The following is a 72,089-nucleotide window of genomic DNA, read 5'->3' on the forward strand; positions in this document are numbered from 1 at the left end:
GCATTGCGAGGGTTAACACGTTTAAATGTTTTACTCATGTTGGCTGCGGTGAAGGAGCGGGCCGTGTCGGTGGCACTTTATTGTGGAACATCAGTGGTACATCAAAGCGAGCAAAGAAGCAAAGAACCAATAGTAGGTCACTCCTATGAGATTTACCAGATTATAAACTATTCAATACAGACAGAGAATATGAGCATACTATAATTCTAACAGGTTGTACGTCCTCCACCCAATGGAGGGCAACTACTATCGCAGTTCAACTGAGTATACTGACAGTTCATCTGTTAGTCTTCTACATGTCTGCACATCAAATTCAGGAACGTAAACGCCTGCTCCTGTGTGCCCACTATCTGGGTCCTAAGATCCACCTGTGAAAAGAAGTAAAAAACACAAAAACTTCTACCAATGTAATTCTCAACAAGTTTACATTGGCACGAATAAATTGTTTTCTCTATAAGAAAATATGTTAATGCATTTACAATGATTTGAATTGTGGCCAATGTAATGGGCGGAGTAGTCCAGCAACACGGTATTATTCAGAGCCTCATGAAATGACACCATATTTAGATTCTACAGACCCTGTATGCATTACAGTACTTCCCACCCCACTTTTACATTGGCACACATAATTGTTTTTCTCTATAAGCCAAGATGTAATGCGGCCAGCGGCAATTGTAGCATGTAAATATTGGTGCGGCAAAAAAATAATAATGTGGGATGCATGCCAGCAACACATTAATTGCATTATAACAGTGACCACAAATTCTTAGGGCCTACATTTATTTAACTAGGCAAGTTAGCTAAGAACAAATTCTTACTTTCAATGATGGCCTACCAGGGAACAATGGGTTAACTACCTTGTTCAGGGGCAGAATGACAGATTTCTACCTTGTCAGCTCGGGGATTTGATCTTACAACCTTTCGGTTACTAGTCAAACACTCTAACCACTAAGCTACCTGCTGCCCATACATAAAGCTGTCCCAACAGCAGAGTCCCAACAGAAGTCCAAACACCTTACCACTGCTACACCTGGCTATCAGCGAAACAGTTCATTCAGCCTCATTTACTGCCTTAAAAACAAGAAAGATGATATGGCTGACTTGCTTAAACAAATGTGGTTTCTACTGACAATTGAGATGTACAAACTATGGCAGAAGGGGACGACAAGCGGATGAGGCAATCGGGAATTTCGATTAAAACAACAATGAGCGAGCTAGGACGGACGTAGTCACTATAACTATTTGTTCAGCACTTTTGAAATGTACAGTGACAGAATTCAGAACATGGGCCGTTCTTACAGTGCTCTCCCTGTACGCCAAGTCAGAACCGTAGGATAAATAAAGGAGATATATAAGCAGACAATGAAAGCTCAAAAACAGGTTATAGGCTACATGTGCACCAAGTCAGAACAGTAGGTGAAAATAGACCAAATTATAAGAGTGAAGCACATGGGCTACTAACAGCTTACTACACTTAGTATTACTTTCTTAGCTACAGTATACATATCTCCCTGGCATATTACACCATTTATGCAATAGCATATAAGACATTTTTGGACTCACCTTGTTGGAGTGTGCTCACTTGAATAGAAAGGTAGCGCAGCGGTCCTTCTTGAGCAAATTTTATCATCCATTTTGCCATCAAAGTATGCCATTCTCTGGATTTATGGTGCTTTCAAGACAACTGGGAACTCAAAAAGAAAAAATTGAATCATGATGACCTCAGTGATCTTCAGGTTGTAGCTCTAGAAAGAGGCTTGAGTTATGGATTTACAATTCAGAGTTGGATGAAAGTGCAAAACGTATTTTCCCAGTTGTAGCTCGTTTTTCCCCGAGTTCCCAGTTGTCTTGAACTCACTAAAGTCAGATTTTGCAGTTCCGAGTTTACAATTGTTTTTAATGCGGCACAAATCATGCTTCATTGACAGCATGGCCAATGTTGAATGTTTATAATTTTAAACTAGGAAAAGAGACCCTTAATCTTGTCCAATGGCCAATGAGCACAGATACGTTTGATCCATAGTTTCTCATCATTATTTCTCTCCATATGACAAGGATTAAAACAGATTTGCAAATAGATTGTTGACTTGATTCGTGATGATGACTGCTAGCTAAGATTTTGAAAGTATGATGTTGACATGATCAGTCCAATCAAAGCTACTGTAGATATAACGTGATTTGGTGTCATTTTATCTGTGGCCAATGACCTGGAGCTTTCTTGGATGGGTACATCTAATGTAACTCTATGGCAGCATCCAAGGGGCTTGAATTTTCGAGCTCTATCCTTAGACTTGACGGTGACGTAGTGTCCCCATGAGTGACAGCACAGTGAGCCAATCATGAGGCTCTGTATTTTCTGCTGGCTTGCCCAACCACAGAAGGCACTGAGCTAGGCTGAAACACCTGCATTTTGGAGCTGCCTTACTCAAGAAAACAAAAAAGAGACCATGTTTGTATGCGGCTTTATTAAGTCAATTATATATATATATATATATATATATTATTTTTTTACAATGTTTGCAAACTGATATGTGACACGTATTAATGTCAAGATAAAATGCAAAACAGGCAACATGTTTTAAAAACCCAAATGTAATGCAAATGTAACTTAAATATGAACAACAATGGATCACTGTTAATGTTTAGTCAATTATTTTTTATTACATCATGAACAAATACAGGTTATTGACACTTTTCTACTGTTACGTGGGGGACTTTTATTTTGACAATTTCCTCAATTCCATGAACCGGAAGTACTTTATTTTGTGTCGCTGAGGAAACGTTGATCAGACACGTGCACACAGCGTTTATCAACTGGTATATATATAGCATTTTTGCAAGTGGGACACCTGTGTAAAATATGTTTTGGAAGCGTTAAACGTAAGTAGACATGTCTCGAGTGTACGTCAAGCATGGATGGATGGATGGATATATATCTATATATATACTTACTATATGCGGCAACTGTGTCTTGACTGCTAGGAGTACAATCTGAAACCTGAGCTGTCAGAGATTTAGAACTCTGAACTGTTGCGCCTGCAACTGTTTTGTCTTGAAGGGCATGGTGCTTTTGTAACAAACTGTTACATTAGCATGCTAGTTTAACTGCTAACTTGTTACAAGGAAGGGAACAGGCTAACCTAGCACTTGATCAATACTCTCAGTTCAATTACACGTCATTGGACGAAGCAGTCTTCTGTAGGGCGGTGTTTCGTTAACGAGAGCCGCCAACGGTCGATCTGAACATTAACACGCATCGCTTGCGGGTTTGGAGTCATAAGGACTTTATATCCGCGAGAAATCATTAACAAAAAATGAAATTGATACCTCTTTTATACGGTTAGTGTTCCCACACGGCCATAAGTCGATGTTATAGCGCTTGTTTCCGGAAAACAGACGGTAGACAGTGGATTGACTACCTGTGCTAATGGTGTAAACAAGACAGACGTCACAAACTTGTGTCCACTGAAAATGCTGTCGGCTGCAACTGTGCCAAGAGTGTACAGTCCGTGTGTGTGTTGTATTTGTGACATTTTGTCATATGACTGGACTGGTGACCACACCAACCAGCCCAGGACCTCCACATCTGTCTTCTTCCCCTGGGGGATCTCTGAGACCAGCCACCTGGACAGCTGATGAAACTGTGGGTTTGGACAACATCAAATAATTTCTGCACAAACTGTTAGAAACTGTCTCAGGGAAGCTCATTTGCGTGCTTGTCATCCTCACCAGGGTCTTGACCTGACTGCAGTTTGGCGTGGTAACTGACTTCAGTGGGCATATGCTCACTGGCACTCTGGAGATGTGTGCACTTCGTTGATGAATCCTGGGTTTCAACTGTACTGGGTAGATGGCGTTGTATGGTTGAGCGGTTTGCTGATGTCAATGTTGTGAACAGATTTCCACATGGTGGGGTTATGGTATGGGCAGGCATAAGTTACGGACAACCAACACAATTGCATTTTATCAATGGCTATTATTATTATTTATTTTTGCTTACCTTTTTCTCCCCAATTTCGTGGTATCCAATTGGTAGTTAGTCTTGTCATCGCTGCAACTCCTGTTTGGACCCGGGAGAGGCGACGGTCGAGAGCTGTGCATCCCCCGATACACAACCCAACCAAGCTGCACTGCTTCTTGGCACAATGCCCACTTAACCTGGAAGCCTGCCGCACCAATGTGTCGGAGGAAAAACACTGTACACCTGGCGACTGTCAGCGTGCACTGTGTCCTGCCTGCCACAGGAATTTGCTAGTGCACGATGGGACAAGGATATCCTTGGTGGCCAAACGCTCCCTTAACGCGGACGACGCTGGGCCAATTGTGTGCCGCACTATCCTGTTGCCCATTGTCATGCCATTCATGTGCTGCCATCACTTGATGTTTCAGAATGCTAATGTACTGCCACAAGTCGCAAGGATCTGTACACAATTCCTGAAAGCTTAATGTCCTAGTTCTTCAATGGTCTGCATTCTCACAAGATGTCACCCATTGAACATGTTTTGAGATGCTCTTGATCGACATGTATGACAGTGTGTTCCAGTTCCCACCAATATCCAGCAACTTCGCACAGCCATTGAAGAGGGATGGGACAACATTCCACAGGCCACAATCAACAGCATGATCAACTCTATTGAAAGATGTGTGCATGAGGCAAATAGTCACAAATGGTCAGCTACTGACTGGTTTTCTGACCCACACCTCTACCTTTTTTTAATGTTATTGGTGACCAACAAATGCATATCTGTATTCCCGGTCATGTGAAATCCATAGATTTCTATTGCATAGAGGGCCTAATTTATTTATTTCAATTGACTGATTTCCTTAAATGAACTGTAACTCAGTAAAATCTTTGAAATTGTTGAGTTTATATGTTGGTTCAATGTAGAACCCAGGGCTGGTCCTGGCCATTCTGCCACCCTAGGGGAGACACATTGTTGCCCTTTTACGTTGAACAGACGTCCTAAAATACCTATTTTTCCATATGTTGAAGTTAGGTTGATTTTGGGTTCTGAATGAAAGTTGAAAATATGTAATTTTATAGATGTCTCCGTTTAAGGAAAATCGAGGCTGGTCCAGACAGGACAAAATCTGAACCAAACATAGACGTTTATGATTGGTTCAGACCAAAGACCAACGTCCGTGGACGTGGAAATCAAGGCCGGTCCGGATTGCACCAAAAAAGACTCACAGACAGAACAACAAAAATTTCTAAAAGGTGCCAGCGTCTGTCTGTGCTTACTGAGGTATAGCCTACGGTGTCGCCTGAAATTGAATTTTAGGTATGCCAATCTGTGGTAGTCCTACCATTTGACCCAATGCCTCGATTAAATTTTATGTAGCAAAATTTGTAATAGTGTTTTAATTTTATTTTTTATTTTTTTACATTGGACTCAGAGCTACAAAATGATATCTTACACTGCAGCTGGGAAAATAATGATGCTTTGAAAGTTGATAAACTTGTAACTTCACTTGGCCTTTGGAATATTTTGGTAAAGCTACTGGAGCATAATTCACACCCTCTTAAGCCTTAGCCCCACCCATCTCTTTAAGGTAAACAACCAGAGACTAAAAGTGGTGAAAGTAGTAGCCTACAATAAGGGAGAACTCCACGTAAAAATACACTATCTAGTCCTTGGCCTATATGATCTGACATTGAAAGTGTCCAGATAAAAATATTGTATAATTATTAGATAATGCTTACACAGACACTTGTCTAAATTGATGGGTCATGTGAAAGACTTGCTATAACCACCATCCCAGCCATATCTAGCTAAGTGGATGGGTCACTATTGTCTAGACATGTACACATGTTCATGAAATACAAAAGATGGCTGTAATTTTTTACATTTATTTTTATTTCACCTTTCACCTTTCACCTATTTAACCAGGTAGGCTAGTTGAGAATACAGTGAGTGCAAATGAGGTAAGTTAAGGAAATAAATAGGCAACGGTGGCGAAGTAATTACAATATAGCAATTAAAACACTGGAATGGTAGAAGATGAATGTGCAGGTGGGGTACTGGGGTGCAAAGGAGCAAAATAAATAAATACCAGTATGGGGATGAGTTAGGTAGATAGCCCATCTGTAAACAGCCCATCTAAGTACAGGTGCAGTGATCTGTAAACTGCTCTGGCAGCTGGTGCTTAAAGCTAGTGAGGGAGATGTGAGGCTTCAGAGATTTTTGCAATTCGTTCCAGTCATGGGCAGCAGAGAACTGGAAGGAAAGACGACCAAAGGAGGAATTGGCTTTGGGGGTGACCAGTGAGATATACCTGCTGGAGCGCGTACTACGAGTGGGTGCTGCAATGGTGACCAGTGAGCTGAGATAAGGCGGGGCTTTACCTAGCAGAGACTTGTAGATAACCTGTAGCTAGTGGCTTTGGCGACGAGTATGAAGCGAGGGCCAACCAACGAGAGCGTACAGGTCACAATGGCGGGTAGTGTATGGGGCTTTGGTGACAAAACAGATGGCACTGTGATAGACTGCATCCAGTTTGTTGAGTAGAGTGTTGGAGGCTATTTTATAGATGACATCACCGAAGTCGAGGATCGGTAGGATGGTCAGTTTTACGAGGATATGTTTGGCAGCATGAGTGAAGGATGCTTTGTTGCGATATAGGAAGCCGATTCTAGATTTAATTTTGGATTGGAGATGCTTAATGTGAGTCTGGAAGGAGAGTTTACAGTCTAACCAGACACCCAGGTATTTGTAGTTGGACACACATTCTAAGTCAGAGCCATCCAGAGTAGTGATGCTGGACGGGCGAGCAGGTGCGGGCAGCGATCGATTGAAAAGCATGCATTTAGTTTTACTTGTATTTAAGAGCAGTTGGAGGCCACGGAAGGAGAGTTATGGCATTGAAGCTCGTCTGGAGGTTAGTTAACACAGTGTCCAAGGAGGGGCCAGAAGTATACAGAATGGTGTTGTCTGCATAGAGGTGGATCAGAGAATCACCAGCAGCAAGGGGCAACATCATTGATGTATACAGAAAGAGAGTCGGCCCGAGAATTGAACCCTGTGGCACACCCAGAGACTGTCAGAGGTCCAGACAACAGGCCCTCCGATTTGACACACTGAACTCTATCAGAGAAGTAGTTGGTAAACCAGGCGAGGCAATCATTTGATAAACCAAGGCTGTCGAGTCTGCCAATAAGAATGTTGTGATTGACAGAGTCGAAAGCCTTGGCCAGGTCGATGAATACAGTAATGTCTCTTATCGATGGCGGTTATGATGTTGTTTAGAACCTTGAGCGTGGCTGAGGTGCACCCATGACCAGCTCTGAAACCAGATTGCATAGCGGAGAAGGTATGGTGGGATTCGAAATGGTCAGTAATCTGTTTGTTAACTTGGCTTTCGAAGACCTTAGAAAGACAGGGTAGGATAGATATAGGTCTAGAGTGTCACCTCTTTTGAAGAGGGAGATGACCGCGGCAGCTTTCCAAACACGTTGTGCATTTTTTTTAACTTGATAAATACTCCACCACACACCATAGTTAGATCTAAAACATCCTCAGCATAAACAACGAATTCCTGTGATTTTGAAGAAGTGAAAGTGTCTCTTGGGGGACAAACTTCATTAACCAAACGCAGAATCGGTCAGGAAACACAGGTCCAAGACTGAAATCCCGTGTTTCTAATCAGCATCAGAAAAACACGTGTGCCAATCGGACTGTTTTTGTTCAACCCAATACAATTGAGAGCAACGCTAGTGTATGTAAATACACCCGCGTTGCTAAAAGCAGCTACCCGTTAAGTACCTGAGTACCTTTGAACTAAAAGACAGTTACAGATTATCCATGCTCTTAAAACTCACATTACATTTTCCTTTTAATTTGTGTCATTCAGTGTGCATTTAAAGACACACTGTTGTGATTTGCGTTAGAATGTATGGATAGTAATGTTGGATATGTATCGAAATGATCGAATTTTACATTTATGATTAATCTATTTTGTAAATGCATTTGGGAATTATGGGTAAAGAATTATGTAATGGAAATAATGGGTTTTATTATAATTGTAGTTTGGCTACTGGCTCTGAGATAGTTGAAATATGAATGACAAGGAATATTGGTATTATGCCTATGATATACAATATGAAGTTTGCTGATGCAAATGTTTTTTCAGATTTTTCTTTTTTTTAAACGCACACACATGGAATTGTTTTGGGGAGAACAAATGGGAGCTAAACCAGATCCTCAAGTCTCTCTCCTATCCTTGTCCTCTTACCGGGACACCTACACCTTGTATCACCTGCTTCCTCACCCAGTGCATTCTAAAATAGGCTACCTGCCGTAACACTAACATTCTAAAATGACTGGGGGAATGCGGGTATTAACGATAACTTTAATACTGAGTAGGCAATGTCCATGTTAAAACAGATGTTTTCTATATATTTAACTGGGAATGTATAAACATTGTCAAGGGGCTCACAATTGACACAATAGCTGATCTCCATCCAATTGGTGACAGATTTTGATGTGAATATTATAAAATCTGCATAAAGAAAATGTTCACGTTTTCCAATCAGTGGTGTTTGTTGAGAATAAAAATCAGTGCGTGATGGTTTTGTCACACAAACTGTTGCGTTAAAAAGCAAATGTGCCTACTGTGGTCTTGGCATGTACACTATAGACAACAATTCGGAGATACAATGCGGGTAGGCTAGTCAACATTATGAGATTATGGGTAAAGGAGAATATTTGTCAAATGGCAGTCAAGCATCGATTATGTCACCAGAATAAAAACCTCGATAGTTATTGGAAAGGAACATCAAACTCATCACTGTGCACTTTCGCCACCCTGTGAAGTTAATCACTTTTTTCATCTGTAGCCTAATAAACTGCATGGTTTCCCGAGTCGTAGTGGGGGGACAATCGGCGTCCACTTTTAATTCGATATGATCAATATTTGCTCCAAAAGGCGTTTCCACTGCCATTTCTCACATAATGAATATAACCAACACTGGGATCCCACCATATCGAACAAATAAATTCTGTCTGCATTTATACAATTGTACTGAAACGTCCCGTTTCCATCGCAGCTTTTGTAAATTGTATTTTTTATATACGGTATGACTTTACTCGCATAAACTGGTAGATCGAAACGTGGTTATTGAATCAATGACTGCGCGAATTGGCGGGAGTCGGTGCGCATTCGTGGGGAGAGACGTGCCTACTGTGTCTCTGCCATACAGCTCAGTACCGGAAAGGAAGAGGCGACGCAAGAGTGAGGAATTTATGTATGACGTCAATGAGTGTCGACTTTGGTCAACAGAAAATATAATTGCTACTGTGAGGCTTATTTGAACGAAAATAAATTTGGTAATGTTTAGGTTGTTACAAATGCACTGATTTATAAAGTGGACGCACGTGGCATTTTGGCAACCTTGAAAACATCTGTTTTAACATGGACATTGCCATTGACTGCTTCCACCATTTTAAAGTAGTCAACAGGGTGGGGATGCCTATGAGTTAGGAGCAATCGGCCAATGAAGAAGGAAAATTGACTACTTTAAAATGCAGATTGCCTCAATGGCGCTGCCCATGCTGTCAGGCGCTATAATGGTACAGATGCAAAGATGAGCCCTCTATCTCTATTGCCTGTTGTTCAAACACGCATCTGCCTTCACATTGGCTAGAATGGTCCCACCTGATCTCGCCGCCTTACATCACAGAGGACATGTATTTCCATTGTTAGAGCTGTCAATTGAGTATCTTGTTAATATAATAGTCTTGGTCAATTACTAACAAGTACAGTTTACTACAACAAAGCAGTTTTTTGTTGTCTCATTTGCCACCATTAGGGGGCATCCAAATACCGTAAAAGTAATATCTGAGGTGTTGAAAAAAATCACTTATTTAAATTCAGAGATGTAATGTGAAAAGGACACTGTCATACATTTCTTAAAAGTGAAGCAAAAAATAAATATTCCTCCAACTGAGGTTTCCTATATGACCGTGTATAAATGTGTAATCATGGCCATCAATGCCATGACTATTTTAATAGTGAACTGAGTTTGAGCGAAAGGAATGATTTATTCTGTCAAGAGTGGACTCTTGAGGTATAGCAATGCAGCATAGAGCATGTTTACAATCTCACATTACTGTTCTCCCGGAAAAGCCTTTTGAAATCTGTCTTTTGGCTTCTCACTATTATCATGATTGTAATTTGATCTATGTTCCATGTTTGCTCCTGTGAACATACTTTAATCTACCTCTTGAGGAATCGTGTGTCTTCTGGAGTTGAACATTAGAAGACTACTTGCATTATGGCTTGCCTGAGGCCAGACTGTACAAGAGGAATGTGGTGTAACAACATAAGACCATGACAGAAGAGGTTATTTTCATGAAAAATATCTTCTCATGAAGTTTACGGTGGGATCCCTGCCTGTATAACGTGACGTGCAAAAACGTGCACTTCATACAATGGCTTTATCCACTCTTTTCTCTCCAGTCAGAACTCGTATGAGGATGATAAAGGAGATATCCAATGTGGATTGACTGAAGTCCCATCTTTGGAAGACCTCTTAGAGGAAGAACTGCCAGGAACAGAAGGATGAAAAGGAAAAGGAGAAAGAAGAATGCTGCTGTAACAGAGGCCATGGGAGGGGAGGAGGACCCAAAAGAAGAGGCCCACCAGGGGCCTAGCACCTTAGCTGATGTGAGGGAGGAATATCGTCCAGCTGTGGAGGATCTGGGAGTTAGGTTTGTCAAAGTCCTGCTTTGTATTATCTCACAACTGACCTCAGATCTGTGTCAATGTCACACAATAGAGCCAAAATGGGTCTCTCTTAGTTAATGATAATGTAATTACTAACAATTAAATATCTTCCACTTAGTGAGGAGGAAGACCTGTATCGAGGAGCTGAAGATCTCCCCCAAGGGCCAGTCAAACATGCAGGACCGGAGGCACTGTTTGAAAGCACACGTCAGTCACTTTCAGATCATTAGATTTTTTCCAGAATTGTTTTCCAGAAGTGTGTCCTTAAAGGGGGAATCTGCATTTGTCAGATCAATTGTTTTACATATAAATGGATGATATGATCCCATAGATTTTGAATAATGTTACGATCACACCCCGTCAGAACCCAGGAAATATAAACTTGTTTTATTTCAATGTTAGTAAACATTGTAAGTGTAAAAAATAAAAACAAATACATTTTTTTTTATATATCCTCAACATAGTTAAAATGATATCATTGATGATCAGTCCTTGCATCCATAGTGCTGTCTATGAATTTGATTGGTTACATTTCTCCAGGTAACCTTGACAATTTGTTTAAAACAAGTGGCCTCCTGGATCTTTAATTTAAAGCACTCGCTCCCTTCGGTCTCAACGTAGAGTTTGATCTGAAGCCATTCTTGTGATTTTGCTATCCATTGTATATCATGTTTGTATCTATGATCGTATGTTATCCATTCATGTTTTATTTATTTATATATGCCACAGCTGCCATTATTACAGATACCTGTGTGTCCTTCCAAACTATATAAACTAGTAACCCGCAGTGTTTGTCATTATACCCCGATGAAAACAGCTTGGCTGTCTAAATGTCGGTTGAACAATTATTGCATCTCAGCTCCTATTTCTTTTTCATACATTTCTCCAGGCCCATCCGTTGTTTCAACTGTGGATTGGCCCTTTAAATGGTATACCCCAAAATATTTTTGAAACAATTCTAGTTTGCATCTTCTCACTTTCTTCTCCATATCTCAGTTCCGAAGGCTGAGGACCGATGCAGTCTGGAGCCGATGCTGGATATTCTGTTCTACAGTGAGAGTGAGTGGAAGGGAAACACTACCAAAAGTACCCTTATTAGAAAGGTCAGTTGATTAGCCAGTTATTATGATCTTCATATTTTCAAATAAATATTTTTGACATTCTTATAAATCATTCACGATTCACCTAGATCCCTCTTCCTGTCTGGTCCCAGGGTTACACTAAGCTGTCTCAGAGGTTTGAGAGCCTGAGACGGGTGAGAGGCGATAACTACTGTGCCCTCCGAGCCACTCTTTTCCAGGTGCTCTCCACCAGCACCCAGCCTCCTGTCTGGCTGCAGGTCGAACACATCTCCACGGTACACCATGCTTGCGTAACTAATGCTGACTACACTGACACTTTTATATAAGTCACTAGCCCTCGTACTGTCTGTACATTCAGTGGAAGTCCAAGTATACAGTTGAGTGGACATCAGCTGATGGTCAGTGTGGCTTGCCGTTAGTTTTATTGTATTCATCTTGGGTTGTATTCATTAGTATACACTGTAGCAAAACATTTTGCAACAGAACTAAAATTAGCACATTTTTTGGGTAGAAAAGTTCAGGTTTTTCCCTCCTGTTTGTCTTTTCTTCCATTTGGTGCATAATGAATAGGAAGGACCCTGTTGCTTCTCCACAGTGGGCGGAGGAGCTGGAGGCACGTGAGGGGCTGATTGGCCAGTGGATGTTCCCCTCGGAGTGCAGACAGGGGGATGGGAGCGAAGACGCCGTCCAACAGCTCAAACGCTATATGGAACTCCTCCAGAACAGGGTATGTCAACAGCCCATGTCTTCCTTCCACAGCCAGACAGTTGAAGTCGGAAGTTTACATACACTTAGGTTGAAGAAATTAAAACTAGTTTTTCAACCACTCCACAAATGTCTTGTTAACAAACTATAGTTTTGGCAGTCGGTTAGGACATCTACTTTGTGTATGACACAAGTAATTTTTCCAACAATTGTTTACAGACAGATTATTTCACTTACAATTCACTGTATCACAATTTCAGTGGGTCAGAAGTTTACATACGCTAAGTTGACTGTGCCTTTAAACATCTTGGAAAATTTCAGAAAATGATGTCATAGCTTTAGAAGTTTCTGATAGGCTAATTGACATAATTTGAGTCAATTGGAGGTGTAACTGTGGATGTGTTTCAAGGCCTACCTTCAAACTCAGTGCCTCTTTGCTTGACATCATGGGAAAATCAAGAAATCAGTCAAGACCTCAGGAAAAAAAATTGTAGACCTCCACAAGTCTGGTTCATCCTTGGGAGGAATTTCCAAACGCCTGAAAGTACCATGTTCATCTGTACAAACAATAGTACGCAAGTATAAAGACCATGGGACCATGCAGCCTTCATACCGCTTCAGGGAGGAGACACGTTCTGTCTCCTAGAGATGATCGATGATCACGCACAAAAGTACCTATATCTACAGTAAAACGAGTCCTATATCGACATAACCTGAAAGGCCGCTCAGCAACGAAGAAGCCACTGCCCCAAAACCGCCATTAAAAAAAAGACGGTTTGCAACTGCACATGTGGACAAAGATTGTACTTTTTGCGTCTTCCAAGCGTACTTCCAAAGGACAACAAAGTCAATGTATTGGAGTGGCCATCACAAAACCCTGACCTCAATCCTATAGAACATTTGTGGGCAGAACTGAAAAAGTGTGTGTGAGCAAGGAGGCATACAAACCTGACTCAGTTACACCAGCTCTGTCAGGAGGAATGGGCCAAAATTCACCCAACTTATTGTGGGAGGCTTGTGGAAGGATACCTGAAACGTATGACCCAAGTTAAACAATTTAAAGGCAATGCTGCCAAATACAAATTGAGTATATGTAAACTTCTGACGCACTGGGAATGTAATGAAAGAAATAAAAGCTGAAGTATATCATTCTCTCTACTGTTATTCTGACATTTCATATTCTTAAAATAAAGTGTTGATCCTAAATGACTTAAGACGGGGAATTTTACTAGGATTAAATGTCAGGAATTGTGAAAAACTGAGTTTAAATGTATTTGGCTAAGGTGTATGTAAACTTCCGACTTCAACTGTATGTACTGTGCTCTCTAGTTTAAACAATCAAACACTGATGTCCTTCTTAGACTGTCAATGGAGAAGTTGCTGATTCCCAATCCTTATGGTTGTAATTATGGCCATATAGAAGAGGGTTTTAATGGTAGTTTCAGGATAGTTTCAGGATAGTTTGTGGTATACTGCAACAACTGTACCCTTCCTTGTGGATTGCTGTGTCTTATTGAACCCATCTGATTGGAGACAGGATAGATGGACCCTCAGTCTTCAGGAAACAGTTGAATACATATGTGTGACGTAGACTTGAGACCTCTGCCAAAAGTTAGAGGCTGGCATCTAACAGCCTCTTCCAGCTCTTGAAAAATTCTGTTCATTACACTCTACACTTCAAAGACTCCTGTCGTTAAATGGTTGGTAGCTGTACCCTAGCTTCGCCAACTAAGGGGAAAATGATGCACACTGTCACCTTTTGTATTATGGTGAAAACTGACAGTGAAAGTCATGACTTGCAGTTGCGAAAAGAACAAAAGTTGAATATTCAATATGGTTTACACTAATGATGACAGTAAGTGCGTGTGTGAATTGCAGTCAAGAAAAGGGCAATAATTCAGTATACATGCTGTGTATTATTTCCAGCCATGGTAATGTTGACAGTATGTGGCATGTCTGTGTGTTGTGCCCAGTGGCAGGCGGCGGTGGGCTGCTCCAGCATGGAGGAGAGACAGCGGTTGTGTGAGCGTGTGTTCCAGGGAGGGGAGGAGGAACTGGGGCTGCTGGAGGCCCTGAAGCTCCTCATGCTGGTCCGGGCGTCGGAGTTCCATACCACCATGCAAGAGGGAGGGGACGTGCCCGTCTTTTGCTGGCTGCTCTATGCACGCGACTCTTCCGACTGCCCACGCACATTCCTCTCCAACCACCTGAGTCGAGTGGGTTTCAGCGGGGGTCTAGAGCAGGTGAGCACTGAAGTTTTCCCTAGATGCTGATTTTTGAGTCAATTTAGAATTTTCCCCACTAATGGTTAGGATTGGGAAAGAGATAATCCTGGATCTTTTACCTAGGGGAAACTTCACCCCAGAGTTGTGACCGTATGACTATAGAATACACATTCATGGTTCCCTGTTGAATTAAATGGTGGTAAATCACAAACAGGAGGATACAGTAGAATGGGAGTGCAGCTTTCCCACAAACCAAACCCTGAAAACCTAACATGCATACAGTTGCACCGCACCATCTGTTCTGTTGCCACTTAACAGCTGTCCAGTCTAAGCCTCCGGGTCTGTCTGAATTGTTCAGTGACCTTCTTGGGAAGGTCTTAAGCCAGAGCTTAAATTTTTTTAATTTTGGTTTGAAGGTTATCATCAATGACAGTGCGGTGTCTCGGGGAAGAATGTATTACACAACAGTACTTTTTTGTTGTTGAGGTTTCTACTGATAAAAGCTAATTTTCAAAGTGGATACTGAACAACGTAAACACTCCCATTAAATGTTAATGGGCCATTTTTAAATAGTGTGTAATAATTATGTTTTAAAGCATCAACTCCGTATGTCATTGGTTCCTTCAGGTGGAGATGTTTCTGCTCGGATATGCCTTGCAGTGCACCATCCAGGTCTACAGGCTGTACATGACAGACACTGAGGAGTTTGTCACCTATTATCCTGATGACCATAAGGAAGACTGGCCCTGTGTGTGTCTGGTCACAGAGGATGACCGCCACTACAACGTCCCAGTGGGACAGCACAATGGACTCCAAGTCCCAGAAGACGTCACTGCTATCCCAGAGGACGTCCCTCCAGACTGTTTGGACTCTAAGTCCCAGGCTGATTGCCACTGAAGAAAAAGCTCATGGCATGCACACAGGGCCATAATGTCAGAAGGCTCCTCAGGTTGACTGTAAGAAGACTAATGCTTATTGACAGTTTACACTTAGTTAAAAATAGCTTTTGGAGTATGACTAGGGCAGAACGACAGGTTTTTACCTTGTCAGCACGGGGATTCGATCTAGCAACCTTTCGGTTACTGGCCCAACGCTCTAACCATTAGGCTACCTGCCGCCCCAATGTGGCTTGCTTGTGTTGAATCCCGTCCCAGAACTGATGAATAAATATCAGATCACACAATACCATCACGATGCATTTTAATATCAGGTGTAAATGGTGTCTGTCAGATGTCCACTTGCATGAGAGATGGACACTTAACCATCCTGCAAAAGGTGACCAGAGCAAACTACAGTAAGCAGAAGTCGAAACCTCACAGCACGTCATTTAAAATAGAACTACTTCATGTTAAGGGTTTAACTTTGACATTGTTTGACACTGAACCATTTTGATACCAGTATTTGCTGTGACATTTAAAAAAATGTAAAACATGATATACCGGTACACTTGCATTTTGAGACAATCGTAAGGTTAGCACTAGCAATAACGTATTTGAAGATGGGCTTAAACTAGAATACAGAGGAGATTGTTTGATCATTTGTCCCTGTGTCAAAGGCATGCCTGGTCTCTGCTTTTGCCATTATGCACTTGACTGAAGGTGTGATCTTTTTTTCGATATGTAACATGTTGCCTTTAACCAAGGTGCTCTTGGAGAAAAACATTGTGCCAGTGTTGTTGCAACATCCAGATACTGGCAACTGTTTCCAGGTTCTATGTTAAACCACCAGCCTCAGTTGGGTTCCAGATAGGAAGCCTGGCTTGGTCCTCCATGTTGCCTTAAGTTATTTATGTGCAATAGGGGTGAAGATTGGCAATTGCTGCCTAGAGACCATTTAGGAAGGAAAGATCAAGGTAACACTCATTATACCACTTGGGTAAATGCTTTTCTACATTGTTCAAATTTTTTTTTTTATTCACTGTGTGTCAATGTTGCAATAGTCTTCTATTATTTTGATCTATTTATTTATACGAGTTCAGCACGAGAAATTGTAGGCTGTATAGAAATAATTATACTCAAATGAAATTAATAAAATTAATGATTTATATCCAAATTGTGGTGTAGATTACATTTCACATTCCAGTATTTTAATTTGTAAACAAGGCTGCATGGGATTGACTCCGTGCAGCCAATGGCAATGTCTGCTTTAGGTACAGTATAATGCCAGGAGCCACTTGTGGATTTGACATCTCTAACAAAGTTCTACCTCGGACACAATCAAAACAACCCCAATGTGGCTGTTGGCTAAAACAGATCTGATTGAATGTAGCCCTAGTCTTTCCAGCTACCTGAAGATTGTGTAGCTGTTAGTAATGCTAATACTAAAGTGGCAGACATACTTTTGTTTCTATAGTGTATGTGGACACCCCTTCAAATTAGTGGATTCAGCCATTTCATCCACATTCATTGCTGACAGGTGTATAAATATTAAGCACACAGCCATGCAATCTCTACAGACATAAATTGGCAGTAGAATGACCTTACTGAAGAGCTCAGTGACTTTCAATGTGGCACCGTCATAAGATGCCACCTTTCCAACAATTCAGTTCGTCAAATTTCTGCCCTGCTAGAGCTGCCCGGGTCAACTGTAAGTGCGAAGTGGAAAAGTATAGGAGAAATAACGGCTCAGCTGCAAAGTGGTATGCCACAATCTCACAGAACGGGACTGCCGAGTGCTGAAATGTGTCGATTGTCTGTCCTTGGTTGCAACACTCACTACCGGGTTCCAAACTGCCTCTGGAAGAAACGTCAGCATAACTGTTCGTCGGGAGCTTCATGAAATTGGTTTCCATGGCCAAGCAGCTGCACACAAGCCTAAGATCACCATGTGCAATGCCAAGCGTCAGCTGGAGTGGTGGAAAGCTCGCCCCCATTGGACTCTGGAGCAGTGGAAACATGTTCTCTGGAGTGATGAATCACGCTTCACCATCTGGCAGTCCAATCGACGGATCTGGGTTTGAGGGATGCCAGGAGAACGCTACCTGCCCCAATGCATAGTGCCAACTGTAAAGTTTGGTGGGGGAGGAATAATGGTTCTGGGTAGGCCCCTTTGTTCCAGTGAAGGGAAATCTTAACTCTATAGCATACAATGACATTCTAGACGGTTCTGTGCTTGCAACATTGTGCTAACAGTTTGGGAAGGCCCTTTCCTGTTTTAGCATGACAATGTCCCAGTCCACAAAGCGAGGTCCATATAGAAATGGTTTGAGATCGGTGTGGAAGATCTTGACTGGCCTGCACAGAGCCATGACCTGAACCCCATGTAACACCTTTGGGATGTATTGGAACGCCGACTGCGAGCCAGGCCTAATTGTCCAATCATTAGTGCCCAACCTCACTAATGCTCGTGGTTGAATGGAAGCAAGTCCCCACAGCAATGTTCCAACATCTAGTGGAAATCCTTCCCAGAAGAGGGAAGGCTGTTATAGCAGCAAAGGGGAGACCAACTCCATATTAATGCCCATGATTTTGGAATGAGGTTTTCAACAAGCAGTTGTCCACATACTTTTGGTCATGTAGTGTACATGCACTGCACACACACAGACAGGGGCATTGCTTTAGCCTCTTCAGAAAGTTGCAGAAAATATGAATCACTGATGCATTCTGTTCTAATAATAAGCTTGGGCAAATATATATATTTTCTCCAATAAGTTCAATAGGCTTCATTAACTAGATCTCCAAATGTGACATTTGATAGAGCTGAAAGTTCAAATTCTAATACCAGACAGTTTATGTTATCGTATCAGAAATGTTCTCTGTGCAAAATGTAAAGCTGGTTTTCAATCAGATCAAGTGTTAACCAGCGATACCCGACTCCCGCATAGCCGGTGTTTTGACGACGTCAGAGGTGAAACTGCAATAGAGCTGTCAAATTGGTGAGCGGCTGCTAGTGTGGTCACGAACCCACACCCTTTCCACTCAAATTAGAAGTTCAAAACGAGGAATTGTAGGCCCCTCAAACTCAACTCTTGACCTCGAAACCAGTTCCCCTGCATTCTTTCATTGTTCCCCTCTAATTAGGGACTGATTTCAAATGGGTGTAATTAATTATCAGGTAGAAAAGAAAACCAGCTAGTTCCAGAACTGGTAAGGCAGTTTCCCCAAACGTGTTTGTTGCCCGAAACACTATACAACGTGCACCCGTTAAGGTCCCGAGGAGCGAGTTTGGGAAACGCTGTCGTAGGGTTCGTGTTGGAATACCACTGGTGCTGCCTATATAGAAATAATTACCCTCAACTAAAAAAAATATTCTACGTAATGAGGATTTCTATCAGCCTAATCGAGGTGTAGATTAGCCAACATCTCACATCCTAGTGTTCTGCATGGGATTTCGCTATATGCGACTCCGTCTGCTATGTCCGCTTCAGGATAATGTGCGCTCGTTGATTTGACAGCCGTACCACCTCGACACATCAGCTTTGTGGATTTGGGCTAAAGCGGATCTGATTGAATCGGGCCCAAGGTCACACATACAAGCTTCTGAGGCATTCCCGACCCCTAACTGTTAGTCAATACACACTTTGCAATACCCGTCGCCAGTATAAAATACACTTGCCCAACTCAACAGGTCCTTAAAAATGTCCCGGCATTATGATCAAGTTTCCCTTTCATTGCTGAGGACAGGTTCTCCTGTGTCAGTTGTTTCCCATGCTCCATTAGCAGTAACACGATGGAAGTTATTTAAATGTATGAACACTTTAGTGCATGGCTTGTCTGTACAGTGTGCGTTCCTCATCATGGCAGATCTCCACCCTTATTGGCTGACTGTCTACGCTCAAGGAGCCAATTAACCCTTTACATTCCTGGGAATTGTCCTATATGGATTAGTGCTTAATTAAAACATTTCTTACAGAAGAAATCTGAAAATAATATGCATAACCATGGTAGCAACTGAAAGGGATACAGTTTGTAAGTAAATGGGAAAAATAAATAATGGGAAAATTGCTTCATACTCGTCACCAAACCCACTGGCTCCAGGTCATCTACAAGTCTTTGCTAGGTAAAGCCCAGCCTTATCTCAGCTCACTGGTCACCATAGCAGCACGCACTCCAGCAGGTATATTTCAATGGTCACCCCCAAAGCCAACACCTCCTTTCGTCGCCTTTCCTTCCAGTTCTCTGCTGCCAATGACTGGAACGAACTGCAAAAATCGCTGAAGCTGGAGACTCATATCTCCCTCACTAGCTTTAAGCACCAGCTGTCAGAACAGCTCACAGATCACTGCACATAGCCCATCTACCTACCTCATCCCCATACTGTATTTATTTTTCTTGCTCCTTTGCACCCCAGTAGCTCTACTTGCACATTCATCTTCTGCACATCTACCATTCCAGTGTTTATTTTGCTATATTGTAATTACATCACCATGGCCTATTTATTGCCTTAAGGGAGTTATCTCACTGTATACAGACTTTGTTGTCTTTTGTTCTACTGTATTATTGACTATGTTTTGTTTATTCCATGTGGAACTCTGTGTTGTTGTGTGTCAAACTGCTTTGCTTTATCTTGGCAAGGTCGCAGTTGCAAATGAGAACTTGTTCAACTAGCCTACCTGGTTGAATAAAGGTGAAATAAAATAAATACAATTAGTCCAAAAGGTGAGAGCACACAACTGAATCCAAATAGTACATTTGATTTTGTGCATTTCACATTTACTGTACTTTTGCAGCATTTGTTGATCATGAAAAAAAACCCAACTTGAATATATTCAGTAACAAGACTATTCCTGGAAAATGTGGGTTAGGTAGACCATAAGACAAAACAATTACAAGGGTTTGAGTGAGTACTAACTTGAGTCCATATCCCGGTTTATACCTGGTGCTAACATTGTATTTTGTCCTGATCTTGCCCACATTTTTAGACAGATGAATATGATTAAAATACAGTGATCCGATTGTGACCAGATCTTAAAAGTGTAAACAGATCAAGACATCAGGTCAAGATCATGACGAAGGACATGACAGGTATAATATAGGCTCAAGTGGCCACTCCTTTCCAAAGTGTGCACAGCCATTTCAATGCCCATTCATGACTAAGGCAGCTCAATTCTGAAAATGTTTCCACTGAATTGTCTTTTGACCAATCGCATCAGTTATTTTCTTTTTCACAGCTGATCTCAGAATTGGGATGACTTAATGCAGCCAAAGAAGTCTCCAACAATAAGGTACTTTTTAAGTTCTCCTAGATGTACCGTTGAGGAACTAGAGCAAGCACACCTGCAATTGTTTTGTTTGGAACAACCCTGCATCCCCGCCATCACACAATTACGGTTGTTTACGCAATCCGAAAACAATCCATAAATCGATGATTTGAAAGCTTGTTCCATTGCCAAAATGACTAGCTAGGTTCTAAAACACGCTGTTACAGTGTTAGGCTTTTACAAGGCAAATCAGAGAAACAGATGGTCCTTTTGGTGAGCATAGAAAGGAGTCATGAGTGCATTCAGGTTCATGTGCAGCAGCACATTTTCTTCACACTAAACAAACATAGGCTCATTCTGTTCAGCACAACCCAGAGAGTGGCACCATGTCATCTTGTAAATGCACGTCAAACAGTGATCATGAACGTTGACACTGTATATTACATACATTTTATGATTTGGAAATGTGAAGTGCAAATTTGGACAAGTTGTTCGGGTTGCTGGTTTGACATCAAAGCGGCATTTATTATAATCCTCATCTCATCTTTCAAAATATAGTCATTTTCATTTAAAGCATTCTCGGACAAAAATTGCAAGAGTTGCCCAATTATCAGGAGGGATGGGGGCAACTTCTTGTCGCACAGGGTGCTCAAGTTCAGAATGGCTGTCAGTCAAAACCCATACACCGCTGTGACATCATATATAGCATGTTACTGTACAGCCACAACATTCCAATTCAGGCTCTTATTAGTGCCCAGACCTACACTTTTCAACCAGTATATGAGTATGAGTGTAAAAGGTTAAGGACTCTGTGTGATCCCCTCAGTTGTTCTCTCAGGTCCAGTATTAGGACCTACCCACTGGAATTCCCTTTCTCTGTGGCTTTTAGCTCCATTTTCTCATGTCCCTTTCCCTCCGAGTGCCTCTACTCATGTTCCTCCTGGAGCTCCTCGATGGCGTCCTTCTGAGTTCTGGAACACACCTCACTCGGAGGAACAGACTCCTCTCCCTCCACCAGCTTGTTGGCCATCTCATAGTTTTTCTGTGCAAAAGGAGAGATCGGAAGAAAGGAGAGAGACACGAAAGGAATGAAGGGCAAATTAGAGTGATTTTGTACTTCACTGTGACTATACAGTTTCTTACTCTCCTTTTGCCTTTAGGGATGGGACTTCACCTGTTTTTGATAGACATAGCAGGCAGCTAGGGCCACCATGATAGACTCCCCTATGAAACCAGCCAACAAGGACCCAACCCCCAGAGTTGCCCCGTGGACACTGAAACACAAACCCAAATTCATTAACACTGGAATCACTGACCAGTAGAGATCAGAATACAGGATTTACAGTAGGCCTGTGGTACAGGCTTATCATTTTGGAATACATTTTGAGGATCCACATAGACTAAAATAAGACACTTAACCCTTCCTCAAAAACAAAAACAAAGCAGCCATTTAGTTGTAGGTCTATTATAGTGTGTGGTGAGCGAAAAATGTGCGAGCGGGTTCCGGAAGAACATGAGTCATCTGAGATGTCTTGTTGCGAAATATCCTGACATCTGGCACAGATGGATGTTGTTGGTTGTGTAAAGATAAAAAGGATTTTCCACTCCTGTGAGTCTTCGCCATAGCAGCAGGTCTGGTCGACTTGCTTCCACTTGTCAGTCCTGATGAAAGGCGTTGCTAAGCGAAGAAATAAATGTAATCTCTATATGGCCAGTCTTTATGGTGATGTATATAAACAATACATTTTATTTGTAACTCACTCATATTTTTGCGGAATAAGTGCAGATGCAGTTTGCCCACAGAGAAACAACTATCTTGAAGTGACCGTTTTCTGGTACATACGTTTCAGATATAAAAATGGCTTTGCGAGAAACGGCAGTAACATATTCACTTACATTTACGGATAAGGTAGAGTAAAATAAGGGCAGCTACTATTGCAGATGGGTCAAATTCTGGTGGCATAGCTCATAAATTCATGTTTCCATAACCTTATGTTTAATTCAAAACCATGCACAAGGAAACGGTAGAAAGATTTTACGTGTATATCAGCTCAATAAAAAACGGCAGAGAACCCATTAATGCGCACCTCAATGAATTTGCACAGACTGCATTTGATGGTAGGTGATGCAGTGAATGGGGATCCTTTACATTGTCCTGATTTAAACTCACCTCGGAATACATTTCTATGAATATTTGCTCATCATGAAACAGGGAGCAGCTCTTCAACGCTGTCAGATTGAAGTCCAATCAAAATCACACTGAGCAAAGTTTGCTGAATTCAAAATGAACCATCTTTAGTGATCCAGTATTAGAATAGAACATCATTTGTCATATTAGTCCAAAGTAATAGGGTGCCATTTGGGACTCAGAGGCTGGTCTGTGTCCACTGAATTGTCCACCTACCCAATAGAAGGCAACATGACCAGGCTGGTGATGAGGACGATGATGCGGAGCACAGAGCTGGGGGCCAGCACAAAGGTCATCTTCAGGGTCATGAACCAACCGGTCAGGTGGGACCGGACTATCACTACACACACACGCACACAGGGAAAGTCAGTGGAAACATTACATCCCAGACATACTGCTCTCTCAGCTAAACCATGGCTCATAGCTGTTCACACAGGCAAGAGAGGAACAAAACACTGCATTTTGGGACTAATCATCATGGTCAAACATTTCCAGCAGATATTTCCTGTTAAAACAACTTTGTTAATATATATTGTATTTAATCTATGTGGCCCGTCGGGAATTAAACCCACAACTCTACGCTCCAGCCAACAGCGCAAGAGGCATAGGGAGTGTTTTAATGGTGAAATAAGACGAGTGGTTCTTCTTACCTGGCAGAGGGAAGAAGGAGAAGATCCTCAGTGGAAGAACACAGAGGTCAGCGAAGGCCAAGTCCACCCCAATCACATTCACCAGGATCATTTCCGAGATGTGAGGGGTCCAGAACACCATGAAGCAGAGCTGTCCAAAGTTTAACAAACAGGTGTTCGGTACATCACACACAGCAAATAAACAGAGTCATTCAACTTGGTGTTAAGCACACACACACCAAAGTTGGGCAACCTTGCCAAAACCATGCCTCGTTAGAATTGACTAGATCAATAAAGCGGTAATCAGCAGCTATAACAATAATAAAGCATCCTCCCCGCCCATTTTTCAGTAAAAAGCTGAAGGATGGGGCTGGAGACCATCCACAATATCAAAATGACTGTTTTAACCCTGTTTTAAAAAAGGTTGTATTACATTTATTTGTCTACAAACATTGGAATAAAACAAGCTTATATTTTGCGTTCTGATGAGGTACGACAACTAAGCTCATGAGCCATTTAAAAGTTAATATCATTAATATCATTCATTTATAAATCCATAAATGTAGGTAGCAACTGCATATTTCCCCTTTAAGGCGAGTGGTTTTCGATTCACTGTGGTCCCTTAGAAGTTAACACAAGCCAGACGTGTGACCGAATTCATTCATTCAAATTGTGGTAGCAATGTATTGTAGATACAGTATGTAACAATATTGCAAATCAACGTATAAACCACCTGTAGTGCTCATCAGGTTCTGGTTAACAAACATTGTATTGTCTAAGAAAATGTAGCAGTGTAGTCGTGCTGATTACTATCAGATGTTTTTCTAGTTGTAGACGGTTAGTCAGTCACCTGTCATACTGTACACAAAGAGAGAGGTCATTTTGAGTCAATGAATCAGTGGTTTTCCTCCCTTTTTCACCAGACTTCCTCACTCAGTCTAAATCTTTAAACGCCATCTAAAGGGGGGGGGGAGGATAGATACCTAGTCAGTTGTACAACTGAATGCATTCAACTGAAATGCGTCTTCCGCATTTAACCCAACCCCTCTGAATCAGAGAGGTGCGGGGGGCTGTCTTAATTGACATCTATGTCTTTGGAGCCCGGGGAACAGTGGGCTAACTGCCTTGCTCAGGGGTAGAACGACTAATTTCTACGTATTTTGACATGACTTAGGCCCATGACCAGGGTGGAACATCTTTAAATAAAACCCCAGATCATGTGGGTTGAGGATGCTTTGAACATTAAATGAACACTCAAAATTTTTTTACTGTCAGAATTTTGTTGGATTACATTTAATGTATGGTCATTTGTTTTGGGTGGTTTGACACTTTATTCAGAAAGTAATTAGATGGGCAAACGGTAGAAACATTGGAAGTAGGTATTGATCCCTATTCTCAAGTGGAAAGTTGTATGCAACACCTGCCGTGGAGTGTGGCCACTACAACAAGTTGCCGCACAGGCCATTTTTATATTAATCGTTGATGGCAGTGGATAACCAAATCATATATTGCAGTCTCCTTGTCCATAGACTGCTTTCAAGGTAAGGACAGAAACTATTTCGTATTTTGTAATTTGGGTTAACTCTTTAAAACAGGGCCAATTTCTGAAAATCACCCAACCTTCAAGACAAATCTAATGAATACCAATATTAAGTGGGTTTACGCCTACTAGTTGAAGCTCCTTGCCATCTTACTCTACATAGACAAAATGGGATGTGTTTGAGTTGAGTCCCCCTACCATCTCATATAATTCATTTAAGACAAGCAGGCATATCAGATTTCAAATATGTGATTACACTGGCAAAATTGGGAATAAGTGGAATAAGTGTGGGTAATAACTGTAGTGTTCCTGCTGACAAGCACAGTAATTAGCCTTTATTTTATCCCATTAAGACTGATTATTGTTCCACAGATCAGACTAAATAAAGTAAAGAGATAAAATATGTTTTAGACAAGTTTACATAAATATGCCCCTACACCCCAACCAAATTATTTTTCTATGTACTGTCCCCCCCCCCCCCCCCTGGTGTGGCCACCAGCTGCATTAAGTACTGCAGTTTATCTTCTTCTCATGGATTGCACCAGATTTACCAGTTCTTGCTGTGATATGTTAGCCCACTCTTCCACCAAGGAACCTGCAAGTTCCCGGACATTTCTGGGGGGAATGGCCCTAGCACTCACCCTCCAATCCAACAGGTCCCAAATGTGCTCAATGGGATTGAGATCCAGGCTCTTCGCTGGCCATGGCAGAACACTGACAAATCACACACAGAACGAGCAGTATGGCTGGTGACATTGTCATGCTGAAGGGTCATGTCAGGGTGAGCCTGCAGGAAGGGTACCAAATGAGGGAGGAGGATGTCTTCTCTATAACACACAGCGTTGAGATTGCCTGCAATGACAACAAGCTCAGTCCGATGATGCTGTGACACACCGCCCCAGACCACGACGGACCCTTCACCTCCAAATTGATCCCGCTCCAGAGTACAGGCCTCGGTGTAACGCTCATTCCTTCGACGATAAACGCGAATCTGACCATCACCCCTATTGAGACAAAACCACGACTCATCAGTGAAGGGCACTTTTTGCCAGTCCTGTCTGGTCCAGTGACGGTGGGTTTGTGCCCATAGGCAACGTAGTTGCCGGTGATGTCTGGTGAAAACTTGCCTTACAACAGGCCTACAAGCCCTCAGTCCAGCCTCTCTCAGCCTATTGCAGACAGTCTAAGCACCGAAGGAAGGATTGTGCATTCCTGATGTAACTCGGGCAGTTGTTGCCTTCCTGTATCTGTCCCACAGGTGTGATGTTCGGATGTACCGATCCTGTGCAGGTGTTGTTACACGTGGTCTGCCACTGCGAGGGCGATCAGCTGTCCATCCTGTAGCGCCGTCTTGAGCATCTCACAGTACAGACATTACAATTTATTGCCCTGGCCACATCTGCAGTCCTCATGCCTCCTTGCAGCATGCCAAAGGCACATTCACGCAGATGAGCAGGGACACTGGGCATCTTTCTTTTGGTGTTTTTCAGAGTCAGTAGAAGGCCTCTGTGGCCTCTCATAATTGTGACCTTAATTGCCTACCGTCTGTAAGCTGTTAGTGTCTTAACGACCGTTCCACATGTGCATGTTCATTAATTGTTTATGGTTCATTGAACAAGCATGGGAAACAGTGTTTAAACCCTTTACAATGAAGATCTGTGAATTTGGATTTTTACGAATTATCTTTGAAAGACAGGGTCCTGAAAGACAGGATCCTTTTTTTTTTGCTGAGTTTATATCCGTTGGGATATACAGTGCCTTGCGAAAGTATTCGGCCCCCTTGAACTTTGCGACCTTTTGCCACATTTCAGGCTTCAAACATAAAGATATAAAACTATATTTTTTTGTGAAGAATCAACAACAAGTGGGACACAATCATGAAGTGTAACGACATTTATTGGATATTTCAAACTTTTTTAACAAATCAAAAACTGAAAAATTGGGCGTGCAAAATTATTCAGCCCCTTTACTTTCAGTGCAGCAAACTCTCTCCAGAAGTTCAGTGAGGATCTCTGAATGATCCAATGTTGACCTAAATGACTAATGATGATAAATACAATCCACCTGTGTGTAATCAAGTCTCCGTATAAATGCACCTGCACTGTGATAGTCTCAGAGGTCCGTTAAAAGCGCAGAGAGCATCATGAAGAACAAGGAACACACCAGGCAGGTCCGAGATACTGTTGTGAAGAAGTTTAAAGCCGTATTTGGTTACAAAAATATTTCCCAAGCTTTAAACATCCCAAGGAGCACTGTGCAAGCGATAATATTGAAATGGAAGGAGTATCAGACCACTGCAAATCTACCAAGACCTGGCCATCCCTCTAAAATTTCAGCTCATACAAGGAGAAGACTGATCAGAGATGCAGCCAAGAGGCCCATGATCACTCTGGATGTACTGCAGAGATCTACAGCTGAGGTGGGAGACTCTGTCCATAGGACAACAATCAGTCGTCTATTGCACAAATCTGGCCTTTATGGAAGAGTGGCAAGAAGAAAGCCATTTCTTAAAGATATCCATAAAAAGTGTCGTTTAAAGTTTGCCACAAGCCACCTGGGAGACACACCAAACATGTGGAAGAAGGTGCTCTGGTCAGATGAAACCAAAATTGAACTTTTTGGCAACAATGCAAAACGTTATGTTTGGCGTAAAAGCAACACAGCTGAACACACCATCCCCACTGTCAAACATGGTGGTGGCAGCATCATGGTTTGGGCCTGCTTTTCTTCAGCAGGGACAGGGAAGATGGTTAAAATTGATGGGAAGATGGATGGAGCCAAATACAGGACCATTCTGGAAGAAAAACTGATGGAGTCTGCAAAAGACCTGAGACTGGGACGGAGATTTGTCTTCCAACAAGACAATGATCCAAAACATAAAGCAAAATCTACAATGGAATGGTTCAAAAATAAACATATTCAGGTGTTAGAATGGCCAAGTCAAAGTCCAGACCTGAATCCAATCGAGAATCTGTGGAAAGAACTGAAAACTGCTGTTCACAAATGCTCTCCATCCAACCTCACTGAGCTCGAGCTGTTTTGCAAGGAGGAATGGGAAAAAATTTCAGTCTCTCAATGTGCAAAACTGATAGACATACCCCAAGCGACTTACAGCTGTAATCACAGCAAAAGGTGGCGCTACAAAGTATTAACTTAAGGTGGCTGAATAATTTCACTCCCAATTTTTCAGTTTTTGATTTGTTAAAAAAGTTTGAAATATCCAATAAATGTCGTTCCACTTCATGATTGTGTCCCACTTGTTGTTGATTCTTCACAAAAAAATACAGTTTTATATCTTTATGTTTGAAGCCTGAAATGTGGCAAAAGGTCGCAAAGTTCAAGGTGGCCGAATACTTTCGCAAGGCACTGTATGCTCTCTCAACAGCGCTTTTACAAAAACAACCTGTTGTGCTCTGTTAATGTCTATTATTCGTACATCTAGAGCTGAATGTAAAATAGAAGACAGCTTTTATTATTGAAACCTCCATGCTTCACGGTGGGAACCACACATGCAGAGATCATCCGTTCACCTACTCTGCGTCTCACACAAAGACACGGTGGTTGTAACCAAAAATCTCAAATTTAGACTTCAGACCAAAAGGACAAATTTCTACCGGTCTAATGTCCATTGCTCGTGTTTCTTGGCCCAAGCAAGTCTCTTCTACATATTGGTGTCCTTTAGTAGTGGTTTCTTTTCAGCAATTCCACCATGAAGGCCTAATTCATGCCGTCTCCTCTGAACAGTTGATGTTGAGATGTGTCTGTTACTTGAACTCTGAAGTGTTTATTTGGGCTGCAATTTCTGAGGCTGGTAACTCTAATGAACTTATCCACTGCAGCAGAGGTGACTCGGTCTTCCTTTCCTGTGGCGGTCCTCGTGAGAGCTAGTTTCATCATAGCGCTTGATGGTTTATGCGAGTGCACTTGAAGAAACTTTCAAAGTTCTTGACATTTTCCGGATTGACTGACCTTCAGGTCTTAAAGTAATGGACTATCATTTCTCTTTGCTTATTCAAGCTGTTCTTGCCATAATATGGACGTGGTCTTTTACCAAATAGAGCCATCTCCTGTATACCACCCCTACCTTGTCACAACTGATTGGCTGAAATGTATTATTGAAAGAAATTACACAAAATAACTTAATGCACACCTGTTAATTGAAATCATTCCAGGTGACAACCTCATTAAGCTGGTTGAGAGAATGGCAAGAGTTCACAAAGCTGTCAGAGGCAAAGGATGGCTACTTTGAAGAATCTCAAAGGATTCCATGTGTCATTTCATCATGTAAGGGCTATTTGGCTAAGGAGTGCTGCATCAGATGACCTGGCCTCCTCAGTCACCCGACTTCAACCCAACTGTGATGGTTTGGGATGAGTTTGGACCACAGAGTGAAGGAAAAGCAGCCAACAAGTGCTCAGCATATGTGGGAACTCCGTCAAGACTGTAGGAAAAGCATTCCTCTGGTTGAGAGAATGCCAAGAGCGTGCAAAGCTGTCATCACGGCAAAGGATAGCTACTTGAAGAATATAAAATATATATTTGTTTCACATTTTTTGGGTTACTACAGGATTCAATGTGTTATTTCATCGTTTTGATGTCTTCACTATTATTCTACAATGTTGAAAATAGTAAAAAATAAAAGAAAAACCCTGGAATGAGTAGGTGTCCAAACTTTTGCCTGGTACTGTATATCCATCCATCCATGGCACTGTGCTAATCTATCAGATGCGCCAGCTTCGCCTTCCTCCTTTTCTCACAGTCATTTTCAGCTAGGACCAAAAACGTAGGCTATAGCTCAGGAAATTAATAAGTATGACACCGGATGTTATGTAAGAAGCATTGACAGAGGTAGAAATGCCAAGCATTTGTCAGTGCAGGAATCTTAAAGGGACAACTTCCTCTGCTTGCGTGAGTCTCAACCTGTTTTGGCTCCGAATTCTATACTCATACTTATTTTTTCTGTAGAGTTGGTATACTTCCCAATATAATTTGATCCTATGATTAATCAAAATACAGTATTGGAATAAAAACAGATCCATACATCCTTCCATCTATAGATCCTTCTTACCGTAAGTGATATTGCCAAACAACAGGCTGTAAACTTTTTGATATGCGTCTTTGTAACCGGTGTGTCAGAAGTAAGCTTATTGCTGGGATTGGTCTGTTGGAAAAGAACAGTATCATTATTGGGGAATAAAGGACGCCAATACAAGTCACCTGTATTCATTTAAATGTGATGACATTTACTATGTTGTGATCTGCAACAAGAGGCTATTCTTAGACTGTGTATAAGGTCTTGGTTTACCTGGTCGAAAGCAGGATAGACGGCCCTCAGTTCAGTCAGCCAGCCGTACGGCAAGTGACCCACAGGGTAGGTGGCAGTGAGGACAGCCACAGCCTGGCCAAGCAAAGAGAGAGACAAAGAAGTCATTCGGACTCATATTTCATTTCCTTTTTGAACAGCTTACAGTAATGTAGAAAAGTTGTTAAAACACGACTGCTGAGCCAAAGCCTGTCAGCAAAGACAATTATGAATATGTGCCAAGTTGGTAATCACATGTGGATTGTCCCATAACTATCAAATCAAATGTTTTGTGTCACATTCTTGGTCAACAACAGGTGAAGATAAACAGTGAAATGCTTACTTACTTTTCAAAAAATGCAGAGTTAAAGATAAAATAAATAGCAAGTGACACAAGGAATAAATACACATAGAATAACAATAACATGGCTATATACAGGAAGTACCAGTACTGAGTCAATGGGCAAAGGTATGAGGTAGATTTCAGAAAGTATTCAGACTCCTTGACTTTTTCCAAATGTTGTTAGGTTAGTCATTCTAAAATCCTACAATGTGATTTTCTGGATTTCTTTCCCTCATTTTGTCTGTCATAGTTGAAGTGTACCTATGATGAAAATTACAGGCCTCTCATCTTTTTAAGTGGGAGAACTTGCACAATTGGTGGCTGACTAAATCGTTTTTTGCCCCACTGTATATCCAATTTGCTGAGTAGAGCGTTGGAGGCTATTTTGTAAATTACATTGCCGAAGTCAAGGATCGGTAGGATAGTCAGTTTTACGAGGGTATGAGTGAAGGATGCTTTGTCGCGAAATAGGAAGCCGATTCTAGATTTAATTTTGGATTGGAGATGCTTAATGTGAGTCTGGAAGGAGAGTTTAGAGTCTAACCAGACACCTAGGTCTTTGTAGTTGTTAACATATTCTAAATCAGAAACATCCAGAGTAGTGATGTTAGTCGTGCGGGCAATCGGTTGTAGCAATCGGTTGAAGATTATGCATTTAGTTTTAATAGCATTTAAAAGCAGTTGGAGGCCACGGAAGGAGTGTTGTATGGCATTGAAGCTCATTTGGAAGTTTGTTAACACAGTGTCCAAAGAAGGGCCAGATGTATACAGAATGGTGTCGTCTGCGTAGATGTGGATCAGAGAATCACCAGCAGCAAGACCGACATCATTGATATATACAGAGAAAAGAGTCGGCCTGAGAATTGAACCCTGTGGCACCCCCATAGAGACTGCAAGAGGTCCGGACAACAGGCCCTCCGATTTGACACACTGAACTCTACCAGAGAAATAGTTGGTGAACCAGATGAGGCAGTCATTTGAGAAACCAAGGCTATTGAGTCTGCCAATAAGAATGCGGTGATTGGCAGAGTTGAAGGCCTTGGCCAGGTCGATGAATACGGCTGCACAGTACTGTATTTTATCAATGGCGGTTATGATACCGTTTAGGAGGTGCGTGCACCCATGACCAGCTCGGAAACCAGATTGCATAGTGGGAATCGAAATTGTCGGGGATATGTTTGTTAACTTGGCTTTTGAAGATTTTAGAAAAGGCAGGGCAGGATGGATATAGGTCTATAACAGTTTGGGTCTTGAGTGTCTCCACCTTTGAAGAGGGGGATGACCGCGGCAGCTTTCCAAACTTCGGGGATCTCAGACGATACGAAAGAGGTTGAACAAGATAGTAATAGGAGTTGCAACAATTTTCGGCAGATCATTTTAGAGACGGTCCAGATTGTCTAGCCCAGGTGATTTGTAGGGATCCAGATTTTGCAGCTCTTTCAGAACAACAGCTGTCTGGATTTGGGTGAAGGAGAAGTGTGTGTGTTGGGGGGGGGGGCTTGGGCAAGTTTCTGCAGGGGGTGCAGAGCTGTTGGACGGGGTAGGGGTAACCAGGTGGAAAGCATAGCCAGCCGTGGAAAAAAGCTTATTGAAATCATTGCTTATCGCAGATTTATCGGTGGTGACAGTGTTTCCTAGCCTCAGTGTAGTGGGCAGCTAGGGGGTAGTGCTCTTGTTCTCCATGGACTGCAGTGTCCCAAAACTTTTTGGAATTAGTGCCTCAGGATGCAAATTTCTGTTTGAAAAAGCTAGCCTTCGCTTTCCTAACTGACTACCCGATAATAAAACATTTACATAAGTATTCAGACACTTTACTCAGTACTTTGTTGAAGTACCTTTTGCAGCAATTACAGCCTCGAGTCTTCTTGGGTATGACGCTACAAGCTTGGCACACCTGTATTTGGGGAGTTTCTCCCATTCTTCTTTGCGGATCCTCTCAAGCTCTGTCGGGTTGAATGGGGAGCGTCGCTGCACAGCTATTTTGGTGCCATGTTTCCTCCAGGCATTCAGGCCAAAGATTTCCATCTTGGTTTTGATCAGACCAGATAATCAGAGTCTTTAGGTGCCTTTTGGCAAACTCAAAGCCGGCTGTCATTTGCCTTTTTACTGAGGAGTGCCTTCAGTCTGGCCACTCTACCATAAAGGCCTGATTGGTGGAGTGCTGCAGAGATGGTTTTCCTTTTCCGGCCAGCTCTAGGAAGTCTTGGTGGTTCCACGATTCTCCCTATAGGACACATCATTGCACTCTATACTTCTCTGTAAACTGGTCATCTCTGTAAACCCGTTGCAAGACCCACTGGTTGAAGCTTATTTATAAAACCCTCTTAGGCCTCACGCCCCCCTATCTGAGATACCTACTGCAGCTCTCATTCTCCCCATACAACAACCATTCTGCCAGTCACATTCTGTTAAAGGATCCATAAAGCACACATCCCTGGGTCACTCCTCTTTTCAGTTCGATACAGCTAACGACTGGAACGAGCTGCAACAAACACTCAAACTGGACAGTTCTCAATCTCTTCATTCAAAGACTCAATCATGGGCACTCTTACAGACAGTTGTGGCTGCTGTGTGTGATGTATTGTTGTCTCTACCTTCTTGCCCTTTGTGCTGTTGTCTGTGCCCAATAATGTGTGTACCATGTTTTGTGCTGCTACCATGTTGTGTTGCTGCCTTGCTATGTTGTCGTCTTAGGCCTCTCTTTATGCAGTGTTGTCTCTTGTTGTGAAGTGCGTTTTGTCCTTTATTTATGTTTAATCCCAGGCCCCCGTCCCTGCAGGAGACCTTTTGGTAGGCCGTCATTGTAAATAAGAACTTGTTCTTTAACTGACTTGCCTAGTTAAATAAAAGGTTTAACTTCTTATAAATTTGCAAAAATATTCAAAAAAGGTGCTTTTGCTTTGTTATTACGGGGTAGTGTGTGTAGATTGCTCAGGATTTTTATCATTTTTTAAAATCCATTTTAGAATAAGGCTGTAACATAACAAAATGTGTTAAAAGTCAAGGGGTCTGAATACTTTCCGAAGGCACAGTACATAGAGTGCCTTAAAGTATTCACAGGCAAAAAAAAAAAAATTCACAGGGAAAACCTGGTTGTGTCTGCTTTCAAACAGACGTTGGGAGACAACTGTTCCTTTCAGCAGGACAGTCTAAAACAGAAGGTCAAATATACACTGGATTTGATAAACAACCAACTTTTTAAAATAATAATGTGCAAAGCTCTTAAAGACATACCCAGAAACACTCACAGCTGTAATTGCTGCCAAAGGTGATTCTAACACGCATTGACTCAGGGGTGTGAACACTAAACTTGCAAAAATGTCTAAAAACATGTTTTCACTTTGTCATTATGGGGTATTGTGTGTAGATGGGTGAGAAAATAAATATATATATATATTTTTTTTTAATTCAGGTTTTACCAACAAATTGTGGAATAAGTCAAGGGTAGGGGTAAAGTAACTAGGCAACAGGATATAATAGACCGCTGTAGCAGCAGCTTATGTGAGCAGTAGAGCCGAGTATGTCGTGAGAGTGAAAGTGTGTGTGGCATCAGTATGCATGCGTGTCAGTGTACTGTATGTGTGTGTTGGGGTGTAAATATGTGTGAGTAGAGTCAAAGCAAGAGAGTTAATACAAATAAATTAAAGGGTCAATGCATGTAGCCCAGCTAGCCATTCATTACTACTTGGCTGTCTTGTTTAGAAGTCTTATTGCTTCGGGGTAGAAGCTGTTCAGGGTCCTATTAGTTCCAGATTTGGTGCACTGGTACCACTTGCCATGCGGTAGCAGAGAGAACAGCCTCTCCTTCAACGTCAGCCAGACAAATGAGCTGATCGTGGACTACAGGAAACGAAGGGCTGAGCATGCCCCCATTCACATCAACAGGCTGTAGTGGAGCGGGTGGAGAGCTTCAAGTTCCTTGGTGTCCACATCACTAAGGATCTATCATGGTCCACACACACCAAAACGATCATGAAGAGGGCACGTGAATGCCTCTTCCCCGTCAGGAGGCTGAAAAGATTTGGCATGGGCCCTTTGACCCCAAGAAGTTCTATAGCTCTACCGTTGAGAGCATTTTGACTGGCTGCATCACTGCTTGGTATAGCAACTTACTTGTCATCCGACCGCAAGACTCTACAGAGGGTAGTGCGTACGGCCCAGTATATCACTGGGGCCGAGCTCCTTGCCTTCCAGGACCTCTATACCAGGCAGTGTCAGACGAAGGCCCAAGACATACACTGTTCTCTCTGCTACCACACGGCAAGCAGTACTAATGTACCAAGTCCGGAACCTGAACAGCATCTACCCCCAAGCCATAAGACTGCTAAATAGTTAATTAAATAGTTAACCAAATAGCTACCCAGACTATCTGCATTCACCCTTTTGACTCATCACATATGCTGCTGCTATTGTTTATTAATCAATCCCTTTATTCCTAGTTATATGTACATACACTACATGACCAAAAGCATGTGGACGCCTGCTTGTCTAACATATCATTCCAAAATCATGGGCATTAATATGCCGTTGGTCCCCCCTTTGCTGCTATAACAGCTCCACTCTTCAGGGAAGGCTTTCCACTAGATGTTGGAACATTGCTGCAAGGACCTGCTTTCATTCAGCCACAAGAGCATTAGTGAGGTCGGGCACTGATGTTGGGCAATTAGGCCTGGCTCGCAGTCTGCGTTCCAATTCATCCCAAAGGTGTTCAAATGGGGTTGAGGTCAGGGCTCTGTGCAGGCCAGTCAAGTTCTTCCACGCCGATCTCTACAAACCATTTCTGCATGGACCTCACTTTGTGTACGGGGCATTGTCCTGCAGAAACAGGAAAGGGCTTTCCCCAAACTGTTGCCACAGCGTTGGAAGCACAGAATCATCTAGAATGTCATTGTATGCTGGGCATTTAGACTTCACGTCACTGGAACGAAGGGGCCTAGCCCGAACCATGAATAACAGCCCCAGACCATTATCCCTCCAGTAGCGTTCTCCCGGCATCAGCAAAACCCATATTTGTACGTCAGACTGCCAGATGGTGAAGTGTAATTCATCACTCCAGAGAACATGTTTCCACTGCTCCAGAGTCCAATGGCGGCAAGCTTTACACCACTCCAGCCGATGCTTGGCATTGCACATAGTGAACTTACGCTTGTGTGCGGCTGCTTGGCCATGGAAACCCATTTCATGAAACTCCCGACAAACAGTTATTGTACTGACTTTGCTTCCAGAGGCAGTTTGGAACTCGGTAGTGAGTGTTGCAACAGAGGACAGACGATTTTTACGTGTTACAGCAATCGGCGGTCCCGTTCTGTGAGCTTGTTTGGCTTACCATTTCGCAGCTGAGCCGTTGTTGCTCCTAGACGTTTCCACTTCACAATAACAGCACTTACAGTTGACCGGGGCAGCTCTAACGGGGCAGACATTTGATGAACTGAATTGTTGGAAAGGTGGCATCCTATGACAGTGCCACATTGAACGTCACTGAGCTCTTCTGTACTCTACTGCCTATATTTTTCTATGGATATTGCATGGGTGTGTGCTAAATGTTATACACCTGTCAGTAACGGGTGTGGCTGAAATAGCCGAATCCACTAATTTGAAGGGGTGTCCACATACACTATATATACAAAAATAACTACCTTAATTACTTCGTACCCCTGCACATCGAGTCAGTACTGGTAGCCCTTTGATATAGCCAAGTTATTGTTAACCTTTTCTATTATTTCAAAATGTTCTCTCTCTCTCTCCATTGTTGGGAAGGACCCATAAGTAAGCATTTCACAGTTAGTCTACACCTGTTGTTTACAAATCAAGTGAAAAATCCAATTTGATTTGAACAGTCTATGGCTTGGGTAGCTGGAGTCGGACAATTGTTGGGGCCTTCCCCTGACACCACCTGGTATGGGGGTCCTGGACGAGTGCCTCAGGCTAACTTTTCCTTCATTTTGATACAAATGAAAAAGTGGCTTTGACTTGCCCATTTTTCATGCATTGTCTCAATGTTCAGTGTTCGACTAGCCACGTGCGACATGTACACAGGCCTGCTAGAGTTAGCATCAGGCAGACAAGCAATATCCACTGTCGTAGTACAGATCAAGCCTGAGCTGGAATGCGAAGCTAACAGAAGCTGGTTAGCTTTAGAAAACTCAGAGTAGATCTAGCTTGATTTGTAGTATACCCCTCAGGTAAAGGCCATTGCGGTTGGCAGCTTCCCAATTACAGTGAGTGGGACTGAACAAAATGGGATATTATTGGGGAGTGGACTGAGTAGGCTTCAAACTCACCTCAGTAGCTACGCTGCTGCCATGGAGGTCCCGGGACACGAAGAGGTTGACGATGGGCCTGCTGATCCGCTGGGTAGCCAGGATGAGGGCCAGAGGCCACCAGAAACTCAACATCTTCCCGATGGTGACATCTCCCTGCAAAGAAGCAAAATGAGAGGGGAAAACAAGGATAAGATCAATCTGGGTGCCTTGGAGTTGTAGCTGTAGCTCCTTGCCATACGTGAGAGCAGTAGTATTGATTACGAGATAAAATAGACCTAATTGGCCTAATTGTCCTGGTTAATTTTGGGACATGGGCTACTATCTAGGTAGTCTGCAAGTACATCAAAGCCAGTTTTAGAAGACCAAGATTAACAATAGAACTGCCATAGGACAACGGCAACTGATGTTTAATTTGTAAATGTAAAGAAATAAACAAATAAGCCACCCAAAAAAAGCAACATCCTGCTCCTTACCTGACTTTTCCTACATATATAGTACCAGTCAAAAGTTTGGACACACCTACTCATTCAAGTGTTTATTTTCTACAATATAGGATAATAGTGAATGTATCAAAAGTATGAAATAACACATGGAATGATGTAGTAACCAAAAAAGTCTGAAGGGTGACAATATTATCAATTATAAACTGCGTGGTTAGAGCCCTGAATGCTGATTGGCAGACAGCTGTGGTATTCCAGACCGTATACCAAGGGTATGACAAAACATTTATTTGTATTGCTCTAATTACGTTGATAACCAGTTTATAATAGCAATAAGGCACCTTGGGGGTTTTCGGTATAGGGCTATGTCCAGGTACACTGTGATGCCTAAGAAGAGCCCTTATACCACACCCCTCGTGCCTTATTGCTTAATTATACAACAGGTGGGTTTAATCCTGGATACTGATTGGTTAAAACCGCATTCAGACGGTGTCTATTCCATAAGTTACCACCGGCTAAATCTATGACGTTGAAATGCTTATTTACTGTTTCACCTGACTGCGCAATCTAGTCTCAGCTCAGCCAGGCAATTTATATTCTAGATATACACTTTAAAAAGCAACTAGACATTATGTCCCATTTCTTTAAGATTAGTATTTTGGTTTTCAACAGCAGAGATTTGTAATAACTTTGCTGTCCGTCTCTCCTACATTTACAACATTGTTTCAATATTGAAATTCGATCTCCAGCTGTCCTATGCTAATGAACGTGTCGGGACGAGACAGACAGGCTGGCAGCTTTTCTCAGCTAGTCGAAATCATTAATCAGCATCATTTGTATGGATCTATACAAAAAAATGTCAATAGAAAAACACTAAATGTTTTCAGCTTCAAGTGATTGTGTTAGCAGTGTAGATGGCTAGCTCTTCTGAACAGTGGCCTGGCACGAGAACAAAATGTTCTACCCCAGGCAAACAAAATCCCACATTAACTCATTGTTATGGATGTCTCCCCCTCAAAAACGGCTTAAACAAATGCAAATGCAGCTACTTTGTTGTTATTCTTGTTGCACTGTTTGACATGATTGTGTTAGCCAAAATTGGCTAGCTTAGCAAGCAAGGGATAAAAACGTTGTCAGCCATCATGGCAACGGAACATTTAGAACAAATGACTGACTCCCATCCATACTATTAAAAGTAATAATGCCCTCGAAGCAGGTGTTTAGAGGATATTGGCACGAAAAACACCCGTGCCAATATATTCCCCAACACTGGCTTATCACTTAATTGTCCAATTGTACATGAAGAGATGGGTGCAGCTTGTCATTGACAGAAGCAGGGAAAGGGGCACCACTTTTTCAAATCCTCCTCCAGAGTCACATGTAGGTACGACATTTTGATATATAGTATCAGAAAACAGCAGATTCTGCTGTTTCTAAGACACTGACCTTTGTCAAATAACAAAACATTCAAGAGGTGAGCTCTATTTCAAAATATAACTTTTTCCAAGGATAACCACGCTGTCCATGCGTTCAGCACATGAGCACTCAAGGGATCATTGCTCAGGCTACTAAGTAAAGTACTAACGTAATGCAACTTAAAATATGCCATTCTGTTCTTTGGAAATACATTTTCTTATTTCCATAATGTTTAAGACCTGCCAAAACGACATTTCTGTGGTGGTTTTAATGGTTTCCATATATAGCCTACAGTAAAAACTAATGAAATGCTATTACATTATTTGAAATACATTTTTTTTCGTATAATAATGTTACCTAAGACCTTCATAGACACACCCAGGTTATTATTATTCCGATAGCATATATGGAATTTATTTATTTGACTGTTAGAATATTGATGCAGTCTTTCCCCTGAACCACAGGTGTCAAACTCATTCCACAGAGGGCCGAGAGGATGCAGGTTCTCTCCTCCCTTGTATTTGTATGAATTAAGGTCACTAGTTAGTAAGGAACCCACACCTGGATTGTTTATGACTTAATTGAAAGGACAAACCTGACAGTAGGTCCTCCATGGAATGTGTTTGGCACCCCTGGCCTAAATCATTGCAGCCACTCAATTTTTTAAAAACTTATATTAATTTGTTTTTAAAAAATTGTTTTCGTGATGGTAAAAAGTTTCCAGTAAAAAAAACAGATAAACTATGTAGAAAAGATAATGGAGCTGTATATAAAATAAAAACTAGACAGTGAGGGAGAATCTGAAATTAAAAAACATTTCACGGCATTGGGGCCCCAATTGATAATGGTTTAATGTTTGAGTCACTCAGCTTAAGAACCCTCTAGTGACTCCCCATCCCGCATGTGGGAGCGTAATCGTCGCCTGACACTAATTAGCATAACGCAACGGACATAAATATCCCTAGAAAATATTCCTATTCATGAAAATCACAAATGAAATATATTGAGACACAGCTTAGCCTTTTGTTAATCACCCTGTCATCTCAGATTTTCAAAATATGTTTTACAGCCAAAGCTAGACAAGCATTTGTGTAAGTTTATCGATAGCCTAGCATAGCATTTTGTCCAGCTAGCAGCAGGTAACTTGGTCACGGAAATCAGAAAAGCAATCAAATTAAATAGTTTACCTTTGATGAGCTTCGGATGTTTTCACTCACGAGACTCCCAGTTAGATAGCAAATGTTCCTTTTTCCCCAAAAATATTATTTTTGTAGGCGAAATAGCTCTGTTTGTTCTTCACGTTTGGCTGAGAAATCGCCCGGAAATTGCAGTCACGAAAACGGCGAAAAATATTCCAAATTAGCTCCATAATATCGACAGAAACATGGCAAACGTTGTTTATAATCAATCCTCAAGGTGTTTTTCAAATATCTATTTGATAATATATCCATCGGGACAATTCGTTTTTCAGTAGGACCGATTGGAGTAATGGCTACCTCTGTATTTTACGTGAGAATCTCTCTGGCAGCATCAGGTGACCACTTGCGCAATGTAGCCGCTTACGGGTATTCTTCAACATAAATGCGTAAAACTATGTCACAATGCTGTAGACACCTTCGGGAATACGGAGAAAGAGTAATCTGGTTGATAGCCCATTCACTGCTCAATAGGGACTCATTGGAACGCAGAGCTTTCAAAACATGAGGCACTTCCGGATTGGATTTTTCTCAGGCTTTCGCCTGCAACATCAGTTCTGTTATACTCAGACAATATTTTTACAGTTTTGGAAACTTTAGAATGTTTTCTATCCTAAGCTGTCAATTATATGCATATTCTAGCATCTTTTCCTGACAAAATATCCCATTTATTACGGGAACGTTTTTTTTCCAAAAATTAAAATACTGTCCGCTAGTCACAACAGGTTTTAAGAACACGGCATAAACCATGGTAAAGTTTGTAGAATTGCAGAAATGTGGCTTTAAAATTGCACATTTTCTCTCAGCCACATGGTAAAATGAATTGCAGGAAATTAGGTTTTAAACCACCATTTTTTCTCAGTCCCATGACAATGTGTAGAATTATAGGAAATGTCTCTCCGCCCCATGTCAAAATGTGTACAATTGCAGGGAATTAAGCTTTAAAACAACATTTTGTCTCTGCGGCCAAGAGGGTCTAAGATTTTCTGACAAAGACTGAGCCACGGCCACCAATTTAGCAGTTTCTAAGCTAATTTCCTACAATTCTACGCATTTTGACATGGAAAAAGTGGTGTTCTTATGCTCAAACATAGCAAAATCAAATGGACCCCTGATTGTCTAGCTTTTATTTTGCTCACTATAGGTTCTAAAAGATTATAGGCTATTAAAAAATATATAGGTGCAGTATTTTTTCTACAAACATTCTATTTGGTTTTAGTTATTAAGCGTACACTGAAAGCATTTCTTTCCCATTCCCTCAAATGTATTTTCATGCAATGCACCACAAACGTCTCGGCTGCGACCCCGTTTGGGAACCACTGCTGCAGCGGATACTTATCGCCTGAAAGGCCCAGCGGTTCTAGTGTTAAATAAACAACACGTTGAACTCTTAAAAAAGGTCCCAGTTGGGTGACGAAGGAAACAGCGTACCCCTACGTCAACGCCACTGGAGTCCGGGATGTTGTCGTGAATGTTGTAGTAGTAGCCCAGGCCCACGATGACGAAGCGCACCAGGGCTCCCATGTACAGGGCGAGGATGGGGATGAGAAGGGGCTCCACACACGGCAGGTTACTATGCATCAGGACAGACACAAACACAATCTGCCACAGAGAGGGGGGGGCACAGTCAGAAACACTCCGTTAGGACCACATCACACTCACAACTTATCAGAGCAGGGCATACTGCCAAGTCCACTTGAGGGGAATTGCATTTTTGTTTTGGCTACAAGAACCCATCTTCACTGTAATGGGGATTAGTGAACAACAAGGAAGCAATCTGTTGAGTACCTGGGTGATGACATCAGAGATGGAGGCAGAGCCTACAATGACACTGTATTTGTGCTTGAGGAGGATTCCAGCATGTATCCAAGACTAAAAAACACAAATGAACAAGGAGACAATTGTTGCTTCTCCACCCAATAATTTTAGCATACCAAGTTATTTTCTGTAAAAATAAAAAGCAACCCAAAGGCTCACATTGAATATGTCAATATGTAGTTGAAATACAGGGACAGGAGTGCGTACGTTTTAAGATCAGCATGATGTCAAGGCGATTATACATACATTTGAGGTGTTAAGCTTCTTTCTGCCATGATTATGGCTCTCTGGCTAGCCATGCTTTGGTTAATAAAAGAGCTGGTCTGCATCCTAAATGGCACCCTATTCACTACATAACGCACTACTTTTGAACATGGCCCATAGGGATCTGGTTCAAAGTAGTGCACTACAATGCATTTGGAAAGTATTCAGACCCCTTCACTTTTCCACATTTTCAACCTTGTTCTAAAATGGATTCAATTGTTTTTTTCCCCCACTCAATACCCCCATAATGACAAAAATAGCAAATCTCACATTTACTTAAGTATTCAGACCCTTTGCTCAGTACTTTGTAGAAGGACCTTTGGCAGAGATTACAGCCTCGAGTCGTCTTGGGTATGAAACTACAAGCTTGGCACACCTGTATTTGGGGAGTTCCTCCCAGATCCTCTCAAGCCCTGTCAGGTTGGATGGGGAACATCGCTGCACAGATACTTTCAGGTCCCTCCAGAGATATTTGATTGGGTTCAAGTCCGGGCTCTGGCTGGGCCACTCAAGGACATTCAGAGACTTGTCCCGAAGCCACTCCTGCATTGTCTGGGCTGTGTGCTTAGCGTTGTTGTCCTGTTGGATGGTGAACCTTCACCCTAGGTTTTCGTCAAGAATCTCTGTACTTTTTTCCGTTCATTTGTCCCTTGATCCTGACTAGTCTCCCAGTCCCTGCCACTAAAAAAACATCCCCACAGCATGATGCTGCCACCACCATGCCTCACCGTAGGGATAGTGCCAGGATTCCTCCAGGCATGTCACTTGGCATTCAGGCCAAAGAGTTCAATCCTGGTTTCATGAGACCAGAGAATCTTGTTTTTCATGGTCTGAGTCCTTTAGGTGCCTTTTGGCAAACTCCAAGCGGGATGTCATGTGCTTTTTACTGAGGCGTGGCTTCCGTCTGGTCACACTACCATAAAGGCCTGATTGGTGGAGTGCTGCAGAGATGGTTGTCCTTCTGGAAGGTTCTCTCATCTCAACAGAGGAACTCTAGAGCTCTGTCAGAGTTACCATCATCGGGTCACCTCCCTGACCAAGGCCCTTCTTCCCCGATTGCTCAGTTTGGCCGGGCGGACAGCTCTAGGAAGAGTCTTGGTGATTCCAAACTTCTTCCATTTAAGAATGATGAGGCCACTGTTCTTGGGGACCTTCAATGCTGCAGACATTTTTCGGTACCCTTCTCCAGATCTGTGCTCGACACAATCCTGTCTCGGAGCTCTACGGACAATTCCTTTGACCTCATGGCTTGGTTTTTGCTTTGGCATCCACTGTCAACTGTGCGACCTTATATAGACAGGTGTGTGCCTTTCCAAATTATGTCCAATCAATGATCAATGGAAACAGGATGCACCCGAGCTCAATTTCGAGTCTCATAGCAAAGGGTCTGAATACTTCTGTAAATAAGGTATTACAGTGTTTTGGGGGTCATTATGCGGTATTGTCTGTAGATTGATGAGGAAAAATATTTATTTCATCAATATTACAATACGGCTGTAAAGTAACAAAATGTGGAAAAAGGGAAGGGGTCTGAATACTTAACGAATACACTGTATATAGTGAATAGGGTGATATTTGGGACGCAGACCCTGAAATCAAGCTGTATACTCTCCTCGGTACTCACCATGGCGTCCAGCAGTGGGAAAGTTGCCAGGTAGAGGAAAGCCCTCCTGGTCTTGTTGCCCACGGAGTCGTCCACATGGTGGAGCTTATTGATAATGTAGTAGCCTAGGTCTGTCTGGGCTAGAGAGGGGAGAGAAGCAGAATACTGTAAGGACTGAGGAGATGGCACCACTAACTCGATTTTAAACTTTTGAGATGATAAAACACTAGTGGGTTGGCCTCTTCATTTAAAAAAATAAAACAGAAAAGCTGAACTTAAAAGCAGTTTACAACTGACATATCACTGGATTTAAAATCACTTGGAATGAATAAGAATAAATACTAGTAGTTAGTTACTATTAAATGTCATGGTTTGGGACAAAACAACCATGTTTAATCCTCACCGATGAGAACATGAATGATGAATGCCATAGTGCCTGCTACCGCCATGCACAGCACAGCACAGCCCCGGTCCCTCTTGCTGTTGACAAACACCAGGCCAACGTTCTTGAAATCACTCATGGGCCCAGTAAAGAACTTCATTAGCGAATAGGCCAGTCCATAGCTGGCAAGCATCTCAACCGCATCCTCTTTAAAGCCTGCTAAACCCCGGTTTAGAGCCTGCCAAGGACCAAAAGGCCAAGGGAATGGGTGGGAAAGAGTGAGAACGTATTAGCCCCAAGGTTCAGCATCATACAACCATCATTCATACCAGTATGCATTAGCCTGAGGGGTATACTACAAATCAGGTTTGAGGAGTTAGCGAGGTAACTTTGGTCAATTGAACAAATTCGTATTAACAATGACGGCCTAACCCGGGCAACGCTGGGCCAATTGTGTGCCTGCCTATGGGACTCCCAATCACGGCCAGATGTGATGCAGCCTGGATATTTTCCCACATGTTAATGCCTCTATTAAAAACGCCAAGATAGTGACATTTCTCCATTTCTATTTTAGAAATAAGATTATAATATTGTTGTGACTATGTTAGTGTTTATTGACCTATTGATGAACTGCTGTGACAGTAAATGGCTAGCTACCTGATATATCCTAGCTCCCTAGTTAACCATTGGTAATCTGAGCATCGTAGATCATTTCTGAAGAGGTGTCCTTTCAGAATGAGTGGTGCCGAGGCTACTGGTGTTGCTATTGTCTGTGGTGGCATGGGCTGAGGAAAGGGGGATCAGAGAAGGACATTCAACAGTGACAATGAAGAGGTAGCGAGCTGGGTGAGAGATTCAGATTACGAGCCAAAGGCCTGAGGCTACAGAGATGAATCACAAATGACTGGCCAGGCCACCACACACACCTGCAGGACACTCCTCTCCTGGCCCTTTTCCCCTGGCAGCCACGTACTCACTCACATAACTAAAATTTAGGGAAGATCTAGGGCTGTATTCACAAAGTGTTTCAGAGTATCATTGCTGATCAGGTCCATCTTGTCCATGTAAATCAGAAGATGCAGCTGCTATTTCAGCACTGTAATGGCGACAAAGCACTGGAAGACGACTTCAGGTGCACTAGAGTGCTTTAGACAAATTCACTCTGAGGTGGTTTAAAGTAAACTGCATTCAAATGTTTACTTTTCCTTTGGGAAACCTCATGAAACAAGGGTTGCGCGAGTGGAAATTTGAAACGGAATTTATGGAACTCCCTTGTGTGCTTCTGTTATGGGGAAAAAGTCCACAATGAAACTGACATTAAACATAAAGAATGACACATTTGCATCTGTTGGCCATCAAGTAGGCTGTTAATTGCAATGCCATTGCAGGCTACTGTAGCCTACCATTTGATACAATAAATATATGTCAAAATAGAGATATCACCGGAGTCAATGCAAATCAATGTGTCCACTTGTGTTGCCTACCTGGCTGGAGCTGGCAAACAGATTTAATAAATACCCTATAACTTCAGTTTGTTGTTATAGCCATGTGATATTATGTAATTATTAAATGGCCTTGTTTACTTAATGAAATTCAAAGTTCTCAATTTTGATCCTGGTCACAGCTCTATCATAAATGTATCATTCTCAAAATGTAATGTCAATTTCATTGTGGACTTTTCCCTGAAATTAGATGTTGGGATATAGAATACCTGCATCTTGCTCAGCAAACCATAGCAAAGTTGAATTGCAATCATAAACCCAGATGATTTTAGTCAGTAGCCTATGCCTATTGAAATAACAAGTCAATCTAACAAATGAGCCATATATAACATTTGTAATCTTAACGTCTGCCACATAATAACAGCACAACTGCCAGAAAATAGCCAAACATTCGTTTTTCGAAGTTTGTCCAAGTGTTTCTTGCACAGAGATTGAGATCCTCTGTCCAAGTTTTATCACTCAAAATCTCCTGTCGGATTGATCAGTTATGCACATGCGCAAATGGGATTTATTTACAATTATAAACTGGGTGGGTCGAGCCCTGAATGCTGATTGGCTGACATCTGTGGAATATCAAACCATATACAGCGGGTATGGCAAAACATGTATTTTTACTGCTCTAATTACGTTGGTAATCAGTTTATAAAAGCAATAAGGCACCTCGGGGGTTTGTGGTATATGGCCAATATACCACGGCTAAGGGCTATGTCCAGGCACTCCGCATTGGGTCTAGTATAAGAACAGCTCTTAGCCGTGGAATATCGGCCATATACCACACGCACTCAAGCCTTATTGTTTAATTATAAACTGGGTGGTTTGTAAACTGAATGCTGGTTGGTTGAATCCCATGGTATATCAGACAATGTACCACGGGTATCACCAAAACATTTACTGTCCTAATTTATCTGAAATATTGTAACAAAATCTGCATAGGAGACAATATAATACCCTATATTTTTTTGCCTATACATAATGGATGCAAGTGGAAATATGTAAAACCCCATAGAAATAGAAAGAATAGAACAGGCGTCCCCATTAAAGATAATGATGACAATGGGTGGACTGGCAGAAATTGCAAATGTACCCATAGTAGCAAAGCAGAACGTAAAAGCAGGATGTGTACCTATCAATCTGTTCCGTGATTAATTTAATAAACTTAATTGACAATACAAAAAAAATACATTCCATGAGCAACTTAAGTTAGCATAATTGTAATTAATATTCTACATTACCAGGCAGTCATTGCGAGTGTACCCATGAGTTTACCAGTCAGGTTCCAAACTCAAAGCCCATTCAACTCATTCTATTTCTATGCTAAAAACACTTTATACCCTGTCCTGATCCTGATAAACTGAGTCATTCAGGCGAATTAGACATTATTTCCATTTAGCTTTGCCTCCAGAGAGCATCTGCAGCTGCCGCTTTCCATAGAAGGGAGCTTGGTACGATTCATAGCTGCTCACACGGCCATTACGCCATGCATAATCCTAACCTCTTCTGAGACGCACGCTTGGACTCCTACTGCCCACTAGGACTAGGCAAGAATACCAGCTAGTATGAGTAGGCCTGTCATCTGTCATATGACTGGGACTGCTGTGGGTCACTGGTGTGGGGCTATGATATTCATAAGATCTCCACTGAACTGGGCTTTAGTTCTGTGTGCCTTATGGCCTTCTCAAAGCCACAAAGATGCACAAGTAGATCAATACATCTACTAATAATTAAAATCAGTCACCACTCATTCAACAAAAAGCTACTCTTCTTTCCATGTTATAGTGGTCATCTGTTGCTCACTGTCCTAGATCCATGCTACAATGCAAGGGCTTTTTAGTTTACATTCACTGTTCTAGATATCACAGTGGAGCTTGCCAGTTTGAAGTCCTAAAACCCAGAAATGAGTTACCTCTGGTTTGTTAAGCTATCCCTATTTGTGAAAAAGAATGAGAAAAGAATAGGGTTTTGGGATAAACGCCAAAAATAAGGTCAGACGCAGACAGGTTAACAGACGCTTAAGATATCTTCTACGTATTGTTCTATGAGATAATCAGTCAGTTAACATTACCTTCATGAATTATGAAGCCTTTATAGATTATGCATATGCCGTGCATTCATAAAGTACTCAGACCCCTTAACCTTTTCCACATTTTCTTACGTTACAGCTTAATTCTAAAATGGATTTAAATAAAAAAAATGTCATCAATCTATAAACAGTACCACATAATGACAAAAACAGATTTAGATTTTTTGCCAATTTACTAAAAATAAAAACAAATACCATATTTAAAAAAGTATTCAGACCCTTTGATATGAGACTCGAAATTGAGCTCTGGTGCATCCTGTTTCCATTGATCAAGTTGTAAAAACATTTCAAGGATGATTGGAGTCCACCTGGGGTAAATTCAATTGATTGGACATGATTTGGAAAGGCACACACCTGTCTATATAAAGGTCCCACAGTTGACAGTGCATGTCAGAGCAAAAACTAAGCAATGAGGTTGAAGGAATTTTCTGTAGAGCTCCGAAACAGGATTGTGTCGAGGCACAGATCTGGGGAAGGGTACCAAGAACAGTGGCATCCATCATTCTTAAATGGAACCACCAAGACTCTTCCTAGAGCTGGCAGCCCGGCCAAACTGAGCAATCGGAGGAGAGGGGCCTTGGTCAGGGAGGTGACCAAGAACCCGATGGTCACTCTGACAGAGCTCCTATGTGGAGATAGGAGAACCTTCCAGAAGGACAAGCATCTCTGCAGCACTCCACCAATCAGGCCTTTATGGTAGAGTGGCCAGACGGAAGCCACTCCTCAGTAAAAGGCACATGAGTCAGCTTGGAGTTTCCCAAAAGGCATCTGAAGGACTCTCAGACCATGAGAAACAAGATTGAACTCTTTGGCCTGAATGCCAAGTCCTGAGGAAATCTAGCATCATCCCTATGGTGAAGTATGGTGGTGGCAGCATCATGCTGTGGGGATGTTTTTCCAATGGCAGGGACTCAGGATTGGTGGAAAGATTAACAGAGTAAAATACAGAGAGATCCTTGATGAAAACATGCTCCAGAGCGCTCTGGACCTCCGACTGGGGCGAAGGTTCACCTTCCAACAGGACAACGACCCTAAGCACACAGCCAAGACAATGCAGGAATGGCTTCCGGACAAATCTCTGAATGTCCTTGAGTGGCCCAGCCAGAGCCCGGACTAGAACCCGATCGAACATCTCTGGAGAGACCTGTGCAGCGACACTCAGATGTGTTAAGTCAAGAAGGGGAGACACAAATACAATATGACATCCATCTAATCTGGAGGAGGAAATTGTTGTCCAAAATCAAACGTTCAACAGGCACTGACCCAACATTGATAAAGAGTGAATATGCACACACTCAGCCAATTCTCTCCACTGGTGCCATTAAGATAGGCTATTCTGTTCGCTAAATTTAGTTGAGAACTATGATAACAGATATATTAGTCTTTTCATTGTCTTCTCTTTACAGCAGTAACTATTTGCTTTCCAAACTGTTTTCCAGCAATTATGTTTTGAAATATTGCAATATGCCTGGTAGTGATGGGGGATCAATAGTTACATCGCGGGACATTATTTTTGACTATCGTATCATTTTGACAATTTTTATTTTCATTTGATTTGATTTTTTAAATTGCGCTAGTTTGCTGTACCGGCACCAAAACTCCATAGCCTTTTCTCCATTTTCTTTTTAAATAATGAGTTAATTAGATTTCGGACTCTTTCTCATGGCTCGTCCCTCTGCGGCAGACATGGTGAGCAATATGTTTGGCAAATCGAATCGCAATAAATAAATAAAATCACAATATCGATTCCCAAAATAATACTGAGAATAGCAATAGATGTCGCAACGGAACCTAAGTATCGTGATAACATCGTATTGTGAGGTCCCTGGCAATTCACAGCACTAATGCCTGGCTGTGCCTCTACTTTTCACTGACAGTCGCAACTCAAAAATCAAATAGGCTATTTGGTATTTGCCACCAAAGCTCTACAGTGGGGCCATTTTATTAGCATATGCGCCTAAATATTTTGCTGTGCGACCTGGAATTTGAATTTAGGAACACCAGTGCACCTACAACATTTAAGATTCTAGCTTTATTTCTTCATACACCACATGGCCAAAGTCATGGGCATTACTATGGAGTTGGTCCCCCTTTGCTGCTATAACAGCTCCACTCTTCAGGGAAGGCTTTCCACTAGATGTTGGAACATTGCTGCAGGGACTTGCTTCCATTCAGTCATAAGAGCATTAGTGAGGTCGGGCACTGATGTTGGACAATTAGGCATGGCTCACAGTCGGCGTTCCAATTCATCCCAAGGGTGTTCAATGGGGTTGAGGTCAGGGCTCTGTGCAGGCCAGTCAGGGCTCTGTGCAGGCCAGTCAGGGGCTCTGTGCAGGCCAGTCAGGGGCTCTGTGCAGGCCAGTCAGGGGCTCTGTGCAGGCCAGTCAGGGGCTCTGTGCAGGCCAGTCAGGGGCTCTGTGCAGGCCAGTCAGGGGCTCTGTGCAGGCCAGTCAGGGGCTCTGTGCAGGCCAGTCAGGGGCTCTGTGCAGGCCAGTCAGGGGCTCTGTGCAGGCCAGTCAGGGGCTCTGTGCAGGCCAGTCAGGGGCTCTGTGCAGGCCAGTCAGGGGCTCTGTGCAGGCCAGTCAGGGGCTCTGTGCAGGCCAGTCAGGGGCTCTGTGCAGGCCAGTCAGGGGCTCTGTGCAGGCCAGTCAGGGGCTCTGTGCAGGCCAGTCAGGGGCTCTGTGCAGGCCAGTCAGGGGCTCTGTGCAGGCCAGTCAGGGGCTCTGTGCAGGCCAGTCAGGGGCTCTGTGCAGGCCAGTCAGGGGCTCTGTGCAGGCCAGTCAGGGGCTCTGTGCAGGCCAGTCAGGGCTCTGTGCAGGCCAGTCAGGGCTCTGTGCAGGCCAGTCAGGGCTCTGTGCAGGCCAGTCAGGGCTCTGTGCAGGCCAGTCAAGTTCTTCCACACCTATCGCTACAAACTGAGGAGTATTTGTCTGTAATAAAGCCCTTTTGTGGAGAAAAATTCATTCTGAATGATGTGTAATCCCTAGATTTGGGCCAAATTAATTTGTTTAAATTGACTGATTTCCTTATATGAACTTTAACTCAGTAAAATCGTTGAAATTGTTGCATGTTGCATTTAGTTATGTATAGTTTTCATTGGGAAGGCAGATAAATTGTTTTTATCAAAAGCAATCCCTTTTGCATGAGAAAACACATAATCCTAGTAATTGCTACACATGCTTAATTACATCAATTTTGTTTTGAGCCGACTTCACGGGGCACCTGACTCACGCCCGGGAGGGAGCCAGGTTCCAAATAGAATGCATTCAACTTTCATCCGAAACAAAACACCTACACGGGCACCCGGGCGGGATTAATCGAACTGTGTGTGTCCCTAACTTTGCCAACAGACAAAACACTGAATGGATCAGTGGTTCACCAATCAGGGCCTCACAAGGAGTGATGTGTAATGAAAACATTTGAGGGGGAGAAACAACATTCCCATGAAACGCGTCTATAACATTAATATCAATTATATTCTGAGAATATAGCAACCATGTTCTGTGGGAAGTAATGGAATATTCTCCCAACCCTCAGAAAAAAGGACACATGAATGTTCCTGTAAAGGGAAATATGCTTACTTTCCTTATGAAACACAATTTTCCACCGCCATGCAAGAGTGGTTTAACGTTAATCCCGGATGTTGTATATCTGTTCAACCAATCAGGTTTAAAATACCAGACCATGGGCTATGTTTATTTTATGCCTGATGCTGTGGCAGCATCGCATTGGTGGAAACCAAGACTACTCTCAGGGCAGGCCTGGTTGTGGCAAGAAATGTTGGCGTCATGTCTGGGACTATTTTAGCTAACCCGTTTCCTAACCTTAACCTAAATCTCCTAACACTTTAAAAACAAAATAATTCTCACCCACCAAGCACGTTTTTGTATGGAGGTCAATGCTGTGTCGAATTTGGTCCCCGCCAAAAAATGTATGGCTTATTTACTATGTATTTAATTGAATATAAATGTCCTAATGCATACGTTGTTAGGAGTACTGATATAAGTAGGCCACGTGACTTCCCCGCAACTTTGTGGGGGAAAAAAACACTTTTATCGGAGTTGTATTGAGATGACTAGGCATATTCATGTTATGAGGCTAGTATGGTTGCATTTCTCCATTGAATACATGCGGTTGAAATCAACAACCCTCATCGAATATTCAAAAAAGTATTCAAATAATGAGATGTATCCACCAATCCAAAGAAAGTATAGGCGGGATTAGCATTTTGTCACTAGCATGGTAGTGGAAAACGGTGTTTCATAAAGTAAGCATATTTTTCCCGCCATCTATCCATTCAATAAAGTTGAGGAAATCGACGCCTATGCAGCCTGAATGGAGAAATGTATTGCTGGCTCCATAATTTATTTGGACGGTAAAATGACCCGTCTCAATATCGCCATCTGCAGGCGTTTAAATTATACACGTGCCTGTAATGAATTGATCAAATTCTTGAATTGTAGGCCACTACCAGTGGTGGTCTGATGGATAGATACAACATTCCGTACCACGTTGAATGCTTAGTTCATGTCAAATCAAACAAGCGATAGAAGTTATCCGGACCGTGTTTTGACAGAGCCTGACATCTAGCTAATTGTTGACGTTCATCCGTCACTCTTGCCTCAATCCCCAATGTTGGCTACCGACTAGCACATATCCTATGCAAATATCGCTGTCTCATGTCAATTTGATGCCGCCGACCTACCTGTTCACCGAGGTCGATGGCTACGTTGGTAATAGCCATAGGCACCAGAAAGCTGATGAGAGGCCAATATGGAATGAGAGATGGAAATTCCAACATAGTATAGCAGGGATGACAGAACCAGGGGCATCTGCTTCAGTCGTGATTATTTAAAATATTACGTTAAATCGGTAGAATAGATTGTAGGTAGGCACTTCACGTTAAATAAATGTCAATTCAACTGACAATCAAAGTCAGAACGCTCCCCGCATCGCTGGATCCAAGGAATACGCTTCGGTGTTCAGAGGAGGCGAAGGTCAGAAGAATTATTGCAGATGGGCGTTTCTCCATCGCTTGACAACGTTGGAGAAAATGACAGCAAGCTGCATTAAAAAAAAATTGACCGAGAGAATCCAGCGAGAACCTCGGCTTGTATCAAAAACAATGAGGGAATACCAGAAAGCTTTGCTCTCGTAGCATACGATTCTGAGCGTTCAACAGCAAGCCATCCCCGCCTTGCCTGAAACCAAACCACACACGTGGGTCGGCACCAAATTTAAACTTCCTCCACCTACTCTCGACGTCATGAATTATAGCTAGACAAATCAAATTGTAATGGTCGTGTACACATATTTAGCAGATGTATATAGCTGGTGCAGCGAAATGCTTATGTTTCTAGCTGCAACCGTGCAGTATACTTAAATTGCGTGCGCAAACTCACTCTGGCTATCTACGCCGATTTCAGAGCGCAGAATAACTGATTCATTTACGAACGCGAAACAGCCTCTGAATATGGCCAGTGTCAGTAAAAGTCGGGGGGGGGGGGGGGCAATTACATTGTGACCAGCAGCACAGTTACAGTCACTAACGCTCTATTTAACATGGAAACAGCCTAACCAGCTCTGTTAGAGCGAGTAAAATGGTCAGAGTTCTCTTATTTGTGTCTTGACGGATCAACCCTACTCCTCGGTCGGAGCGTCCAGTGTGCGCTCTGAACGCTCAGAGGTAACGAACGACCCCGAGCGCGTTCTGACTCACTCACAAGTCAATTCATACAATGTAATTCTTCCACTAGAATATTTAGTCTGGACACAAATCTGGTTAGTTATTTTGGTCATGTTGCTCATTCTTTTGCATAGTTGCTATGCAGAAGGTCTGGTCGTCCGTTCTTAACAAAATAGACTACATTTACATTTGACTGTATTCAAGATACAGCACTGACTCGCGTACCTTATTGATTTTATAAAACGGTTACTGTTACCAACATAACATTGCATAGTTGCAATGCAGATGGATGGTGGTCCGTTGTAAACAAAATGTTTGCTATGCAGGCTGGATAATGTTCTTGTCACTTGCTAGCTAACCAACTTCAGATAAATCTGTCACGCCAAACATTGAACCTGGAATGACAGTTTCACCACATTTTCGTTAGAGTTTTTTTTTCCCTATTGGCATTTACTTCGATTTGTCCATGATAATGACGTTGATGCGTGATTTCGCCGAGCTCAGAAAAAGAGTTGTCTCATCTCGTCTGGGCACCGTTCACTCTATGTATGGTACTACAGAGATTGAAATGAAAAAGTTAAACATTGTTTCCGAGATTGGGCAGGCGCTGTACCAAACTAAATGCTAGGCTGGAAGAAAGGGGAAATAATGCGCAAATTGAGATTAAATACAAGAGATGATTCGGACATGAACATGATATTCTTATGGGGGTGGAGTGATTATTTTCAGATGGAACTGTTTGCAGGCATAATGTGCCTGTGACAGTCAATACAGCACGACCTCCCTTCGGGCATGGATTCTACAAGTCAGAAACATTGCACAAGGATGTTGGTCCATGCTGACGAGATGGCATCACACAGTTTCTGCAGATGGGACAGCGGTACACCACCGCCACCAGCCTGTACTGTTGATACCACAACCTCCCTTTGCCTCCAGAACAGCCTGGGTTCTTCGGGCATGGCTTCTACAAGTCAGAAACGTTGCACAGGGATGTTGGTCCATGCTGACGCAATGGCATCACACAGTTGCTGCAGATTGGACAGCGGTACACCACCGCCACCAGCCTGTACCGTTGACACCATGCAGGATGGGTCCATGAGCTCATGCTGCTTAAGCCAAATCCTGATTCTGCCATCAGCATGACAGGAACCGGGATTTGTCGGACCAGGCAATGTTTTTCAGCTTTTTCTTGTTTTTAGCTGATAGGTGTGGAACTCTTTGTGGTTGTCTGCTGGAAATCCTTGATAACGATTGACGAGTTGTGTGTTCCGAGATGCTGTTCTGCACACCAATGTTGTACTACGCCATTATTTGTCTGTTTGTGGCCCGCCTGATAGCTTGCACGGTTCGTGCCATTCTTCAACCTCTTATCAACGAGCGGTTTCGCCCACAGGACTGTCGCTGAATGCATTTTTTTTGTCGCACCATTCTTGGGAAACACTAGACACTTTCATGCGCGAAAAGCCCAATAGTGTGGTAGTTTCTGTGTTACTGGATCCGGCGTGCCTGGCACCGATGATCATACCACGCTCAGTCGTTTAAGTCACTAGTTTTGCCCATTCTAACGTTAAATTGAACAGTAACTGAATGCCTCAATGCCTGTCTGTCTGCTTTATACAGGAAGCCACAGCCACGTGACTCACTGTATGTAAGAGCAATCCATTTTTGTGAAAGGGATGGTGTACCTAATAAACTGTCCGGTAAGTGTATATACACTACATTACCAAAATTATGTGGACATCTGCTCATCGAACATCTCATTCCAAAATCATGGGCATTAATATGATCGTCCGTTCTTAACAAAATGGACTACCCATTTACATGTGACTGTATCAAGATACGGTTACTGTTCCCCCTTTGCTGCAATAACAGCCTCCACTCTTCTGGGAAGGCTTTCCACTAGTTGTTGTAAAGTTGCTGCGGGGACTTGCTTCCATTCAGCCACAAAAGCATTAGTGAGGTCGGGCACTGATGTTGGGCAATTAGGCCTGGCTTGCAGTCAGTGGGCAAAGCATTGGCTGGAGTGGTGTAAAGCTCTCCACCATTGGACTCTGGAGCAGTGGAAACGCTTTCTTTGGAGTGATGAATCACGCTTCACCATCTGGCAGTCCGACGGACGAATCTGGGTTTGGCAGATACCAGGAGAACGTTACCTGCCCCAATGGATAGTGCCAACTGTAAAGTTAGGTGGGGGAGGAATAATGTTCTGGGGCTGTTTTTCATGGTACGGGCTAGGCCCCTTAGTTCCAGTGAAGGGAAATCTTAACGCTACAGCATACAATGACATTCTAGACGATTCTGTGCTTCCAATTTTGTGGCAACAGTTTGGGGAAGGCCCTTTCCTGTTTAAGCATGACAATGCCCCTGTCCACAAAGAGAGGTCTATACAGAAATGTTTTGTCGAGATCGGTGTGGAAGAACTTGATTGGCCTTGACTGACCTCAACCACATCGAACATCTTTTGGATGAATTGGAACGCCAACTGTGAGTCAGGCCTAATCGCCCAATATCAGTGCCCGGCCTCACTAATGCTTTTATGACTGAATGGAAGCAAGTCCTTGCAGCAATGTTCCAACATCTAGTGGAAAGCCTTCCCAGAAGAGTGGAGGCTGTTGTAGCAGCAAAGGGGGGGACCAACTTCATATTAATGCCCATGATTTTGGAATGAGATGTTTGACAAGCAGGTGTCCACATACATTTTGCCATGTAGTGTATATTATATAATGGTGTGAATGGACAGTATATGAATAGAAATGGAGAGTACAGCTGAGGTCTTTGATGATCTTATTGGCCCTCATGACACACCGGATGCTGTACTGTAGATGTCCTGGAGGGCCGTCAGTGTGCCCCCAGTGATGTGTTGGCCTGACTTCACCACCCTCTTGAGAGCCTTGTGGTTGCGGATTATGCAATTGCCATACCAGACGGTGATACAGTCCAATAGGATGCTCTCAATGGTGCATCTGTTGAAATTTGTGAGGGTCTTAAGGGCCAAGCTGAATTTCTTCAGCCTCCTGAGGTTGAAGACTTGCTGTTGTGCCTTCTTCATCAAACTGTCTGTGTGGTGTGACCATTTGATAAACTTCAAGCTTTTCACCCTCTCCACTGCAGCCCAGTTGATGTGGATGGGGGCATGCTCTCTCTGCTGTCTCCTGAATTCCATTTGTTGACGTTGAGGGAGATGTGATTTTCCTGGCACCTCTCTGCCAGGGCCCTCACCTCCCTGCAGGCTGAATCGTCATTGTTGGTAATCAGGCCTACCGCTGTTGTGTCGTCAGCAAACTTGATGATTGAGTTGGAGATGGGCGTGGCCATGCAGTCATGGGTGAACAGGGAGTACAGGAAGTGGCTGAGCACGCACCCTTGTGGGGCCCTAGTGTTGAGGATCAGCGTGGTGAAGGTTCACCACAGTTTAATGCAGAGTTTGTATGCCTATGAGGGTTGCTGAAGAAACAAAAGTCCAAACTATAAAGGTAGCAGCTAATTAAACTTCAAAACACAGACAAACTACTAGCCTACATGGAACATTTTTTACAGTATCCTCAAGATACTACACTACAATGTTTTATGGGTTCTGCAGTAAAATGGATGCCTTTAGGAAGAAAAAAACATTCTGGAAATTGGTGCAATAATATACTTGTAAACTTGCAACATTGTATCCCAATGATAAGAACTTTGTAGGACTCGATCAGGGATCTAACCCACAACGTTGCAATCCCATGGTGATACTCTAGCCACCAACGCCACTGAGTTGAGAAATGTAGGTCCAAAGTACCCGGGCCCCCTGGGTACTTTGGACCTGTTTAATTTTAAACCTATTAAACTAGTTATGTCTGCAACGACTAGGTGTCAAAGCAACATGATATATTAATTATACAGTTGAAGTCGGAAGTTTACATACGCTTAGGTTGGAGTCATTAAAACTCATTTTTCAACCACTCCACAAATGTATTGTTAACAAACTATAGTTTTGGCAAGTTGGTTAAGACTTTGTGCATGACGCAAGTCATTTTTTCAAACAATTGTTTACAGACAGATTACAATTACAATTCCAGTGGGTCAGAGGTTTACATACACTAAGTTCACTGTGCCTTTAAACAGCTTGGGAAATTCCAGAAAATTATGTCATGGCTTTAGAAGCTTCTGATAGGCTAATTGACGTCATTTGAGTCAATTGGAGGTGTACCTGTGGCCTACCTTCAAACTCAGTGCCTCTTTGCTTGTGATCATGGGAAAATCAAAATAAATCAGTCAAATCAAATCAAATCAAATCAAATTTTATTTGTCACATACACATGGTTAGCAGATGTTAATGCGAGTGTAGCGAAATGCTTGTGCTTCTAGTTCCGACAATGCAGTAATAACAAGTAATCTAACTAACAATTCCAAAACTACTGTCTTGTACACAGTGTAAGGGGATAAAGAATATGTACATAAGGATATATGAATGAGTGATGGTACAGAGCCGCATAGGCAAGATACAGTAGATGGTATCGGGTACAGTATGTACAATGAGATGAGTATGTAAACAAAGTGGCATAGTATAGTATAAAGTGGCTAGTGATACATGTATTACATAAGGATACCGTCGATGATATAGAGTACAGTATATACGTATGCGTATGAGATGAATAATGTAGGGTAAGTAACATTTATATAAGGTAGCATTGTTTAAAGTGGCTAGTGATATATTTACATCATTTCCCATCAATTCCCATTATTAAAGTGGCTGGAGTTGAGTCAGTGTCAGTGTGTTGGCAGCAGCCACTCGGTGTTAGTGGTGGCTGTTTAACAGTCTGATGGCCTTGAGATAGAAGCTGTTTTTCAGTCTCTCGGTCCCAGCTTTGATGCACCTGTACTGACCTCGCCTTCTGGATGATAGCGGGGTGAACAGGCAGTGGCTCGGGTGGTTGATGTCCTTGATGATCTTTATGGCCTTCCTGTGACATCGGGTGGTGTAGGTGTCCTGGAGGGCAGGTAGTTTGCCCCCGGTGATGCGTTGTGCAGACCTCACTACCCTCTGGAGAGCCTTACGGTTGAGGGCGGTGCAGTTGCCATACCAGGCGGTGATACAGCCCGCCAGGATGCTCTCGATTGTGCATCTGTAGAAGTTTGTGAGTGCTTTTGGTGACAAGCCGAATTTCTTCAGCCTCCTGAGGTTGAAGAGGCGCTGCTGCGCCTTCTTCACGATGCTGTCTGTGTGAGTGGACCAATTCAGTTTGTCTGTGATGTGTATGCCGAGGAACTTAAAACTTGCTACCCTCTCCACTACTGTTCCATCGATGTGGATAGGGGGGTGTTCCCTCTGCTGTTTCCTGAAGTCCACAATCATCTCCTTAGTTTTGTTGACGTTGAGTGTGAGGTTGTTTTCCTGACACCACACTCCGAGGGCCCTCACCTCCTCCCTGTAGGCCGTCTCATCGTTGTTGGTAATCAAGCCTACCACTGTTGTGTCGTCCGCAAACTTGATGATTGAGTTGGAGGCGTGCGTGGCCACGCAGTCGTGGGTGAACAGGGAGTACAGGAGAGGGCTCAGAACGCAACCTTGTGGGGCCCCAGTGTTGAGGATCAGCGGGGAGGAGATGTTGTTGCCTACCCTCACCACCTGGGGGCGGCCCGTCAGGAAGTCCAGTACCCAGTTGCACAGGGCGGGGTCGAGACCCAGGGTCTCGAGCTTGATGACGAGCTTGGAGGGTACTATGGTGTTGAATGCCGAGCTGTAGTCGATGAACAGCATTCTCACATAGGTATTCCTCTTGTCCAGATGGGTTAGGGCAGTGTGCAGTGTGGTTGAGATTGCATCGTCTGTGGACCTATTTGGGCGGTAAGCAAATTGGAGTGGGTCTAGGGTGTCAGGTAGGGTGGAGGTGATATGGTCCTTGACTAGTCTCTCAAAGCACTTCATGATGACGGATGTGAGTGCTACGGGGCGGTAGTCATTTAGCTCAGTTACCTTAGCTTTCTTGGGAACAGGAACAATGGTGGCCCTCTTGAAGCATGTGGGAACAGCAGACTGGTATAGGGATTGATTGAATATGTCCGTAAACACACCGGCCAGCTGGTCTGCGCATGCTCTGAGGGCGCGGCTGGGGATGCCATCTGGGCCTGCAGCCTTGCGAGGGTTAACACGTTTAAATGTCTTACTCACCTCGGCTGCAGTGAAGGAGAGACCGCATGTTTTCGTTGCAGGCCGTGTCAGTGGCACTGTATTGTCCTCAAAGCGGGCAAAAAAGTTATTTAGTCTGCCTGGGAGCAAGACATCCTGGTCCGTGACTGGGCTGGGTTTCTTCCTGTAGTCCGTGATTGACTGTAGACCCTGCCACACGCCTCTTGTGTCTGAGCCGTTGAATTGAGATTCTACTTTGTCTCTGTACTGGCGCTTAGCTTGTTTGATAGCCTTGCGGAGGGAATAGCTGCACTGTTTGTATTCGGTCATGTTACCAGACACCTTGCCCTGATTAAAAGCAGTGGTTCGCGCTTTCAGTTTCACACGAATGCTGCCATCAATCCACGGTTTCTGGTTAGGGAATGTTTTAATCGTTGCTATGGGAACGACATCTTCAACGCACGTTCTAATGAACTCGCACACCGAATCAGCGTATTCGTCAATGTTGTTATCTGACGCAATACGAAACATCTCCCAGTCCACGTGATGGAAGCAGTCTTGGAGTGTGGAGTCAGCTTGGTCGGACCAGCGTTGGACAGACCTCAGCGTGGGAGCCTCTTGTTTTAGTTTCTGTCTGTAGGCAGGGATCAACAAAATGGAGTCGTGGTCAGCTTTTCCGAAAGGGGGGCGGGGCAGGGCCTTATATGCGTCGCGGAAGTTAGAGTAACAATGGTCCAAGGTCTTTCCTCCCCTGGTTGCGCAATCGATATGCTGATAAAATTTGGGGAGTCTTGTTTTCAGATTAGCCTTGTTAAAATCCCCAGCTACAATGAATGCAGCCTCCGGATAAATTGTTTCCAGTTTGCAGAGAGTTAAATAAAGTTCGTTCAGAGCCATCGATGTGTCTGCTTGGGGGGGGATATATACGGCTGTGATTATAATCGAAGAGAATTCTCTTGGTAGATAATGCGGTCTACATTTGATTGTGAGGAATTCTAAATCAGGTGAACAGAAGGATTTGAGTTCCTGTATGTTTCTTTCATCGCACCATGTCACGTTAGTCATAAGGCATACGCCCCCGCCCCTCTTTTTACCAGAAATATGTTTTTTCCTGTCTGCGCGATGCGTGGAGAAACCTGTTGGCTGCACCGCTTCGGATTGCGTCTCTCCAGTAAGCCACGTTTCCGTGAAGCAAAGAACGTTACAGTCTCTGATGTCCCTCTGGAATGCTACCCTTGCTCGGATTTCATCAACCTTGTTGTCAAGAGACTGGACATTGGCAAGAAGAATGCTAGGGAGTGGTGCGCGCTGTGCCCGTCTCCGGAGTCTGACCAGAAGACCGCCTCGTTTCCCTCTCTTTCGGAGTCGTTTTTTTGGGTCGCTGCATAGGATCCACTCCGTTGTCCTGTTTGTAAGGCAGAACACAGGATCCGCGTCGCGAAAAACATATTCTTGGTCGTACTGATGGTGAGTTGATGCTGATCTTATATTCAGTAGTTCTTCTCGACTGTATGTAATGAAACCTAAGATGACCTGGGGTACTAATGTAAGAAATAACACGTAAAAAAACAAAAAACTGCATAGTTTCCTAGGAACGCGAAGCGAGGCGGCCATCTCTGTCGGCGCCGGAAGTCAAAGAGTCAAGACCTCAGAAAAAAATAATTGTAGACCTCCACAAGTCTGGTTCATCCTTGGGAGCAATTTCCAAACGCCTGAAAGTACCACGTTCATCTATACAAACAATAGTACGCAAGAATAAACACTATCGGGCCACACAGCCTTCATACCGCTCAGGAAGGAGACGTGTTCTGTCTCCTAGAGATGAACGTACTTTGTTGCGAAAAGTGCAAATCAATCCCAAAACGGCAACAAAGGGCATGTGAAGATGATGAAGGAAACAGGTACCTGTATCTATATCCACAGTAAAACGAGTCCTATATCGACATAACCTGAAAGGCCGCTCAGCAAGGAAGAAGCCACTGCTCCAAAACCACCATAAAAAAGACAAACTACGGTTTGCTACTGCACATGGGGACAAAGATCATATTTTTTGGAGAAATGTCCTCAGGTCTGATGAAACAAAAATAGAACTGTTTTGTCATAATGACCATCATTATCTTTGGAGGAAAAAGGGGGAGGCTTGTGTAACGGATAGCTTAGTGCGCGCTAAATAGCGTTTCAATCGTGACGTCACCTGCTCTCAGACATTGAAGTAGTGGTTCCCCATGCTCTGCTCTGCAAGGGCCGCGGCTTTTGTGGAGTGATGGGTAAAGATGCTTCGTGGGTGACTGTTGTTGATGTGTGCAGAGGGTCCCTGGTTCGCGCCCGGGTATGGGCGAGGGACGGACTAAAGTTGGACTGTTACACTTGCAAGCCGAAGAACACCATCCTAAACGTCAAGCACGGGGGCATCATGTTGTGGGGGTGATTTGCTGCAGGAGGGGCTGGTGCACTTCACAAAATAGAGGTAGGAAAATTGTGGATATATTGAAGCAACATCTCAAGACATCAGTCAGGAAGCTTGGTGGACAATACTTCCAAAGTTGTGGCAAAATGGCTTTAAGGCTTTAAGGCTTTAAAGTCAAGGAGTGGTTCAATAGAACATTTGTGGGCAGAACTCAAAAAGCATGTGTGAGCAAGGAGGCCTACAAACCTGACCTAACACCAGCTCTGTCATGAGGAATGGGCCAAAATTCACCTAACTTGAGAAGCTTGTGGAAGGCTAACTGAAACATTAAACAAGTTAAACAACAAAGTTAAACAATTTAAAGGCAAAAACTAATTGAGTGCATGTAAACTTCTGACCCACTGAAAGAAATGATGAAAGAAATAAAAGCTGAAATCAATCATTCTCTCTACTATTATTCTGACATTTCACATTCTTAAAATAAAGTTTTGATCCTAACTTACCTAAGACAGGGAATTTTCACTCTGATTAAATGTCAGGAATAGTGAAAAACTGAGTTGAAATGTATTTGGCTAAGGTGTATGTAAACTTCTGACTTCAACTGTATATGGAAGCAAGGATAGGCTTTACATATCTATTTTGTTCTCATGTTGTCCTTCACATTTTATATGGATAGGTCCACATACAGTCGTAGGATATATGGATTATCTCTGATAAGACTACCAGTGTCTGGAGTCTGTGTTGGGCCAGGAGTTTTTCTTGACCATATTACCTGTCCAGGAAAAGTTTAGTTTAGGTTATCTAAAAATCAATGATTCTACACTACACCATGAAACAAAAACCCATGAACTTGATTACAGTATGGCTTGATAGGGTTTTACGCCACAAAATAGATAGCAACTATTTTTCCACTACATTTTAGTACACTTGAATAATTGTCTCAGCAAAATTCATGGATTTATTTCTGAAATCATTTAGGAAAGAGCTAATTATAGAATCAATTGCAGATGACCATGTTCAAGAGAATCAATGAGAATAATGGAATAATATTATGATATTGAAGCTGCTTTTTACTGTCAAATATGAAATTGTATACCACCTGTACTATCTATGGATATTACTGATTTGATTACATCTGAATGTAAAAGATAATCCAAACCCAGTAGCATCAACTGGTCCTGACTCTACCTGCGTTTATATACCTGTTATTCTGGGGGAAGTGGCTAATTTCCATGCATTGTTTTTTTATTTTCTTCATGAACAACCTTTTAAATCGTGTTTTAAATAACGTTCGTCTCCCCCCGCGTGCTGATGTTGCGCTGCACTGTCGCTTTTAAGACGCTAGAGGGTGCTTTATAACCATACATCGATTAATCGTCTGTTTTTATTGAGGACATTCCAATGTCTTTCTTCACGTTCAATGGCCAATTTGTGGAGGTGCTCATTTTTAAAACGAAACTTTAAGCAGTGCAGTTATATCTGGCCTGTTGGAAGCCAACATCGTATCTCGTCACCATTGCCATAGCTCACACCAAGGTCTGGATCATCAAAGTTCAAGCTCTTGCCCTACATACCACATGATCAACTGGGTTTACCTGCAGCAGACTACCTAATCAAGCATGTCTTCTTGCTGCATGTTTCTTGTCCATCAGGTAAAGTTTTCGATCTGGTTGTTCTGGGATTTGTCAGATGACCCAGTCCCTGCTGAACCACACTTTACTATTATTTCCCCTAGTCTCCCAGAGCCATGTATTTAAATATGTATTTAAATATCTCCCCCCTATGTTTAAATATTTAAATATGTATTTAAATATCTCCCATACGTTTGGTGAGTTTTCAGGGAAAAACATGTACAGAAAAAACATGTTTTTACATGTATTTTATATGTATTTCCGATTATGCTCCCTCCCTCTGATTTATCAATACATTAACTCATTTCAGATACAGAATATGACAGGCTTTGAAGTGTTGTGCACATGAACTGGGCATGCATCTTCTCTCTGCTGCTGAGACGTAAAGCTGTTTTTGCACGGAATACTGCGTTTTTTTTAAAACTCCTCCCACTTAAATATCCTTCCGCAACAACTAGTTCTAGTTGTATAAGAATTTCCCGAAGGAAATAGCGATGAATGAATGATATGATCATTCAGAAATACATTGAAGACTGTGACGATAATAATCATCGATAGAGGCAACACGGGAATCTTCATTGTATTCACATAAAAACGCTATGGTTGTTTGGCGGGAAAATAAATGTGGCGGAGGGATAGGTGGAATGTAAGAGCACCACCTTTTTTATTGAACCCCGGGCTGAATACTCAGCTGTGATTCTCCTGCAGCAAATGTCATCCAACATCACGAGCAAAAAGAGCTGTTATGCATGCTTCTCAGTCAGCCACTTTAATAGGAAACTAACATCTCCTTATCACACACGCTGGCAAGGATTAATTTGACTGGCTTGTTTGGAATACTTCTCACAATCTACGTTTTTGAGTTCGTGAATTGACCTCCACTTTGTTTTACAAACGCAAGGTAAGGGGAGTATTGAGATGACACTGCGTGTTCCGTGTAGACGGCCGTTCACTAAGGAGATTGTTTTGCGTGCTATTTATCTGTTAGTTGTGGTGATTTTTTTTTTTTTTAAACAGCTGTTACATATTTGTAGCTGTAACGTCCTATAGTCCGATGCATTTTTATAGTTAACCGGCTGACCGCTGTGTTTTTGCAGTCTGCTTGGGTTTAAATGTCCAGATTAGCTGTCAGCTGCAGATTGGTTTTGCATGTTAATGTGTCTGACAAGGCTTTTATGAAATGTGATAGTTTTGCTGAATGCACCATTATCAGTTTGCATGCAAGTTGATGTAGCCTATTTTTATAGTTATTTTAACCAACCAATTCACCCTTTTCACTCAGGAAAGAGCGACAATGCAGCTATATTCAAGTTTGGCAAGTAAAAACTACGACTACGATTCTATTCAGCCATATTTTTATGTTGACAACGAAGATGAGGATTTTTATCACCAGCAACAAGGACAACTTCAGCCACCGGCTCCAAGTGAGGACATCTGGAAGAAATTTGAGTTGCTGCCCACTCCTCCTCTCTCCCCGAGTCGGCGACCATCACTGTCTAGTCTTTTCCCTTCAACTTCTGACCAACTCGAAATGGTGACTGAGTTTCTCGGGGATGACGTTGTAAACCAGAGTTTCATCTGCGATGCCGATTACTCTCAAACCTTCCTCAAGTCTATCATCATCCAGGACTGTATGTGGAGCGGGTTCTCGGCTGCAGCCAAGTTGGAAAAAGTGGTGTCTGAAAGACTCGCCTGTCTCCAAGCTGCTAGGAAAGAACCAGCTTTTAGCGACAACGCGGAGTGGACTACTACTCGGTTGAACGCAAACTACTTGCAGGATCTGAACACATCCGCGTCCGAATGCATTGATCCCTCAGTGGTCTTTCCCTACCCAATAACTGATACTTCCAAATCAAGCAAGGTGACACCACCCACGGATTTGGCATTGGACACCCCACCCAACAGCAGTAGTAGCAGTGGTAGTGACTCAGGTAAGCTGAATAGCAGTGTTATAACTTATTGCTCTTTATGATTATTCTTACTAAACCATTTGTATAATGCCAGTGTTTTCTGGCAACATGCATTATAATTCCCTCATTGCATATGTCAACTCTGATTATGGTGCTGTTGAATGTTAAAATGTTTGCTTATTAATAAATTGGGGTAAATGGATGGACGTCACTCATGTCCTTGACGTCAAGGGTGTGAACTGGAATTTTGACATGGATGGGTTTGCCAGGCTAAAGGCAGTTGCGTTATTTATTTGATTTAACAAGGCAAGTCGGTTAAGAACAAATTCTTATTTTCAATGACCGCCTAGGAACAGTGGGTTAACTGCCTTGTTCAGGAGCAGAATGACAGATTTTTACCTTGTCGGCTTGGGGATTCGATCTTGCAATACTAGTCCAACACTCTAACCACTAGGCTACCAGCCGCCCCACTTAACCTCTACCACAAGTGCTATAGTCAAGACTGTGCTGTAGTTACTTGTCGACAGACTAGTCTGTGTTGAGGGGAAGGGTTTCAGGCTGGAATGTTGAAAAATCAGCTGATGTGGAAAAAGGGGGAGGAGTGTAAAGCAGAGATTTTTTTGACATGAAGGCATGCTGTGTTGTATGGGGCTCAATTGTGGCTAGTGATTCTCCTTAAAAATAATGTGAATGCTGAATTGTTTTATTTAATCTCATTGCAGAATATGAGGAGATAGATGTCGTGACTGTGGAGAAGAGGCACGCAGAGAAGCGGTGCGACCCCAACATGTCTGGGACCAGACATCACAGTCCCCTTGTGCTGAAGAGGTGCCATGTCTCCACCCACCAGCACAACTACGCAGCTCACCCCTCCACGCGGCACGAGCAGCCAGCTGTCAAGAGGCTGAGGCTAGAGAGCAGTAACAGTGGCAGCAGCAGCCGGGTCCTCAAGCAGATCAGCAGCAACCGCAAATGCCCAAGTCCCTGGGCGTCAGACACTGAGGACTATGACAAAAGAAGGACTCATAATGTACTGGAGCGCCAGCGGAGGAACGAGCTCAAGCTGAGCTTTTTCGCTCTACGGGACAAGATACCGGAGGTGGCTAACAATGAAAAGGCAGCCAAAGTGGTCATCCTGAAGAAGGCTATAGAGTGTATTTACAGCATGCAGACAGACGAGCAGAGACTAGTCAACTTCAAAGAGCAGCTAAGGAGAAAAAGTGAACATTTGAAACAGAAGCTGGCCCGGTTGCAGAACTCTCATGTTTGAGATCAAAGCGGCATAGACTTTTTGACCTTATCGTTATTAATGCAAGTTAAGACATGGCGTGTATAGTTGATATTGCATGGAGAAAAAAAAATGGGAGTCTTTTTGATTTAAATGTTGAACTGCCTTAATTGAATTATCGGCAGTAAAATATTTTATTAAGAAAATATGAAAATGGGGTACATGTGTTGCATGCCCGACCTAAAATATGAATGTTTTGTATATAATTACTGAGTATTTCCTAAAAATGTATTTTTGGATCTCAATTGTCAGGAAGTTCAGGCAGTATATGGGTTTACATATGTTCCTCGATTCATTTGAAATATAAATGCATTTCTTAACACTCGCCTGTCTTTTTAAAAATATTTTGTCTCTTGCAGTCTCACTTGAATGAGGTCTTACAAGATCTGTTTGCATTAACAGTTGATGACAACATGAATACACTCTAAAATAATGATGGTGCAGAAAACAGTTCTGAAATACTTATTATTTCACTCGTTAAAATGGACATGGATTTGCACTAATGTGTATTCTCTTTGAAGTCTAAACAATTAGACCAGTAGAATCACCTTTATTCAGGAATTTGACCTGGTGAAATGGTGCAGTTATAAACCGATCTATCCAGAGTTGACCATGCCACAAGTTGGTATGGACAGTTGAGGGTCAGTCGTCAAATACATTTCAGGGGAACCAACTTATAATTGAAGGCAATTGGGTCGTACACCTTATTTCGATCTTAGATGAGTGAACCTAGCAAGCACTGGAGATTTGATGTCCTAATTTACATAGTCCAGATGGCAGAAAGACCAGGTCCTTTTCAATATACCTTGGTTAGGTCTCGTTCTTCACCCTTTTAGAATAACTTCCTGTTTATGGATTCAAAAGCACAGGAATGTTGTAAGCATTGGCTGGGAGAGAGACTACCAAGGGTATGGTGTATATGGAGCTTGAATCTCATGGTGGTGGCAAAGGGGATGAATGGACTTTCCAATGAGAAAATATGTACAACTGTGGGAAATAATGTATAGTTCTGATAATACCCTATTGTATCTGGTAGGAGTATTTTTTTTTTTTTTTTTTAATTAGGGTATGTCAGACTTCTGGGACTCGTTGGAAACATCCAAAATGATGCTTAACTTTAGGTACAGTAAAATCAGTGAAGAGCACGAGAAGTGGGTTTGTTCTGATTTCTTGTTTCTGAGGATCAGAATTTGGGGGGGGGATATCTCTCATCATGCTTTGAGCTACGGAGCAGGGCACCTGTCAAATAAGTAATTTCTCGAGTCTCGGGATGTTGAGATTGCTCTATTAAAGAAAATTCCAGGAGTGGTCTATACATAGGATTAATCATATGGTAATGGCAGGAAGGAGAAGAGATTGTCTGTTGTAGTGTTTTCTATGTGGAATCTACTCGAGTGCAGCTGGGATATGTGTACTATCCTGTCAGCCAGTAAACCAGCCTTTACAATGTTCTTGATGTAAAATGTTTGGACATGTAAGAAGTGTCTGCAGAAGGGAGAAGCCGATGTGTGGGAAACATCACTATGAAGGAGATTTTGCATGTTTATTAGAAGGCAAGGAGCAAACTGTGTGTGGAGAACATGAAGTGCAGTCCTTGGATTGCCCGATTAGGGTGAACGAGACTGAGGTTGCCAAAATCAGGGCAGTTGAGAGTCTCCTATGCCAAGACTTTCAAAAGGTACAGTATCTCTGAAGGTCCAGTGGGAATGAAGACCAGTACGTCTACACTGGAACCTTCACCACATCCTGAGTATTACCAGCAGGACCCAGACATTCTTCATGTGAAACAATTGGACTTTGTGTCATTTATAGCAATGGTGATAAATGGAAGTGCATAAGTTCAAAATAAGTCGAGAAAGATCAACATCATTGTTTCTGCAGCTAAACTTTCTGGGATTAAAATATTTGATATCTGAGGAGCTACTGTCTCGTGCAGTCCCACCCACTCAGGCCCCAGAGCCTGAGCAGGGTATTTGAGTTTTCCAATGACTGAAGGAGTTGAAATGTATATATTTTGTGTTAATACTTTTTTTGTAGTTTGTGTGGATTCATGTAAATTTTCCCTTCCCATGTGGAATTTCCTTTATTTTTGTAAATCTTTTCACCCCCGTCCAGTTGGTGGCGACATTACACCTTTTGTGTGTAGTTTGCCATAAAACCCAAAGAAGAAGAAGCATTTGCTGGAGGGAATTTACACCATTGAGTTCCACATTATGAGTAATCAGACCCATAAAACCTAGTGGTAAAACCAGGAAATGGTTCCTATTGTTTTTTCACCATTCATTTTTGTGTCTGGGATTTCAGATCTACTTCATATAAGGTCTGTGTTTGGGTACAAAATCTCCTGGACAAGGTAACTTTTATCAATATTATAAAAGTTAATATTAATGCCCATGATTTTGGAATGAGATGTTAGACGAGCAGGTGTCTTCATACTCCTGGGTCACATAGTGTATATTGAAAAAACTCACCTTGTCCGAGAGAATTACACAGGTATCAAAACGTCACATCAGGGTAAGCCTACAAGAAACACAGACTATTACTGGATTTTACCGCTAGGTTTTATGGGTATTATGACACGTCCATGGTGCCGGACTATTGTTAAATCCATGCAAGAATGTATGTATATGCACACTTCAAAAGAAGGGTGAAGAATTGGGACGGAGCCCTCTTCATTGATTAAAGCCTTGAACCTACTGACCTCTGAAGTCATTCACAATACAAAACAGATGAAAACATTAAAATGTTGTGCAAGATTTGATTCTGGGTTGCCAATATTATCTTCCACACATACCCTTGTTCTTGCAATCACTCACTCACTGGTCATAGTTGTATCTTCAGAAATAGCCACTTGAATCACAATTCATTTTTCAACATTTAAGTACACTACTAATCACAAGATGCAGTTGATTTACCTGGTATGGTGCAGATGACAGACATTTGCTGTAACTGATTCAACTGTGAAGCATCATAGGTGTCTGTTGAAATTGAAAGTGTAGCCTCAGGATTAGATTCCAGACAGCCTCGGTTCTTTTATCACCAATGACCCAGTGACGTCAAAGTCTGGGTATGCATGGCTTACACTGGTGGGTTTTATGCTCAAAATCAAAACATTTGCTGAAACTGCATCAAAACCTCCATTCAAATCATTGACATAAATCTATTCCTGTCTCCAGTAACTGTTAATAGACAGGGCCAGCATAGGCCTTACTGCTTTGCCTAGCTTAAAGATGTTCCATTGAGCCGATTTCATATTTTGCACGTGTATTGGCTAAATATGTCGCGTGGTAAGCTCTGCACATTTGCGTGTGTCTATATCATTTGGAGCCCGCATCCTTTAAACTGACCGAAGCTAGCTAGCAAAAACAACCTGACAAATGGGGCCTCCTTCACTGCACCTGGATTTCACTGGATTTCCCTTCTGAAAACTTGATATAATTCAGAGGGAGACCAACACCTGCGCTTCCTGACCTTCATCATAGGAAGGGACAGAAAAATCATCTGATCAATGCACCACACTCGGCCTGACAGACACAGCAACCTGGAGCAGACAGACATCATAGATGAGAGGAATGTTTTACAACATTTTGGACAATACCAGTGTTAAAATGAAAGCCAGGATTGAAATGTAACTGTGGATTCTACTGTCAGATGATATGAAATATGTTGCCATCAGAGGATATCGCTGGAGTATCTTGGCTACGTTGGTATTTACATTTGGTGAGAATTGTTTGTTCATTTCTGTTAATAGCCTATGTTTCTCTGGTTGTTGGCACTAGCTGTTATATGGTGAACTAGGCCTTCGTAAAGGTTTAATTGTCAGTAAATCTGGCTTTGATAATTGCCCGTGCCTACCCAGCCACAGATCTCACCTCACGTCATTGCAATGACCATAATGTGAGTTATCCTTCCCATGTCCATTCCACTGTCCTTGTGTAACATAGGGAAACACATTTGTACATGAGACCTTGACAGAACACATTCACATGTCCTGTATCTGTCTGTAGTAACATGGTGCATCAGTAGCTATTTGAAAGGGGACTGATTCATTTCACAATGCTGCTTCCAACCCTATATCATAACCCATACCTTCCCTGGGTTGAGTGCCCTACACTGCAGTGCAGACTGTTGCATTCAAATGTGTTGTAATCATCAGGTTGTAACAGAGTATCTCACCTGTCACTCCCAATCAGAGAAGGGGGGGAGCATTTGGAGAACAGCAAATATAAGCAAAAGTGACTCCAGTCATGATCACCTTTTTGCTGTAGCTTCATTTCCCTCAGTCACAGGGGACTTAACATTCAACAAGCACGTCATACAAGAATTAGATGCTACGCACCAGCTAAGCATCGGGATTAAAACTCTAGTTTAGTTTCCTGTGAAGTCAAACAGCAGTTACATAGCCACATCCATCTAATGCAGCCATAAAATCTAAATGTGTTAGTTATGTGTTTCTAGCTCCAACAGTAAAATAATACCAAGCAATACAAAACAATACACACATAATCCAAAAATTCTACAATAAAGAAATATCCATACATGTCAGATTCAACTATATGTATACGAGTACCAGTCAAAAATCAAGGGTTTTTCGCTATTTTTACTATTTTGTAGATAGTAGAATAATAGTGGAATCTGAACTATGAAATAGCACATATGGAATCAATTAGTAAACGAAAAAACTGTTAAACAAATCAAAATATATTTTATATTCTTCAAAGTAGCCACCCTTTGCCTTGATGACAGCTTTGCACACTTCTGGCATTCTCTCAGCCAGCTTCATGAGGTAGTTACCTGGAATGCATTTCAATTAACAGGTGTGCCTTGTTAAAAGTTAATTTGTGGAAGCATCCAGGGTCAACGTCCTGCTCAAGTGCACGTTGTTAGGTTTCCCACAATCCCAAAAACGGGGACCCGAACTCTCCATGATCCCCCTACAGTTTCCCAAGAGCTGTCCCTCAACCATTCGAGACCTCTCCCACAGCCCCCCCCCCCCCCCCAAGAAAATAATAAATAAAAAAATACAAATAATTCCATTCCCCACCCCCAAGAACCTCCCCAATGCACCAACAACCAAGAAAATGAACTGACGAGAAAAAAGAAAAAGACAAAGGAAAACAGAAAACAACAATGCAAAAAACAAAGGACGTCAAGAACATGAGTGCATGTCTGGCACTACTTACATGTGTGTGTGTCCGTGTATGTGTGCATTTGAATGA

General features: G+C 42.5%; 3 protein-coding genes across 5 annotated transcripts; 2 read left to right on the forward strand and 1 right to left on the reverse strand.

The window, feature by feature from the left end:
* The first annotated feature begins 2,744 nt into the window (after positions 1-2,744).
* LOC110535639 (ubiquitin thioesterase otulin) lies at positions 2,745-16,789 on the forward strand. The gene is made up of 8 exons (XM_021620751.3): positions 2,745-2,880; positions 10,459-10,709; positions 10,844-10,932; positions 11,722-11,828; positions 11,939-12,082; positions 12,403-12,534; positions 14,486-14,755; positions 15,365-16,789. The coding sequence occupies exons 2-8, from the start codon at positions 10,561-10,563 to the stop codon at positions 15,632-15,634; spliced, it is 1,161 nt and encodes a 386-aa protein (XP_021476426.3). The 5' UTR covers positions 2,745-2,880; positions 10,459-10,560; the 3' UTR covers positions 15,635-16,789.
* A 4,579-nt stretch (positions 16,790-21,368) lies between these two features.
* Positions 21,369-53,554, reverse strand: LOC110535640 (progressive ankylosis protein homolog). Of its 3 annotated transcripts, XM_021620752.3 has the most exons (12): positions 52,548-53,554; positions 44,282-44,498; positions 43,900-44,018; positions 41,982-42,065; positions 41,625-41,795; positions 37,160-37,294; positions 30,539-30,631; positions 30,302-30,394; positions 23,715-23,844; positions 23,281-23,404; positions 22,051-22,150; positions 21,369-21,918 (listed from the first exon to the last, which is right to left on the reverse strand). In XM_021620752.3, exons 1-12 carry the CDS (start codon positions 52,641-52,643, stop codon positions 21,802-21,804), a joined length of 1,479 nt encoding a protein of 492 aa, XP_021476427.1. In that variant the 5' UTR covers positions 52,644-53,554; the 3' UTR covers positions 21,369-21,801. The 3 variants fall into 3 exon arrangements, with proteins under 3 accessions (XP_021476427.1, XP_090045245.1, XP_090045244.1); XM_090189119.1 differs by lacking the exon at positions 44,282-44,498 and having other exon boundaries at positions 52,548-53,199; XM_090189118.1 differs by lacking the exons at positions 21,369-21,918; positions 22,051-22,150 and having other exon boundaries at positions 23,277-23,404; positions 52,548-53,060.
* A 10,830-nt stretch (positions 53,555-64,384) lies between these two features.
* Positions 64,385-67,195, forward strand: c-myc (transcriptional regulator Myc-like). The gene is given in 3 exon segments (NM_001124699.2): positions 64,385-64,573; positions 64,955-65,603; positions 66,305-67,195. Coding segments are annotated over 2 exon segments (1,185 nt in total). The 5' UTR covers positions 64,385-64,573; positions 64,955-64,966; the 3' UTR covers positions 66,853-67,195.
* Positions 67,196-72,089: the final 4,894 nt, after the last annotated feature.

This window comes from Oncorhynchus mykiss, chromosome 11, assembly GCF_057628025.1.
Source record: "Oncorhynchus mykiss isolate SJ-2025 chromosome 11, ASM5762802v1, whole genome shotgun sequence".
Classification (NCBI taxonomy): Eukaryota; Metazoa; Chordata; class Actinopteri; order Salmoniformes; family Salmonidae; genus Oncorhynchus; species Oncorhynchus mykiss.

Coding starts and splice junctions, on each gene's coding strand:
- LOC110535639 (XM_021620751.3), top strand. CDS start 10,561: ATGAAAAGGAAAAGGAGAAAGAAGAATGCTGCTGTAACAGAGGCCATG. Junction 12,083..12,402: donor AGGTCGAACACATCTCCACG/GTACACCATGCT, acceptor GCTTCTCCACAG/TGGGCGGAGGAGCTGGAGGC. Junction 12,535..14,485: donor TGGAACTCCTCCAGAACAGG/GTATGTCAACAG, acceptor TGTTGTGCCCAG/TGGCAGGCGGCGGTGGGCTG.
- LOC110535640 (XM_021620752.3), bottom strand. CDS start 52,643: ATGTTGGAATTTCCATCTCTCATTCCATATTGGCCTCTCATCAGCTTT. Junction 37,295..41,624: donor CCAGTGGCGTTGACGTAGGG/GTACGCTGTTTC, acceptor GCTTCTTTGCAG/GGAGATGTCACCATCGGGAA. Junction 21,919..22,050: donor GCTATGTCTATCAAAAACAG/GTGAAGTCCCAT, acceptor CCTTTTGCACAG/AAAAACTATGAGATGGCCAA.